Genomic DNA, 72,089 nt, shown 5'->3' with positions numbered 1-72,089 from the left:
ACCGCATATATCCCAGTGCCTCTGGTAAAAGTGAGCAGGATATCCATCTGGTCCCGGGGCCTTCGTTGGAAACATCTGAAATAAGGCGGTTTTTACCTCATCATTAGTGTATGGTGCACAGAGGGAGGCATTCATCTCATCCGTGACTTTCCGCGGGACATGCTCCAACACCGCTTCCACCTGTTGAACCCCTTCCATAGCATACAGATTCTGGTAAAAGGAGTTGACCATCTCCCTTAGTTCCACCGGGTTAGAGGCAATCACACCAAGTGAGTTTTGCAGTGCCTTGACCATATTTTTCTTCCTACGAAGACTAGCTTTGAGCTGAAAAATTTTAGTGTTTCTGTCACCCTCCGATAACCACTGAATTCGTGCGCGTTGTCTCCACATGATCTCTTCCCTATGATACATCTCAATCAACCGCTCGTTTATCTTTAGTTCAGCGTGGGACGGGGCAGTCCTCAAGGGATCTCCTTGTAGTTCCTCAAGAACGCGCTTCAGTTGTTTTATTTCCATCCTTACACTCCCAAAAATGTCTCTGCTCCATCTGTCCAGACCTCGCGCTAGATTCTGTAGCTTCTGTCTTAATTGCTCAACCGAATTGCATGGTGCTCCGGCCATCCACCCCTCCGCCACAAACAGTTTGAGACCCTCATGCTGTTCCCACATAAGCTCATATTTAAAAGATCTCTCTATACGCGTTGGGACTGAATCCCCAACCTCTAGGAACATTGGTGAGTGGTCGGAAGTGCTACCTGTAAGATGTGTGACCGAGGCTGAGGGGAACCTAGCCATCCAGTTAGCGTTTGCCATCGCCCTGTCAAGCCTGCATCGTGTGTAGGTGCCTCCGGAAACTTTCTTTTCAAAGGTCCAAAAATTTCCTTTATACCCCAAGTCTAGCAACATACAAATGTCTGTAGCATCTATGAAGGCATGAATCCGACCATTACTACGTTGTCCCACTCCCTCGTGTTCATCTGGACGCAAAACTTCATTAAAATCACCCCAACACAGCCATGGAAGTGTGCTCAAAGTACTGATATTTTTCAGCACGTCCCATGTCTTGTATCGCAGGTGTGTCTGTGCTTCTCCATAAACGCAAGTCATCCTCCACATGTCCTGATCATTATCCTCTACTGAGACATCTAGATGATATTCAGAGTAGCCGAGAATTTCAAATTTTATTGAATTATTCCAAAAAAGACCAATACCACCACTCCTACCATTACTATCAACGGCATAAGCATTATCATATCCAAGAGTACTAGCTAGAGCTTCTACCCTATCTCCTTTAATTTGTGTCTCTACAATACATAGGAGGGTAGGGGCAAATTGCCTCGCGAAATCGCGAAGCTCGCGAACTGTCGCGGCCTTGCCCGCGCCGCGGCAGTTCCAGCATATGGCATTCATGGGCTCGGCGGTGCCCTTCGGGGCCCGCCAACTTCTGCTTAAGCTTTCCTTGCACTTCGTTCTTCTCCGTGATATTCTTCCCGGAATCTGTAATCAACTTTGGACTCTTTGGATCCTGCTTGGCACTCGGGCTCTGTGGGACTGAAGCAGCAGGGAGAGCCAAAGCGTTGCTCGACCCAGATGGGGTGACGACAGTGCTGTTTGATGCCGGTAGCTTATTCTGGATTACTGTCAACTCTGAGCCTCTCTTTCTGTTCAGCTCTGCTTCCTTCATCTCTAGATCTCTGTCAGATACTTTGACCCCCTCATAGCCAACGCCTCCATCATGCGTATAGCACTGATCATTGCGTCCCCAACCTCCCGATCGGCCTCCTCTTCTTCCGCCTCTTCTGCCTCCTCCGTCTCCAGGCCCACACCCAGTCCTCATTGCCCATGTTGCCCTCGGGTCCTTAAAAATCAGTGCAAAGGGAGGGTGGATCCCACTTCCATGCTCCTTAAACTGATGACCCAGCATCCCGCAGACGGCACACCAGTCGGGCAACTTCTCATATTTCACCCTATAGATCTGCCTCTTCCCATCACAGATCATTGAAACCGCATTTTTCAGAGGTTTTGTGACATTGATTCTCACCCAAACTCGATGGAAGTTACCCTTGAAGTCTTGCGACTGTGGCTCTGTGAACAACACTTCCCCAATCTTCGCACCTAGGGATGGAACCAGTTGGGCATAAAGCTGCGGTACGTCATGGGTTGAATCCAGATCTCAATTGTGTCAAGGCTGACTGTGGACGGCTTCGACACTCCATCATACGGCTTGATGATCACCGCATCCCCTCTGAAGTGCCACGGTCCCTCTTGAGTGACCCGCTCCCAATCCCCCAAGCAAGAAAATTGGATGGTGTACAAGTTATCCTCCAGCGGCTTGAAGTTTGCCGTTTGCGCAAGATCCCACGCTGACCTCATGTTCCGGAAGAACCAATATTGGCTGTAGGATTTCTCCGAGTGAACCCTAGCAATAGCCAGCCAACGTCATCCAGCCTCCAGGGGGGCCTTCTCTTCATCAAAGACAACGTCATCCAGGTCTTCTTCCTTCAGCCCCAGTTCCTCCATCATCTTCCTCACATCCTCTGTCTCCGATGAGCCAGCCGCCGCTGAGTTCTTGGCCGCGCTCGAAGACATGTTGAAAACCCTAACCCGATCGAAGTGATTCTATCGGGCCTTGCTGCAGAAACCCAAAAACCCCTGATCCCGCGCCACAATGTTGACCAGGAGGCGTGCCCCCCGATCGATCGCACCGAGCGGCGGTGGGTAGCCGAGGTAGGGAACCAGGAATCTCGACGGCGGCGAATCGCCCCGGGAGGAACAAACCCTAACGAGAAGGAACCCAAATCCCATAAGTCGACGGGCTGAGACCCCTCACCTGTGGTACACCATCATTTTCAGTTTAAATTCCATTTGACATTTGGGCCTTATTGGGCTTAAGGTTCATTTTTTCGCTTATTCAGCCCTATTGCTGCTTTTCAGTAGTAAGTGTAAGTCAAACCAATGCAGGCCCAGAAGCCCATGCCGCGACAGGCCATGAAAGAAGCTCGCGCCACTGCGCAGCTCCGGGTCCTTCTTCCCTCGTAGTACTAGTACAGTCTACAGTCTTCGAGTTGGCGGTCAAACCAAATGACCGTTGCACTGCATGGATGGATACGCAATGACAGTTGTGCCCCCACACGCCGCTACTCTACAGTACAGTACAGTACACTGCGGTCTACGCCTGTGTGTACTACTGTGTAGAGTGGCCTACGTACGTAGTACCCCTACCTACGACTACGAATCTGCCCTTGCGCCCCAGACCCCAGTCCGCAACGAGAAAACGTTTTGCATGAGCTGCGCGACAGGGTGGCTCTGGCGTGTGGAGCCTCCTGTCGACTCGCCGGTGGAGCATGATGGTGAAGTGGTGATGACAGCGTGTGTGTACGTATACGCAGTACGTTGGGCGGCGTAGGAATATCTGTATACTACTCGTAGTAGCATGCAGGAGTGTAGCGTTCGAGGTTGGTGCCGACAGAGAGACAGACAGACACCACGGTCAAGGCAAATGCAGAATCAGCAGCAGGAGTCTCGCTTCTCTCAAAGCCACTGAGACCCTTCCCGATCCTCTGTGCTTGCCTACTCCCTGGCCAACACCCAGTAGGCACGCTTCGGATCCCTAGCACTGCACTAGTACTATAGCTAGCAGCCTAGCGCTAAGAGCATCTCTAGCAGACCCAGTATAATGCCGCGACCCACAAAATAACAAAATACGGGTCCGCACGTAAAATGTTGCCCGACCAGACCCCGCAAACGTGTTCGACCCGTAAAAAATTTTGCGGGGCGCGGCATAATTCCCATCCCAACGCGCGAAAACACAGGTTCCCCCCTCGCCCCGGCGGCGCCCTGTATATAGTGGTAGCAGTTGCCGGGGGGTGGGGGGGGGGGGCATTTCAGCCCGCGCTTTTCCCCACCCCCCGCCGTCGGGCCACCGTCCACGATTCCGGCCAAACTAGCCGGCGGGATCATGCCGGAGGGCCGCCAGCCACCGGAGCTTGCCCTCCGCCACTTCCTCCTGCGTCGGCGGGCCAGAAAGTTGCAGATCGGCGGTTGTTCGTCGTGGCAGCCGGTTTTGGCACGCGTTTCCGGCCACCGGTGGCTGCGCCAAGCCATGGATTGGTCGGGGAGCACCCTGGCAAAGCCCCAGCGCGGCATGCAGGTACTGGTTCGTCATGTAGTCGCCGTCGTCGGTTTGTTGGCAAGGATTCGGCCGGTCGTCGCCCGGGCTCGGCGCTCGCGCAGCGGCTCACCGGCTCGCCGGCCCCGATGGGCATTCTTCAAATGCGAAAACGACGGGGTATGTTGTTGGTTCCATTCGCCCTTGTCAATCTATTCGGTGAAATTTCGATAGCTTATGGAGATCGTCATGTGTGTAGGAAGATGGATGCTCGTTTTGGTTTTGGGAAGGAGAATACATTGATTTATTGATAGAAAGAAACTTAATAGATGTTCATGCACTCCATAATAGAATTGAGACTAATGATATGGCTGCATGTGCAATTAGAATTAGAGAAAGCACTAGGGGGGAACCAGCGTCTACTTCTTTAGAATCAAAGATGAAGAATGTAGAATGCAAGATCAAGAATCCGCAGATCAACAATGAAGGCATGGAGAAGATATTTATCCAACTAGTGGGAGCAGTTATGGAAGTTGGATATCTTCTAAAATGCATAATTGTGGTTCTTGTTTTCTTTGGTCTTACTATTCTAGCAAAGATTTGATGAATTACTATGTATTCAATGCCGCTGAAGAAAATAAAATAGCAAAGAAATGTGTTTTCATGTCTGAAATTGAAATGCAAATTACTGACTTGCGGGGTCTGCTTGGCCGCCGCCCGCGCCGGCCCGCAAATCCTGTTTTCCGCGAACTGTAAACGCATTTTGCGGGTCGCCATTATACGTGGTTTGATAGAGATGCTCTAATCTATGTACTTCCTCACTTCGCTTTTATTATAAACCCGTCCTTTGGTTTGAAGGAATTTTACAATTCTATAGGATATGATTTTTGTAGGGATTTTTGTTTTAGAGTCCTTTGGTTCATAGGAATGCATTTCTATTTCTGCATATATAGGATTGATATATCCTCCACATTTCAAAGAAAAATAAATATGAACATAGACTTAATAAAAAAATTCCTATGATGTGAACCAAATGACATCTCTTTTCATAATCCTATTCATAGGATATGAGATACATGCCATCTTATTTTCTATAAATTTCCTATTTCTATAAATTTCCTATTCCTATGATAATCCTATCTTATGAACCAAAGGACGCCTCGGCTTTTTAGTTGCGCTACCTTAGATTTGGCTAACAAAATACAAGTTCTACGTTATAAAAATATATTAGTAGATTCATGTTTGAAAGCAGTTTTCAATAATATACTTTTGTTACATATACAAATTATATTTAGGCGCCATTGTTATCTTAGAAAGACAAAAGAATCACAACGGGGCCACCGTACTGCATGCACTTCTCATATTATCACTAACAGAAATCCAAGGGTCACCGGAAAAAGTAGGACAAACAGAAATTTGGCCTTTTTTATAACATCTACAAGCGGACTGGGTAAATCAAACCCCCTATACGTCCACGGTTACTTTCAGATGCTATCCGGGTGTGTCTCCTCCAAGCCCTCATTTGTGCACGCATGCATCCATGCCCGCTTGTTTCTCCCTATATATCCAACCACATTCATATGATTGGTGCTGATGAAGAGATTTTTTTTTAAATGGATAGAAAGTGGTCCAGGGTGGTCCAAATCTAACCTGGCGGAATACCCGAACACACCAGAACACCCTCATATTCTCCCCATATAAGGGCTGGATATTAGAGTTCACGGATAATCCGGACATATGAGGACAATATGAGGGGTTCGGTTGTATGACTTTTTCTTTCTATCTCTTATCCGGACACTGACCAAGCTGTCCGCCCAGACTTATAGGGAGCAATTTGGGTTTTGGGGGGGGGGGGAGGTCCGATAGCTGGAATTTGGAAAGATTTTCATATGTTTCCAATCCTTTGGAAATTTAACAAATATTTGCCTTTAGATCACAATAATGGTGGCATACATATTCCTATGAAATAGATTCCTATACTTCAACTCCTTCAATAGGAATTTCAATAACTACTCAAACCTTTTTAAAAACTTAATCCAGCAGATTGACGCAAGTTTCTAGCGTTTCATCCAAACGACTATCTTTATATATATTTTTGCGTAATCCTCTGTTTTATAATGTCAATCATGTAAGATTCTTGTGTTTTACAATTTGATGATTCAAAGAGGCGCTATAGGAATTAAGAAAACACAGTAATAAAAGGGAATACATACACAGAACATACATGAAAAATCTGCTACTTTGATACCTATGATACTCTAAATATTATGCACTATGAAGGTAGTATTATACATTATGATACTCTAGGGGTACGCGCACGCCCTGTAAACTGAGAGAGAGAGAGTACTCTATGATACTATGCACTATGAAGATAGTATTATACACCAGTATTATATGCATGATACTACTATATGATACTCCCCACTATGAGTAGCCTAAGTGGCTAAAATAATAAAATATACTTTTTCATGCCACACTTAACAGCGTTGGTGCCTAAAATGGATGAAAGTGCCACATAGAAAACAAAATTTACAACTAGTGACAGATAGAGAATGTTTTTTTTCTTTACGAGAAATAGGAATGCACATTCTAAAAACTGACTGGATAAAAAATTCTTGTTTTAAAATGGATTAATGTTAATAATGCTAATATCTCTGTTCGTAGTACTATACTCGAGCAGTACTCGTACTGAGCAACAGGGTGCAAAGAGCGATCAGCCATCGGACGATCTCAAAAGATGCTCTCTATGCATTAACAAACATGCATGTCTCTCGTGCTTAGCGCCTCAAAGAAAACAACATTGTTAATTTAGAGCGATCTCGAGGCCTTTTTAGGTGACAGCTTTTTGAACAGCGATCTCCTTCCCCTTTCCTTGGGGCAACCAATTTGGCGCTAACTACTGCTAATTGTTCCATCTGACGGTTGATTCTGCATGCCAGTTATATTTAATCTACTTGATCAGTCATCAGCCGTACGTAGATTAGCTGTGTATGTCCATGCATGTGATCGACCAACCTCAGGTTTGAGAACACTAGTTAAACTCCACTAGCTGCTGTTAACCACGGATGGGGGTGGACTAATCTGTGGTGCGGCATTGACTACCATTAGCCTGTGCAATGCAGTACTGATTCTAGTTTAATTAATTCGGGTGCCAGAGTAGGTCTGGGTGTATATCTGACAAATGTATTTTTTTTTTTGCAAAAATATGTACTGTGACAAAATTAAGATAAAATTTCAGCCAAAAATGACATTGTTCATGCATTATAATATTTGCCTGCGCGTCACCAATTTAAGAGAAATTAAGCCTCATATGAGCTAAGATAATATCTTAATATGTTCATTCCAAACGACATGCATGACTTCAGAATTTTTTTGCAGTTGACTTGCTTGTTCTACGGTTGTTCTCAACATTAATTTATTCATTTTTTTAACCCGCAAAAAAAATTATTCAGTTTTTTTAAATAGTTCCACGCTATAAATAATCATGTATTTATACAAAAATAACGGTCAAAGCTGCCAAACGGATGCTGTGCAATATATTGGACAAATCTAATATGTGAAGTAAAAGAAAGAGCATTGCTATTTACTCCTTGTTTTCTTCTACTTGTCTTTTCTTTAACACAATATAGACGCAAGTGCTCATATATACGCACACGCATACACTCAACTCTATGACTTACACACGCACACCCTACCCCTATGAGCACCTTCGAGAGACTGAGCCGGCATATCATTTTGAGATTTTAAACAACCAACAAAGCATAATCAAACTAAAACCCTACTAATCGGACTTGGCGAGGGCGAGCAACTCCGCCCTAGAAATCCCATCGTCCATGGGGTCAGGTCATGTGACGTCGTCGCCGGAGTCTGGGAAGATCCTCCGCCATTCTTCAACGTCAAAGTCGCCGTCAGCGCTGCCTCCGTTGTTGACGTCCTCGTCAGTCGCTTGAGAGGACGATGACCCCCCCCCCCCCCCCCCCCCCCCCCGGTCAGCCGCTCGCTCAGCGAAGATCTTGTTCTCCACCTCCACCAGCTTGGGGGACCGGCGACGGAGGTCCGCCATGTACTCCTACTCCTCATCGGCGGCCTCCACCGCGACCCACTTCCTCGCCTCCCGGTCTTCTCGAGCCGCCACCAGTCGTCAAGCGGCGGCATCTCGCCCCACGGGAAGTTGAGTTGGGCATCGGCGCCGTGAAGCCGGACCTGCCACTAGTCGTACTCATGGCAGTGAGCTCGGCAGTGTGGAAGGACCCGAGCCAGTGCTTCTTGTGGGTGTCCCGGTCGGTGATCTCGGCCACCCACGTCCCCCACACCCGCTACCAGACGCTGAGGTACTTTCTATGTGGCTGCCGCGGCGCGTGGAGATCGAGGAAGCCGGGGACGGGGCCGCATTGTCACAGCGGTGGCGGCAGCTTGAGGACGCGCCCGCGCAGCGGATGGGCGGCGGGGACTGGCGGCCACGGGATCTGATCATTAGGGGAACGGGGAGGAGGAGAGGCAGAGGAGGCGTGGAGATTATTTTGAACCGGGTTTAGGGGATAGAGTTGGCCTAACATGGAGCTCCATCCAATGAATCCGCGGCGATGCGAAGGCAAAGTTCTCGTGACCACCGATGCGCACTGCTGCATCGATCTGTCCGTACATACCCAAGCTAAGCCCCTGCGTCTTTTTCCTCGTGAACCTCACCTAAGCCTGCTTCTTTCCCTTCTTTGACTCGATGAGACGAGCTCCATCGAAAGAAAGCTTCATGTAGGCATCTCTCCATCTCCATACATATCCGTTGTGTTTTTGTCGTCGACGTACGTACACGAGCACCTCGATATACGCATGCATGCACTGCATGGCAGTAGGAGGAGTATATACATGGTTTGTGATGGATTCGGTCGTGGAGAGTCGCGCGGCTCCGAAAGGGAAAGCCGGCCGATGCCCACCAAAAACCGGCGAAAGAGAGCCAAGCAGCAGGTGTACACATGGTCTTCAGACAGCGTAGATGCAAGGCTGGCTGTAATTCTGTTTCCGGTCTCTTTTATGTCTACTTTCGCTGCTCCTGCAGCTACACTCATTTTCATCTGGTTTGCTCCTTTGGTCTTTCCTTCCTTTTGATGCTGGCTAGCTATACACTGCTTCCTTTGATTTCTAATCATACGACCGCAACGGCCTTCCTTCTCCAGTCAAAAATAACAGTAAAATTTTGGTGGAAACCACGTACTTAGCGCCTGTTCGGCGGCTCTCCACGGAGCGGAGCGGGCGGAGCGCCCTTTTACCAGCTCCCCAATTTATAACTGCATCGCCACTCCGCTCCGCGGAGGGAGTCCGAACGGGCCCTTAAACTACTACGACGATCTCTTTCTCGTGGAGTACATTACATGGACGGTGGCAGCCCGCACAGTGGTTCAATTTAACAGAATGCACGGGCATCGGCCGGCGTGCACGTGGAGCAGTACAGCAGCGTCTAGTCCATCTTGTTAGGTGCATCCACATCATGCACGTACCAACACGACCTTGTAATTGTAGAGGTACACTGGTACGTGGTGCACCTCTGTATCGCGACGTTTCATGGGTGTACGTTCTTTTTTTCTCCCCGAGTGCGTGCCCAGGCCACTGTACCGTGCGTACCACACGGCCGGGCCGGGCCATCGCATTGATCGGTCGCAATTAACCAGGGCAGGTACACGGCACGGCATGCAGAGGGCACGGACATTCATCTATCCGTCGCAACCGACTCGGGTACGCTTCGCCGAGCCAGGAGTGGGCAGGCCGGCGCCTCCGCCCGCTCGACACGACGCGCCAAGTACGCGCGCAGGCCGGCGGCAGCCAGCCGTATGTGCATGCATGACGTCGCCGGCCGGAGCTGCATGCACGCAGTCGCTTTCCGAGTCGGTCGTTATGTGTCAACCTGTGATTCAGGGAAGTGCTCGCCTTGCCCGCTAGACACGTGTGTAATAACCCTTTTCTTTCTCTACGGAAATTAGTACATTTTCATATGTTTTTCGGGGGCATTCGTAAGCTGCCTTAAAAAATTGACGTCACTCGATCTTCCAACTTCCTGGATTCAGTTCAATGGTTGGCTGTGGTCTCCTTGTTCGAGCATCTATAGTCGGGTCCCTCAAATTCCTCGCAAAAAAAAAAGCCGGACCCCTCAAACTGTCACTGTATATCGGCGCGGACAGCCAAGTCAATGATCGGTCACAAAAACTCAACTCAGTCAGACCCATCAAACAACCCCTCTACGTTCGGGTTGTCCGGCAAGGGCACCTCTCAAACACAGCCCATATCTGGGGTGGATATGGAGAGGTTCTGGCACGCCCGGACGCGTCTGCCACATCGTATCCGGCACAACCGGCCAACCCCGACCCCATAAATATCCCCTCCTTTCCGTATGTGGATTAAACCCTAGCCACTCTAGTATTTTGAACATGCCAATTTATGATAGTCCGATGGCGTGTATGATGAACTGTCCCTACGCTATGTGTGTGATCTTGATGACCTACGTGTGCTTTATTTATATGTTGCATGAGAATGTATGGGCTGGACGATTTGAGGGGTGATATTTGATGGGTCGGCAGTACATGCTCTTACAAAACTAACGGCCTATTAGAAACTGGTGGGCCCAAATCGGCCACTTCTCCTTCCTTTGGTCAAATGTAAAACTTAACTTAATGTGAACACTTATCCCTCACCCCCTATCTCTTTTATTAAAGGGGAGCTGATGATTGTATGTCCGTATATCCCTCTCCCCTTGAACCCATTCTCATGTCCTGCATTAACTCAATTAATTCAAACCATATTTTATCAAAACGTCAACTAAATTAAACATTATTTGCCTTTTCTTATCCATACCCAAATCAAATCTTACCAAAATCTCAACTAAATCATAATTTTCCTTGGTTTCCCCTACCCATACTCAAATCAAACCGAATCTTACCACAGACACGGTTGATGTTGAACCACTACATATGTATGCTCGCGTTACAATGCACAGATAATTAGCTACTAGTTATATAAATAGGAGGGCGTCCTTTTTGTATGTACAGTTGATGAATCCTAAATAAAGAGCTCTCCAACCATAATTCTCTGTGTCAAATTTACTTTAAGAAACACTGCTAATCAATAATCTGATTAGAAGCTGACATTGGACCACACGAGTACCGTCGAGTCTAGCATAATCTCATGGCCGACATATCACTATTTTGGCCCGCTGCTAACCGCTCGCATATCACGCACCCCTAATTACTCGCTTGTTTATTGACTAGGACGCCATGCCTCTCTCCTGCCTTGCACACACCTCCGCCTACGACCCTACCTTGCCGTCAACCCTACCACCAATGTACTCTTCAATTACGCCGCCTAGTTTCCATCTACTCCCTCCATCCCACAATAAGTGTCTCAACTTAGTATAAAGTTGAGACACTTATTATGGAACGGAGGGAGTACTACGCACCGTGCTTCCTTCACAACTCGCCGACGACCACACCATCCACCCTCTCTACCCAGATCTGATCCCCTGCCATTCCCACTCCATCTACCACACCATCGATGGCCCCTAAGGGGGGCCTGATGTTGCGCCATGTCGGCATTAGGAGGGCTTGCCCACCATCTCCTCCCCGTTTGGTGCTTCACCAGGTTAGCCAGAGGTTCAACCTACTGTCGGTGTACCACTCTTTCGCTAGAGAACAAGCAGACGCCTCTCCATTTGTATTTCCCTCTTTGAAGCCCCTCCTCAAAATATAAAGTATCGCACTCCATCAATCCCCCCACCCATCCCCTGATTCCATCACCTCATGTCCTTTGTTCATATTATTCTCAATTTAATGATCTTTAATTTCAGCATTACAATTAGGTATATAATACATTGTGTGCTTAATATTCATTGGTACATATGTTCATTGTGCGCTAAGTATTACCTATTGTTGGTGTAAAAATTGTTCTATCAATGCATTCCGTCATTAGGTCAACAAGAATTTTAGTTGTTTTAGGTTTTTAGACTACCCGGACTCATTTTAACATAGTGTCTGGGCTTTCAGTTAATGCCAAAAAAGTAAGATCTTCTTCAGTGGTATTTCCTTTTCTTTGAAACAAACTATTTTTGACTTGCATAGCCACTCCCTCCGTTCGAAAATAAGTGTCGTGGTTTTCATTCAAATTTGAACTAAAACCACGACACTTATCTTGGATTAGAGGGAGTAGTTGTTAGTTTCTAGTTTCAAATTTGAATGCTTCCAATAAAGTTAAGAATTATCGATATAGAAACATGCTTCTTATATATGGAGCTTCCAGAGTGTACTGCAATTGTATAGATAGTATTTACTGCAAATACTTCAACTCACTTGTTGAATTTCTAGTATAGTTGGCAGAAACATGAATCTACATGTTGGTGTGTACTTTGTTTAATTTCCATTTCAAATTTTTATGATACCAGTTAAATAGGTTTCTTGTGACATAGCACACTGCAACGTGCATCATACTAACCAATTCTACACCCGGAGCACTCTTTCCCCGCTTCATATTCAAGCTTGTTCTAATTTTAAATTTGTATGCTTGAAACTAACACAATACCTAGTTATCCTCGTTACTGGTTTGTACTCTTTTCTCATTACTGTATTTTGAGTCCACGTGACTAACACCTTAGCCACTATATTTGGCTAAGAGATAATGGACACTGTAATATTGAATGGTCCCAAAGTGTATCTCTCGATCATCGGAGGAGGAAGTCTTGGTCTTGGCACATCGAACATGACAACATACTTTCTTGGTATAACTGAAAGCTACCATTCTAGTCACCTAGTTAAGGAGTGACTTTTGGCAACCTCAAAGTAACCATGTGGAATCCGGTTATGTGATATTCTAATGGTCTATGGACACAAGTAAATGTTAATACCTTACATGAGAATACCGACAACATATTGAGGAGTGATCACACATTATTTCATAAGTTGGGTCTATCCAACATCATTGTTATCATAACAATGTGTACACATTATTCTAGGCATCCTTGTTACAATAACAATGCCTATGGTTAAGAAAAAAGAACTGTAAATAATACATGAGCTAGTCCAAAGGCATGACTAGGGATGTGTTTGGTGTTTATTCTTCCACACATGTTAATAGTTGGCAGACCACGTTGTGGCGACTACAATGAAGCACTTTGGCAACACAAACAATTTTCGAGCTCGCTGCATGCTGAAGATCAGATGGCTGCCATTCGAGACTGTTTGATGATGTACGAACTTTAGGACCTGGAATTCTTAGGTGTTCCATCTAGATACGATAATGGGCAGCGGGGCAGTCACAATGTCCGTGTGCAAATGGACAGGGCATGTGTGGATGAAGCTTGGAAAGAGATGTTTTTGCTTGCTAGAGTGGTAAATCTAGCCACCTTATGCTCTTACCATTGCCCGTCATGGTACACTTTACAACCGACGAGGGGCAACAACATTGCTGACCACCCAACCTCCCCCTCCCCGCTGAGGGAGTCCTGGATTAGGGGGTCCCCGGGCGTCCGGACTATGTGACGTGGGCTGGACTGATGGGCCGTGAAGATACAAGACGGAAGGCTTTCCCCCGTGTCCGGATGGGACTCTCCTTTGCGTGGATGGTAAGCTTGGCGTTCGGATATGAAGATTTCTTTCTCTGTAAACCGACTCTGTACAACCCTAGGCCCCTACGGTGTCTATATAAACCGGAGGGTTTAGTCCGTAGAGGCAATCACAATCATACAGGCTAGACATCTAGGGTTTAGCCATTACGATCTCGAGGTAGATCAACTCTTGTAACCCCTATACTCATCAAAGTCAATCAAGCAGGAATTAGGGTATTACCTCCATCAAGAGGGCCCGAACCTGGGTAAACATCGTGTCCCTGTCTCCTGTTACCTTCGATCCTTAGACGCATAGTTTGGGACACCCTGCCCGAGATCTGCCGGTTCTGACACCGACATTGGCGCTTTCATTGAGAGTTCCACTCTGCCGTCGTGGAAAAGCTCGATGGCTCCATCGATCATCCACAGCAATGCTGCCGTGAAGGAGATTTTTCTCCCCGGCCAAATTTTTGTATTCGGCGGCTTCACACTACGGGCCAACTCGGTTGGCCACCTAGAGCAGATCAACAGTTGCTCCCGCGGTCATCAGATCAGTTTCGGAAATCTGAATTATGTCGCTGATATCCGAGGAGACTTGATCTTCCAAGGGTTCGCGGCCCCAACCACCGCTCTGGCCTTAGATCCGGAGCATGTCACCAGGTCCGAAGACGGGAGTTTAGCGCCTGCCGGACTCTGAAGGAAATATGCCCTAGAGGCAATAATAAAGTTATTATTTATTTCCTTATATCATGATAAATGTTTATTATTCATGCTAGAATTGTATTAAACGGAAACATAATACATGTGTGAATACATAGACAAACAGAGTGTCACTAGTATGCCTCTACTTGACTAGCTCGTTAATCAAAGATGGTTATGTTTCCTAGCCATAGACATGAGTTGTCATTTGATTAACGGGATCACCTCATTAGGAGAATGACGTGATTGACTTGACCCATTCCGTTAGCTTAGCACCCGATCGTTTAGTATGTTGCTATTGCTTTCTTCATGACTTATACATGTTCCTATGACTATGAGATTATGCAACTCCCGTTTACCGGAGGAACACTTTGTGTGCTACCAAACGTCACAACGTAAATGGGTGATTATAAAGGTACTCTACAGGTGTCTCCGAAGGTACTTGTTGGGTTGGCGTATTTCGAGATTAGGATTTGTCACTCCGATTGTCGGAGAGGTATCTTTGGGCCCTCTCGGTAATGCACATCACTTAAGCCTTGCAAGCATTGCAACTAATGAGTTTGTTGCGAGATGATGTATTACGAAACGAGTAAAGAGACTTGCCGGTAACGAGATTGAACTAGGTATCGAGATACCGACGATCGAATCTCGGGCAAGTAACATACCGATGACAAAGGGAACAACGTATGTTGTTATGCGGTCTGACCGATAAAGATCTTCATAGAATATGTGGGAGCCAATATGGGCATCCAGGTCCCGCTATTGGTTATTGACCGGAGAGATGTCTCGGTCATGTCTACATAGTTCTCGAACCCGTAGGGTCCGCACGCTTAACGTTACGATGACAGTTTTATTGAGTTTTGATGTACCGAAGGAGTTCGGAGTCCCGGATGAGATCGGGGACATGACGAGGAGTCTCGAAATGGCCAAGACGTAAAAATCGATATATTGGACGGCTATATTCGGACATCGGAAAGGTTCCGAGTGATTCGGGTATTTTTCGGAGTACCGGAGAGTTACGGGAATTCGTATTGGGCCTTAATGGGCCATACGGGAAAGGAGAGAAAGGCCTCAAAAGGTGGCCGCGCCCCTCCCCATTGTCTGGTCCGAATTGGACTAGGGAAGGGGGCGCCCCCTTCCTTCTTTCTCCCTCCCCCTTCCCTTCTCCTACTCCAACAAGGAAAGGAGGAGTCCTACTCCCGGTGGGAGTAGGACTCCCCCCTATGGCGCGCCTCTCCCCTTGGCCGGCTGCCTCCCCCTTGCTCCTTTATATACGGGGGCAGGGGGCACCCCATAGACACAACAATTGATCCTTGAGATCTCTTAGCCGTGTGCGGTGCCCCCCTCCACCATATTACACCTCGAGAATACCGTTGCGGAGCTTAGGCGAAGCCCTGCATCGGTGGAACATCATCATCGTCACCACGCCGTCGTGCTGACGAAACTCTCCCTCAACACTCGGCTGGATCGGAGTTCGAGGGACGTCATCGAGCTGAACGTGTGTAGAACTCGGAGGTGTCGTACGTTCGGTACTTGATCGGTCGGATCGTGAAGACGTACGACTACATCAACCGCGTTGTGATAACGCTTCCGCTGTCGGTCTACGAGGGTACGTGGACAACACTCTCCCCTCTCGTTGCTATGCATTACCATGATCTTGCGTGTGCGTAGGAAATTTTTTGAAATTACTACGTTCCCCAACAGTGGCATCCGAGCCTGGTTTTATGCGTTGATGCTATGCACGAGTAGAACACAAGTGAGTTGTGGGCGATATAAGTCATACTGCTTACCAGCATGTCATACTTTGGTTCAGCGGTATTGTGAGATGAAGCGGCCCGAACCGACATTACGCGTACGCTTATGCGAGACTGGTTTCACCGTTGCGAGCACTCGTGCTTAAAGGTGACTGGCGGGTGTCTGTCTCTCTCACTTTAGTTGAACCGAGTGTGGCTACGCCCGGTCCTTGCGAAGGTTAAAACAGCACCAACTTGACAAACTATCGTTGTGGTTTTGATGCGTAGGTAAGAATGGTTCTTGCTAAGCCCGTAGCAGCCACGTAAAACTTGCAACAACAAAGTAGAGGACGTCTAACTTGTTTTTGCAGGGCATGTTGTGATGTGATATGGTCAAGACATGATGTGATATAATTTGTTGTATGAGATGATCATGTTTTGTAACCGAGTTATCGGCAACTGGCAGGAGCCATATGGTTGTCGTTTTATTGTATGCAATGCAATCGCCATGTAATGCTTTACTTTATCACTAAGCGGTAGCGATAGTCGTAGAAGCATAAGATTGACGAGACGACAACGATGCTATGATGGAGATCAAGGTGTCGCGCCGGTGACGATGGTGATCATGACGGTGCTTCGGAGATGGAGATCACAAGCACGGTGCTTCGGAGATGGAGATCACAAGCACAAGATGATGATGGCCATATCATATCACTTATATTGATTGCATGTGATGTTAATCCTTTATGCATCTTATCTTGCTTTGTTTGACGGTAGCATTATAAGATGATCCTTCACTAAATTATCAAAGTATAAGTGTTCTCCCTGAGTATGCACCGTTGCGAAAGTTCTTCGTGCTGAGACACCACGTGATGATCGGGTGTGATAGGCTCTACGTTCAAATACAACGGGTGCAAAACAGTTGCACACGCGGAATACTCAGGTTAAACTTGACGAGCCTAGCATATAACAGATATGGCCTCGGAACACGGAGACCGAAAGGTCGAGCGTGAATCATATAGTAGATATGATCAACATAGTGATGTTCACCATTGAAACTACTCCATCTCACGTGATGATCGGACATGGTTTAGTTGATATGGATCACGTGATCACTTAGAGGATTAGAGGGATGTCTATCTAAGTGGGAGTTCTTAAGTAATTTGATTAATTGAACTTAAATTTATTATGAACTTAGTCCTGATAGTATTTTGCAAATTATGTTGTAGATCAATAGCTCGCGTTGTTACTTCCCTATGTTTATTTTGATATGTTCCTAGAGAAAAATTATGTTGAAAGATATTAGTAGCAATGATGTGGATTGGATCCATGATCTGAGGATTATCCTCATTGCTGCACAGAAGAATTATGTCCTTGATGCACCGCTAGGTGACAGACCTATTGCGGGAGCAGATGCAGACGTTATGAACGTTTGGCTAGCTCAATATGATGACTAGTTGATAGTTTAGTGCACCATGCTTAACGGCTTAGAATCGGGACTTCAAAGACGTTTTGAACGTCATGGACCATATGAGATGTTCCAGGAGTTGAAGTTAATATTTCAAGCAAATACCCGAGTTGAGAGATATGAAGTCTCCAACAAGTTCTATAGCTAAAAGATGGAGGAGAATCGCTCAACTAGTGAGCATGTGCTCAGATTGTCTGAGTACTACAATCGCTTGAATCAAGTGGGAGTTAATCTTCCAGATAAAATAGTGATTGAAAGAGTTCTCTAGTCACTATCACCAAGTTACTGGAACTTCGTGATGAACTATAATATGCAAGGGATGACGAAAACGATTCCCGAGCTCTTCGTGATGCTGAAATCAACGAAGGTAGAAATCAAGAAAAGCATCAAGTGTTGATGGTTGACAAGACCACTAGTTTCAAGTAAAAAGGCAAGGGAAAGAAAGGGAACTTCAAGAATAATGGCAAGCAAGTTGTCACTCCCATGAAGAAGCCTAAAACTAGACCCAAGCCTGAAACTGATTGCTTCTACTGCGAAGTAAATGGTCACTGGAAGCGGAACTTCCCCAAATACTTGGCGGATAAGAAGGATGGCAAAGTGAACAAAGGTATATTGGATATACATGTTATTGATGTGTACTTACTAGTGTTTATAGCAACCCCTCGGTATTTGATACTGGTTTAGTTGCTAAGAGTAGTAACTCGAAACGGGAGTTGCAGAATAAACAGAGACTAGTAAAAGACGAGATGACGATGTGTGTTGGAAGTAGTTCCAAGATTGATATGATCATCATCGCACACTCCCTATACTTTCGGGATTAGTGTTGAAACTAAATAAGTGTTATTTGGTGTTTGCGTTGAGCATGAATATGATTTGATCATGTTTGTTGCAATACGGTTATTCATTTAAATAAAAGAATAATTGTTGTTCTGTTTACATGGATAAAACCTTCTATGGTCATACACCCAATAAAATGGTTTGTTGGATCTCGATCGTAGTGATACACATATTCATAATATTGAAGCCAAAAGATGCAAAGTTAATAATGATAGTGCAACTTATTTGTGGCACTGCCGTTTAGGTCATATTGGTGTAAAGCGCATGAAGAAACTCCATACTGATGGGATTTTGGAATCACTTGATTATGAATCATTTGATGCTTGCAAACCATGCCTCATGGGCAAGATGACTAAAACGCCGTTCTCCGGAACTATGGAGAGAGCAACGGTTTTGTTGGAAATCATACATACTGATGTATGCGATCCGATGAGTGTTGAGGCTCGTAGCGGGTATCATTAATTTCTGACCTTCACAGATGATTTGAGCAGATATGGGTATATCTACTTAATGAAACAGAAGTCTGAAACATTTGAAAAGTTCATATAATTTCAGAGTGAAGCGAAAATCATCGTAACAAGAAAATAAAGTTTCTACGATTTGATCGTGGAGAAGAGTATTTTAGTTACGAGTTTGGCCTTCAGTTAAAACAATGTGAAATAGTTTCACTACTCACGCCACCTGGAACACCACAGCATAATGGTGTGTCCGAACGTCATAACCGTACTTTATTGGATATAGTGCAATCTATGATGTCTCTTACCAATTTATCACTATCGTTTTGGGGTTATGCATTAGAGACAGCTACATTCACGTTAAATATGGCACCATCAAAATCCGTTGAGACGACGCCTTATGAACTGTGGTTTGGCAAGAAACCAAAGTTGTCGTTTCTTAAAGTTTGGGGTTGCGATGCTCATGTGAAAAAGTTTCATCCTGATAAGCTCAAACCCAAATCGGAGAAATGTGTCTTCATAGGATACCCAAAAGAGACTGCTGGGTATACCTTCTATCACAGATCCGAAGGCAAGATATTCGTTGCTAGGAATGGATCCTTTCTAGAGAAGGAGTTTCTCTCGAAAGAAGTGAGTGGGAGGAAAGTAGAACTTGATGAGGTAACTGTACTTGCTCCCTTATTGGAAAGTAGCTCATCACAGAAATCTGTTCCTTTGACTCCTACACCAATTAGTGAGGAAGTTAATGATGATGATCATGTAACTTCAGATCAAGTTACTACCAAACCTCGTAGGTAAACCAGAGTAAGATCCGCACCAGAGTGGTACAGTAATCCTGTTCTGGAGGTTATGTTACTAGACCATGGCGAACCTACGAACTATGAAGAAGCGATGGTGAGCCCAGATTCCGCAAAATGGCTTGAGGCCATGAAATCTGAGATGAGATCCATGTATGAGAACAAAGTGTGGACTTTGGTTGACTTGCCCGATGATCGGCAAGCCATAGAAAATAAATGGATCTTCAAGAGGAAGACGGACGCTGATAGTAGTGTTACTATCTACAAAGCTAGACTTGTCGAAAAAAGGTTTTTGACAAAGTTCAAGGTGTTGACTACGATGAGATTTTCTCACTCGCAGCGATGCTTAAGTCTGTCCGAACCATGTTAGCAATTGTCGCATTTTATGAAATCTGGCAAATGGATAAACAAAACTGCATTCCTTAATGGATTTATTAAAGAAGAGTTGTATATGATGCAACCAGAAGGTTTTGTCAATCCTAAAGGTGCTAACAAAATATGCAAGCTCCAGCGATCCATCTATGGACTGGTGCAAGCATCTCGGAGTAGGAATATACGCTTTGATAAGTTGATCAAAGGATATAGTTTTATACAGACTTGCCGTGAAGCCTGTATTTACAAGAAAGTGAGTGGGAGCACTACAGCATTTCTGATAAGTATATGTAAGTGACATATTGTTGATCGGAAATAATGTAGAATTATTCTACAAAGCATAAAGGAGTTTTTCAAAGAAAGACCTCGGTGAAGCTGCTTACATATTGAGCATCAAGATCTATAGAGATAGATCAAGACGCTTGATAAGTTTTTTCAATGAGTACATACCTTAACAAGATTTTGAAGTGGTTCAAAATGGAACAGTCAAAGAAAGAGTTTCTTGCCTGTGTTACAAGGTGTGAAATTGAGTAAGACTCAAAACCCGACCACGGCATAAGATAGAAAAAGAATGAAAGTCATTCCCTATGCCTCGGCCATAGGTTCTATAAAGTATGCCATGCTGTGTACCAGATCTATTGTTTACCCTACACTGATTTTGGCAAGGGAGTACAATAGTGATCTAGGAGTAGATCACTGGACAGCGGTCAAAATTATCCTTACTGGAATAAGGATATGTTTCTCGATTATGGAAGTGACAAAAGGCTCGTCGTAAAAGGTTACGTCGATGCAAGTTTTGACACTAATCTAGATGACTCTAAGTCTCGGTCTAGATACATATTGAAAGTGGGAGCAATTAGCTAGAGTAGCTCCATGCAGAGCATTGTAGACATAGAAATTTTCAAAATACTTACGGATCTGAATGTGACAGACCCGTTGACTAAAATTATCTCACAAGCAAAACATGATCACACCTTAGTACTCTTTGGGTGTTAATCACATAGCGATGTGAACTAGATTACTGACTCTAGTAAACCCTTTGGGTGATGGTCACATGACGATGTGAACTATGGGTGTCAATCACATGGTGATGTGAACTATTCATGTTAAATCACATGGCGATGTGAACTAGATTATTGACTCTAGTGCAAGTGGGAGACTGAAGGAAATATGCCCTAGAGGCAATAATAAAGTTATTATTTATTTCCTTATATCATGATAAATGTTTATTATTCATGCTAGAATTGTATTAACCGGAAACATAATACATGTGTGAATACATAGACAAACAGAGTGTCACTAGTATGCCTCTACTTGACTAGCTCGTTAATCAAAGATGGTTATGTTTCCTAGCCATAGACATGAGTTGTCATTTGATTAACGGGATCACCTCATTAGGAGAATGACGTGATTGACTTGACCCATTCCGTTAGCTTAGCACCCGATCGTTTAGTATGTTGCTATTGCTTTCTTCATGACTTATACATGTTCCTATGACTATGAGATTATGCAACTCCCGTTTACCGGAGGAACACTTTGTGTGCTACCAAACGTCACAACGTAAATGGGTGATTATAAAGGTACTCTACAGGTGTCTCCGAAGGTACTTGTTGGGTTGCCGTATTTCGAGATTAGGATTTGTCACTCCGATTGTCGGAGAGGTATCTCTGGGCCCTCTCGGTAATGCACATCACTTAAGCCTTGCAAGCATTGCAACTAATGAGTTTGTTGCGAGATGATGTATTACGGGCAAGTAAAGAGACTTGCCGGTAACGAGATTGAACTAGGTATCGAGATACCGACGATCGAATCTCGGGCAAGTAACATACCGATGACAAAGGGAACAACGTATGTTGTTATGCGGTCTGACCGATAAAGATCTTCGTAGAATATGTGGAAGCCAATATGGGCATCCAGGTCCCGCTATTGGTTATTGACCGGAGAGATGTCTCGGTCATGTCTACATAGTTCTCGAACCCGTAGGGTCCGCACGCTTAACGTTACGATGACAGTTTTATTGAGTTTTGATGTACCGAAGGAGTTCGGAGTCCCGGATGAGATCGGGGACATGACGAGGAGTCTTGAAATGGCCGAGACATAAAAATCGATATATTGGACGACTATATTCGGACATCGGAAAGGTTCCGAGTGATTCGGGTATTTTTCGGAGTACCGGAGAGTTACGGGAATTCGTATTGGGCCTTAATGGGCCATACGGGAAAGGAGAGAAAGGCCTCAAAAGGTGGCCGCGCCCCTCCCCATTGTCTGGTCCGAATTGGACTAGGGAAGGGGGGCGCCCCCTTCCTTCTTTCTCCCTCCCCCTTCCCTTCTCCTACTCCAACAAGGAAAGGAGGAGTCCTACTCCCGGTGGGAGTAGGACTCCCCCCTATGGCGCGCCTCTCCCCTTGGCCGGCTGCCTCCCCCTTGCTCCTTTATATACGGGGGCAGGGAGCACCCCATAGACACAACAATTGATCCTTGATATCTCTTAGCCGTGTGCGGTGCCCCCCTCCACCATATTACACCTCGAGAATACCGTTGCGGAGCTTAGGCGAAGCCCTGCGTCGGTGGAACATCATCATCGTCACCACGCCGTCGTGCTGACGAAACTCTCCCTCAACACTCGGCTGGATCGGAGTTCGAGGGACGTCATCGAGCTGAACGTGTGTAGAACTCGGAGGTGCCGTACGTTCGGTACTTGATCGGTCGGATCGTGAAGACGTACGACTACATCAACCGCGTTGTGATAACGCTTCCGCTGTCGATCTACGAGGGTACGTGGACAACACTCTCCCCTCTCGTTGCTATGCATCACCATGATCTTGCTTGTACGTAGGAATTTTTTTGAAATTACTACGTTCCCCAACAGACTCTCTGCAGCTATAGAGGTCGATACTGGAGAACTGGAGGAGATAGCATCACCGGTAGGCCCGGGGTTACGTCAGGCTCCTTCTATCATCATAAAGCCGGACTCTTCTCCGGACACTAGCTCCAAACCCTCGAAGTCCGCGTCATGTGAGCTCGACCAGGGAACTTCTGTCCCGCCCAACTCTGCGGACTCTCGTTTCCCCGTCCAAACCTCGCTCTTAAACGAGGCTCTGGACTTAATGTGGTTCCTCGCCATCACAGAGGAATCGGTTCCGAATTGCGCCCAGCCCGGACTAGGGGCTGAGAGCAGGGAAATTTACCTCCCACCCACCACCCACTTCATAGCCACTGTCGAGGATTTAACCGACATGCTCAATTACGCCTCTGAAGACATCGACGGTATGGACGATGATGCCGGAGAGGAACAGGCCCAAAACCCGCCGTTCACCGGACGCTGGACGGCCACTTCCTCATACGACGTGTACATGGTGGACACATCTAAGGAAGGCGACGGCGATGATGAGAAGGATCCAGTCGAGGACGAACCTCCTGAGATACCACCAAAGCGTCGACGTCAGCGACGCCCCTCTAAATCGCGTCGCGGAAAAGATAGGAATACCGGCACGGGAGACACTTATACTCCGGAAAATGCCGAAGACCAAGAAGCCTCCATCGAACCAACATCTGAATAGGATGGTCGGGAGGACGGGCAAGTTGACCCTAACAAGCCAGCGGGGAACAAGGGCTCGGAGGATAGCAATTATCTACCACTCTATGAGAACGACGTGAGCCTCGGCGACGAAGTTTTCATCGTGCCAGAGGAGCCCCTTGAACAAGAGCGCTTTAAGCGTCGGCTAATAGCCACTGCACGAAGCCTGAAAAAGAAGCAGCAACAGCTTCAAGCTGATCAAGATCTTCTCAATGACAGATGGACTAATGTCCTGGCAGCCAAGGACTACGGCCTCGAATGCCCAACTAAGAGTTACCCGAAGCGCAAGCTGCTACCCCAATTCGACGATGAGGCGCTGGACTAGCAGTTTCACCTCTGTCGATTGCCACGTACATCCACGAAATTCATACTACGCACGCATAATTATGCACTCAAAATACCTTGGGCATCAGCGGAGGCACAATACGGACAGGCCTATAGTATGGTTCAACCCTATGTGGCCTTCACCTTTTCTTTAATCATTTCTCCTCTTTTACCACAGGTGAATCAAAACCTATTCATCCTACGGACTTACAAAGACTCTCTCCGAGCCCAGTTTCGTACAAATAGTCGAAGACCATTCCTCTCAAGGAATCTTTCTCTCTAAGGCGACAGCGGCGCAGACGTGCGGCAGGAGGTCCAAAGGATTTTGTAGACCAAAACTTTATTCAAGAACCTGTATAGAGCTTTTCCCCTTAGTCTTAGACCCCCGGCATGTAAAATGGCCTTGGTGCTTATGGTCCCTCTGTAAGATTACGTTTTGATGTATCAATCAGATTCCAGTAAACACAATTCTTATTCGGTATCGCCTTTATTCATAGACTATATTCCGTCTCTTCAGTTGTCTCGCGCACACACCTCGGCACAAATTGCCAGGGGCTCTATATGGTAACATATGTGTTGCCAATCAAAAACCCGGACAGCTTTAGAGCACAATTCGGCGTCCCGAGCTTGGCATTATATGCACCGGCTCCGAATCATGTCTTTGGTCAATAGTTGGGTTGCCCGGCTCCTGTGTTTGCTACCTTACGTTCCGTCTGATCGGCTAGGGTACTAAAGGGAGAACTACTACGATTGTGTTTCTTGTTCGTCCGGTTAAGCACCTCAGTACAGAAAGCCAAAAACTGACTGTCATGATGCGGCCAGAGCTGGTCAGCCACTCGGCGACTTATTAAAATCTTTAGCGATTTTTTCCGTATTACACGAAGGACTGTTTTTCGGTCTCATATGTAACGCATCCGCATCCGGATAGCAACGTACATACGAGGGGCTACCTCGTAGACCCATCGTCAAATTCCTATGGCTAAGTGAGAGTGGTAAAGCCTCATAGTCCGATTGCCTGGTTCGCCGCACTGGCACCTCCTTCACGGACCAAGACGTTGGGTCAAGTGTGATCATGTGCTATTCTGAACACCCCCGTAGTATCTACGTGGGGCTGAAGCCGACGACTGGAAAACTCTCAGGAATACAACAACGGCCGCACAGGAGGATAGAACTTTCAGATAATAGCACAAATATATCGCAAGGCCTTAGTACATAATAAAAATGTCCAGGCAGTTCAGGTACATTCATTCGAAAATAATGTCCTTTGAGCACTGACCCTCTATCAAGCGGGCGCCCTCTAGGACGTCGTCTAAGTAGCGCTCTGGCGTGCGGTGGTCCGTGCCTTCGGGCGGGCCCTTAACTACAACATCGGCGGCCTTCATCTTCACCCAGTACATCTTGACGCGGGCGAAGGCCATCCGTGCACCTTCTATGCACACTTACCGCTTGACTGCGTCGATTCGTGGCACTGCATCGATAAGTCGCCGCACCAGGCCAAAATAGCTGCTCGGAATAGGTTCGGCTGGCCACAGCCGAACTATGCCGTCCTTCATGGCAGCTCCGGACATCTTGTGAAGCTCGTCCCATTGCGCCATTTGGTCCTTTAGCAACGCCGGGCGTTCCTGTGCAACGAATTGTGACCAGAACAGCTTCTCCGTCGCATGTCCTTCCTAAGCTTGGAAGAACTGCGCAGCGTCAGCGGCACTCTTCGGCAGGTCCGAAAACGCGTCTGGATAACTCCACAGTCGATTAAGCAACGCATATTTCGGATCGCCGAACTTAGTCTGTAAAAGAAAGGGCTTACCAGCCGTTATCTGTCCAGCTTGTCGGATCTCCTCTCGAGCCGCTCTAGACTCGGACCGCGCCTCTTTGGCCTCCTGAAGGGCCTTGTCGAGTTCGGTTGCCCTGGCTTTATTATCCTCCTCGAGGGACTTGCACTTGCAGGCGGCGTCCCGGAGCTCTTGCTCTATGGCAGATATCCGCTCCTTGAACTGGCGCCGGGTGGCCTGTTCAGCCTTCAAATCGGCAACCGCTTTGTCAGTGGCCGCATTGCTCACCCTGGCCTGCTCCTTGGCCCGGGCAAGTTCAGCCCGGAGGGTCTCGACCGCGGCAGCACCATCTGCAATTATGCATATAACAATGTGTAAGTTTCAACCTAGTATTCGCACCGTCCTATAGGCACAAACGGGATGTCCACAGTATACCTTGCGCCTCGTCAAGCCGCTTGTTAATAAGGACAATGTCCTCATCAGCCAGCTTCAGTTTCTGCTTTAGTTCGGCAACCTCCGCAGCCTGGGCGGTCGCTGCTAACAGTGAAGCATGTTTTTCCAATCAAATAAATATGTTACTTCCTGAAAATATCTATAGATCCTCTGTTCGCCTCTCTTTACGAGCCGACCAGAGTCTCAGGGGCTACTATCTATATACAGGCGTATTTTTCATATGGAAAGCGGCTAAAGACATTACATCGCATACCTCAAAGCCTGTTAGTAGGCTCATGAAGGCGTCATTCAGTCCGCTTTTGACGGACTGAATCTTCTCAACCACCATACCCATTAAGGTACGGTGCTCCTCTAAGACGGATGCACTTTGTAGTGCGCCCGTCAGAGTGTCCAGCGCCTCCGGATTCATGGAGGTCGCCGTGGGAGTAGGCACTCCCCTCTCCCGTGAAGGGGGCCGCTTACTTGACTCCGGATCCGTCTCCGGAACAGTATTCGGCTAGAGACTGGACAATCTAGGGCCCCCATCACCGGTTCCCACGGGGGTCCTGCCCCCCCTACCCTTGACAGCTGAGGTGTTACCCTCTGGCGCCGTCTTAATCGTCCCCTGCACCTCTTGCCGATCCAGAGAAACCCTCCGGGATGACACCTCAAGGTCATCCGCCCTAGGGGGCGAGGAAGCTTGTGGAGGCGTCTTGCTCTCCATCATCTCCAGCGGCAAATCCCACGACGAGGAGGATTGTTGAGGGAGATCGCGGGCCGGACTGCAACACGTAATTTGATATTATTCCCGCAACTCAAAAAGAACTGGATATGTGTAGAGCATCCTTAGTTACTTACAATTCGGCAAGGGGCTTGTCCCTGGGGCGGTGTTTTGGGACGGCTTCGGATTCCGAATCCGAGCCATACGACAGGGATATCTTTCCCCTCTTGGGTGCCTCCACCTCCAGGTCTTCGGAGGCCGCCCTTTTCCTCCCCTGGGGAAGAGGGTTATCGCTTAATTCCTCCTCTTCTTCTTCCCCTTCTTCGTCGGCGCTTGGTACGGCGCCAGGACCAGCATCTTCATTAACAGAGGATCCGCTGGGTTTTCGGGAAGGGGAGCCGAACACCTAATCCGCTCCGCCTTCTTTATCTAGCCCTGATTAAAGGATGGAATTCTCAGCACATCACCTTAGATCAACGAACTAAGCTATGTTCGGAAATTGAGCACTTACCGGGGTGTCCGGATGGTTGCAGTCGAGGCATATGTCCTCAGATGTGTCCGACCATGACTTTTGAGCCTTGAAGAGCAGTTTCCAGATCCCTTTGTGCGTTGTGCCGAAGAATTGCTGCAGGGTCCGCGGCCCTTCCGGATTAAACTCCCACATACGAAGAGACCATCGCTGGCACGGAAGGGTTCGGTGGACGAGCATCACCTGGATCACGATAGTAAGACTGGTGTCTTTTTCGATGATGCTTTTGATGCACTTTTACAACATCAGCACGTCGTCGGACGATCCCCAGTCCAGACCCTTATTGATCCACGATGCGAGCCGCAGTGGGGGACCGGATCTGAATGCTGGAGCGGCCGCCTTGGTGCCGCAGGGTTCGGTGATGCAGAACCACTCCTATTGCCATACCTTGACGGTCTTCACGGTCCCCTTTGTCCAGGTAACGTTGGAGAACTTGCTCACCATAGCACCGCCGCACTCCGCGTGATCCCCGTCGACCACCTTCGGCTTCACGTTGAATGTCTTGAGCCACAGGCCGAAGTGTGGGGGGATGCGGAGAAAAGCCTCACACATGACGATAAATGCCGAGATATGGAGGAAAGAGTTCGGGGCAAGATCGTGAAAATCTAGCCCGTAATAGAACATAAGACCGCGAACAAAGGGGTGGAGAGCAAACCCTAACCCGCGGAGGAAGTGAGGGATGAACACAACCCTCTCACCGGGCTTTGGAGTGGGGATAACCTGCCCTTTGGCAGGGAGCCTGTGTGGGATTTCCGCAGTCAGGTACCTCGCTTCCCGGAGCCCCGCCATGTCCTCCTCGGTGACGGAGGAGGCCACCCACTTGCCTTGAGAGCCGGATCCGGACATGGCTGGAGTGCTAGGTGGTTGTGGGAGAAGTCGAGACTTGGGCGCTGGAGCTCGAGGATGGGAGGGGCCGAGGAAGAAGAAGGCGTGCGGGAGAAAGATGGGTCTTTATCCCTTTATAAAGGAAATTAATATCAAGCGCCTCCTCACGAGCCTTAAAACTCGCCTATTCCCAAGGGGCTGTGCAAACGGCACGGTTGGATTATCCAAACCCGTATTCATGAGCATCCCATAATAAGGGGACATGATCTCTGCTTGGACAAGACGTGTCAATGTGGGCCATGCCTCGAAACGCGAAGCGAGAGGCTGAAAATGGTTCGAAATAATAATGAGGCCGAGCATAATGTCTCGCCGAAAAGAGCTGTCAATAGACATGACTTATTTTTTAAGTATTATGCCCTTGTGGTAGTGGGTTGTAACTGTTAAACAGAGTCGGATATAGTTCTAGTTGATCAACTACTTTGAAGTGCTCGGAGGAGGAACCCGCCTTGCAATGCTGAAGACAATCTGTGCGCCGGACATATTGTCATTGAAGCCTGGTTCAGGGGCTACTGAGGGAGTCCTAGATTAGGGGGTCCCCGGGCGTCCGGGCTATGTGACGTGGGCCGGACTGATGGGCCGTGAAGATACAAGACATAAGGCTTTCCCCCGTGTCCGGATGGGACTCTCCTTTGCGTGGATGGCAAGCTTGGCATTCGGATATGAAGATTCCTTTCTCTCTAAACCGACTCTGTACAACCCTAGGCCCCTCCGGTGTCTATATAAACCGGAGGGTTTAGTCCGTAGAGGCAATCACAATCATACAGGCTAGACATCTAGGGTTTAGCCATTACGATCTCGAGGTAGATCAACTCTTGTAACCCCTAAAGTCATCAAAGTCAATCAAGCAGGAAGTAGGGTATTACCTTCGTCGAGAGGGCCCGAACCTGGGTAAACATCGTGTCCTTGTCTCCTGTTACCTTCGATCCTTAGACGCACAGTTCGGGAGCCCCTACCCGAGATCTGCCGGTTCTGACACCGACACCCGCCCCCCGTCCGTTCGAGATTATGTGAGAGCGTGACCCAGACTTGCCAGAGAAAATTGCAGCATCATGGGAAATAAAACGACCCATTGGTAACCTTGCTTCGGTTTTTTATTCTCTTTTGGAGTGATGAATAACTTTCTCTCCTGGAGCAAATAAAATATTTCTCACGTAATGAAGGATATAGAGAAGCTACAGGCTTAGTTGGTTGATCTACATCTTGCTGATGCTAGTCGTGTGGCGATCCAACAAAAAATGAATTAACTGGATGAACTGTTGTATAGAGATGGATGCTTTGGCTACAGTAATTACAAATCACATGGTTGAATGAGGGGGAGCGCAAGACATACTACATTTTTCGACGAGCGGTTTGGAGAGCATGGGAAGCTCGTATAAAAAGACTCCACAAAAAGGATGGTACTTGGTGTAAGGTCCCTTCTGATATTGAACATATGACGGCTTCGTATTTTCAGGAACTATTTACGAAAGATCGGACCCTAGCCCCTGATGTGGATTTGGATTGCATAATACCAAAGGTAACAGAGTTGATGAATGAAAAATTATGTGCCCCGACCTCGGAAGAGGAGGTCTCAAATGTGTTATCTCATATTAGCCCCTTGAAGGCCCCTGGTATGAATGGTTTCCAGCTTGGTTTTATCAGTGTAACTAGGTTGCTCTGAAGAACAAATATTGCAGCGGTTCTGCAACTCTTTCACACAAAATCATAGTGAAGGGAGTTAATGAAACGCCATAGTTATGATGCCAAAGGTTCCCCATCCCACAGATCGGAAGGATTATATACAAATAATTCTTTGCGGTGTAAATATTATTTCTAAGTGCTTGGTTAACCAATTGAGACCCTTCCTCGCAGAACTCATCTACAAAAACCAAAGTGCTTCAATTCCTGGTCGGTTTATTTTGGATAATTGTATGATTGCTTTCGACTATATCCATTATATGCATCCTCTAAAAAATTGCTCTCAATTTGTTGTGCCTATAAGTTGGATTTGTGGAAGGCTTACGATTGTGTTGATTGAGATTTTCCAGAGAAGGCACTTGGTAAATTGCGCTTCTCCCCGATATGGATCTCTCGGATAATGGCGTACATGACCTTGGTGTGGAACTCGAAGCAATTCAGTGGGAAATTGATAGAACCATTGTCCCCGTTGAGGGGCCTCTGTCAAGTTGACACATTGTCTGCTTTTCATTTCTCTTTATTGCTGACGCACTTTCTGCTCTCATCAACAAGTCAGTTGCGGAGGAAGGGTTGGAAGGTGTTCAAATTGTAGAGGTGCTCCAGTATTACCCATGTCTTATTTGCGGACAATTCAATGTTACTCTTTCGAGCTTGTTAAAGGCTTGTTGAACACATATCCATCAGTGATGGGTTAAGTTATAAACCTTGCAAAGTGTTTCATCCTTTTCTCGGATAATTGCCTGGAGGCGGTGGCCGAGGAAGTTAAGAGTATTCTGGAAATTACACAGGAAGTGTTTGAACTCAAATATTTGCGACTTCCGTTGTAGAAGGGTGAATGCATAAGGGGAGGTTTGAGACAATGCAAGCCATTTTGAGAAAAAAGATTAGTTGACTGAGGCAAACAATACATATCTTCTGGCAGTAAGGAGTTGTTAATAAAATCCGTTGCTCAGCCTATCTCCACCTATGTTATGAGTGCTTTGCGTCTCCCGACATCGGTTTGTGATGGTTTGACTCGTATGATGCGGCATTACTGGTGGGGTAGAGAAAGGAAAAAAGAATATGGCGTGGCTTAGCTGGGATAAGATTATGTTGCCAAAATCTAAAGTTGGTACCGGGTTCAGAGATATGAGAGCCTTTAACCAAGGATTACTAGCAAAGCAAGCTTGGAGGTCAATAGATGCCCCTGAGAGCTTATGTGAACGACTACTGCATGTTAAGTATTAGTCGCATGGGGATATGTTGGATAAAGTTTCTTACAGCAATGCATTTGCTGTTTGGAGGGCAATTGGGCATGGACTGGAACATGTCGAGTAAGGACTTATTTGGAGAGTGGATGGCGGGTCTCTCATTAGGACCTGGCGCAACCCATGGATCCCAAGGCCACTAGATTTCTGGGCTATAACGCCAAAGAGAAATTGCCGTTATAACTGGGTTGTGGATTCCTCGATGAACATGGGGCTTGGAACATGTAACGATTGGATGATATCTTTTGGCCAATGGATGTGCAAGAGATTGTGAAGATATGTATTTCACGGCGTAACTGAGAAGACTTTTTTGCTTGGTTCCTGAAGAAGAGCGGACGTTTTACGGTGAAGAGTGCCCACCGGTTAGCCAGGAGCAAGCATGATGAATCATTTGCAGGGGGGCGATGAGCTGCCACCTCGAGGGGGAACATCCAGTCTAGCATTGTATAGAGAATTCGAGGGTACGTAAAAAGAATGAAAATTACGGCATGGAAGGAGGTTGTAGGTACTCTTGCCACGAACCAAACCATGTCATATAGACACCTATCAACATGTGGTACTTGCTTCCTGTGTGGTGACAACATAGAAGGGAGCTTTCATGCTATTGTGGCTTGTGGACATGTTCTGCTTCTATGGGAGCGAATGAGGTCTATTTGGCTGCTCCCTAAGAAGTCTCTCTTGATTGACACTGGTAAGGACTAGTTATTGAATGTCATAGCGGGGTGCCAGGAAATTGTGCAAGACATGATTATCATGCTTATTTGGTGTACTTGGCGGCTTCGTGTGGATATGGTATATGGAAAGGAGATAGTCAAGTTCCTTCATTTTCGATAAAGTCAAGTTCCTTCATAGGGACACAAAATCACTGACACACTCATGTTGATGATCAAAGGAAAGATGCCACTGTTTGACTATGTACCTAGAAGGAGGCCAAAATACCTAGCCCAGCAAAACTGTGGTCGCCACCGGCAAACCATGTTGCCCTTTTGATCCATGGCTTATTCCTCGAGCAGGACGAGATTGTTATGGTTGTTATGGTGCTTAGGAGACACGATGAAAGTGTGATCTTTGCTGCATATCAGTTTGTCTATAATTACAATAATGCTCTCGACATGGAGATTCGCGCATTGATGCATAGGATGGCTCTTGCGATCTAGCAATCAGTAGGGACGGTCATGGTCGAGTCGGACTCCTCTGAGGCATTGACGATATTATTGAAGATGGCTTGTCTTGTCTTGCCCTGCATATGGTCGCCTAGTAGCGGACATTCTACAGTTGTTGAAAAAATGGAGTTTATTCCTTAGGAGATAAGACATGAACAAAATAAGATAGCAAATTGACCAGTGATGTACAATCGTAGTGCGATATGGCTGCACAGAGAACCACCATATATCGAGGCACTTCCCACACTTGATTGTAATCCTACGGTTATGAAATAAAACCCATTTACCCTCGAAAAAAAGTTAAAACTTGTGAGTTCCTAGAATGCGCATAAGCATGCATATCATTGCATTAGAGAAGAAGCGATAAAATAAACCTGGATCCAACGCCTTCAGGTTACAAGGCTAATCACTAGGATTAGCAGCCACACAGCACAGCATACCACAAAACAAGCAACACCTAGACCAACCTCATGCCAATGCCAATGAGGCAAACCACAGAGCAACCAACCAGCATCACAACCAATGCCAAAAACCTCTACAATATGACAAGACCCGAGGACAACACGGAGCAACGTACCCTCACCCATTGCATCAAGAGAAAGTTGGAAGTGGGTGGCAGGGCCTGGGGAGACCTAGATAAGGCGTCGTCGAGAGAGCGCGCCAACGATGATGTACACTGTGCCCCGAAGGCCCACGCCTAAAGTAGTAGCCGACACCGACTCGAGCCACACCATCGGAATTCCTCGAGCAGGAAGACGACGATAGCTCCAAGGAGGAAACGACGACATGGCACGGCCACCTCCTGGTCCGGAGGTCGGACCAAAAATTTCCCCGCGAGATCACGGCCAAAACAACGCCTCCAGAGCTCGCGTCGCCGTTGTCAGCTTCGGACTTAAAACTTATGAATGCGGTGTCGTGTGTTTGTACCGAATGTTTAATGATCGGTGCTTTATATATAAAACGGGGCGATAGCCTTTTTCGATAATTGTGGGACGAAGTTCATAGCCCAACGCATCGATCGATGGTACAAGGGTGCAACTGAAACAAGGCATGTACTAGTACTTCATAGTAATTCATATGTTTAGCAGGCTTGCTCAACGATAATGTCAGACAAAATACAGTACTAGCACTACTGCACATGCATATCCCACCGGCCGCGTGCAACCGTACGTCCCCAACAAAATCCCCAAAAAAACGTTGCAGCGCCCACCAACCGCGTTCCATGCCCTAACCACGTACCTACACGTACTAGTCACTAGTACTACTAGCTAGTTGTACTGGTACACTCCGTGCTGCCTGTCGGGCCACGCCGAGAACGCCGGGGCCGGCGGGACGCCGTTCAGCCGCCACGCCAGGAACGGCCCGTCGACGGCGCCGGCGTAAGGAAGCGCCTCCTCCGCGTACGGCACGGCGCGAGGGGCCGACACGTGCGCCCGCTGCGCGACGTAGCCGCACCCGCCGCCGGCATTGGTCTCCGCCGCGCGGCGCTCCTCCTTCTTGAACCGGATGCCGCACGCGTTGCACAGCGACTGCGACAGACAATGCACATACATGGCAACGAAGATCAATCCAAACGCAGTTGCAGCTACTTGAAGAGCGCACTGACAAAGTGAGCATGGGCGAGGGTAAATGTTTGTGTACCTTGGGTCCGCGGGGGCCGTTCCTCCAGAGCGGCGTGGACGCGGTGCCGCAGTTGGCGCAGCGGCGGTCGAGGAGCTGGTCGTGCCCGGCGGCGCCGCCCCTGCCCTGCTGCTGGTGGTAGTAGCAGGGCTCGGCCCCGGCGGACACGGACGGGTAGGCCTGCGGCGGAGCCCCGTGCTTGGTGCGGTCCAGCTCGGGTTGGCGTGTCGACGGCGTGCCGAGGGAGAGCGTGCAGTCCACGAGGTATCCCGAGGAAGCAGAGGAGGCCGGGGAGGAAGGAGAGAGGGTGGTGACGGTGCTGTGGTCGTCGTACGAGTAGGCAGTTTCCTCAGCCACCGGCCACTGGCCCTTGCTGCTTGGCAGCGGCGGGAAGAAGAGCGAGAAGGTGGAGGTGGCCATGGCGCCGGAGCTTGCGACGTTCTAGTGTCACCTAGCTTGGGCGCTCTGTTATTTAAAGAGAGGAGAAGCTGCTAGCAGTGTGTCGAGGAGGAGGCGAGGAGCTAGCTGGCTTGCTGCTAGCCGAGCAGAGTGAAGCTAGTGGTGAGCTACTGGAGAGTGGAGGTAGGCAGCGGCAGCTAGGATTTATAGGGTGACCGAGATGCGCAAAACTTGATTAGATTTGCATCCATCCATCTCATCTGGTGCCTTGCTTTGCTTTGCTTGCTGGAGTGGTAGTAATCGAGGCCCTGGTTTGCTTTGCTTTGAACAGCAGCCGCCTCGGTCGCACCGCGTACATGCGTCGCCACTAGCTAGGCTACGCTAGGATGCATGCTCCATGCAATGGAACAAAAGATTGTGCACGGCTACAGAGGCAAGCCAAGACCAGCAGAGCAGGCGGCACAGCAGGGCGGCCAATGAGTGCGCGGTTGGACTGGCTGGCTGCGCCGAAGCCAGCCCTGCCGCTCTGCTCCTGTGGATGACAGTCTTGGCTCCGCTTGGCTGGCCTCGCCGGACGACGGACGTCTCGACGGGAGGTTGGATGGATGGGTGACTGCTCGAAGCAGAGGGGCAGAGGCCGACGATCTGCCGCGCTTATCCCGGAGCTACAGCTACAGCTGCCGCTACACCGAGCGAGCCCATGCAAGCACGTCGCCTCAAGAATCAAATGAGCGATCACGGAGGAGGCAAAGCAAAGATGCTGCCCGGTTGGGAAACTGCCTGCGGGCTCGGCCAGGGGTGTCATATATAGCGACGGCGACGGCGAGTGACCGTTCCGGCGCTGGCCTTTGACATCATAACAGTATACCGGAGATCCCGTCAGCCAAAGGTACGCATGCATGCCAGAGGTGGCGACGCAGGCGTCCCTGACACTGACAGCCCGGGCCTAGCTAGCTACTCGTACTAGTAGTATCTTGACAGTGGCAACATCTCACTCACTGGCAGCCATGGCTGATGGCCCCGTTGCTTGGCCCGGGCGCGGTCAAAAGGTAGGTAGCGAGCCATGTGACGGGGTGCGGGGGGATGGAACAGTCTCCCATGCGCATCGCGTCGCCGCCCAGCCCAGCCCAGCCCGCGCGCGGGGCACGAGGAGATCGTTGCCGTGGCACAGGAGCGCGCGTACCACCACCGCTGGCCCTGGTCGCGTCGAGGGGCGTGCGCGACGGAACACGGAATAATTGCGTATTCCCATCTCGCTCGCTCTCGTGTGTCCCGGCGCCGCCTCGGCTTCACCGATCGACACGTTGGTACAGAGTACTGCTCCTAGTGCTACAGTTGCGTTTCACCGGCAAAAAATCGTTACTCCCTCCGGAGTACTGTACACAGTGTGTCATAAAGATGAAGTATATTTTAGATTCATTGTGTCTCGTCTCACTTTATTTGTAAAGCAACCACCGAATCAAGTAAACGATCGAACGATATGGGTAGTCCACATACAATGCCCATCTCAAGAAAACCGGGTCACGCAGAACGCACATGACTACACTATCAAAAATAGTATTGGAAAAACTGAGTACAGCACCACACATTGCCCTAAACACCTAAACTCCACGGCAACGCCTCAGGCGGGAAAACGAAGTAAAGCATCGCCATTGTCAAGTCCAGAAGAGATAAGGGTTTTCATCCGGAACCCTGGCACAAAGAGGAGCGCCACGACGACGTCTTCAGAAAGATAATAGCGCCCGCAAGCGTCGCCATCGTCGGCGACAAAGCGCAGAGCTTTCGCTCGGCAGCTCCCCGTGCCACCACGAGATTTTCAGGACAAGCGCAATGAGTTCAACTCCCAGGTCCAGATCGGGGCGAGGCCACTGCCAAAGACAAGGAGAGCACCTGAGCCACCCACCGCTGCCCTCCTGCCGCCCACACGACCAAGAAGGAGGGCCAACACCACCGACATGGTGCCCGTGGGAGAGCCAACCATGCGGACCGCCATTTGAAACCGCCGCTCCGGCATCCACGTCCAAGCCACCACCATTCGTCCACATCACGGAGCACCAACCTTGAAAGGAGGAAAGAAAGGGGTCTCCTTTCATTTCTAGCCCGACATCAGTCACAAGATCTGGGTCGATGCCCCCACAGTAGAGGGCGTCTAGACCTGCGTCCCCAGCCAGTCCCGGTGGACCGGCGGGACACAACCCCGTGACTGCCAACGGCCGCAGCCGAGCCCGCTCACGCGACGCCTCAACCATAGTCACCGCCGCCGATCTGCCCGACAAATTCATTGTCGAGTGGAGTTTCTACAAATAATATTTCTTTTGTCATATTATACATGTTTAGGCCACACTTATATACCCCTTTAGACGGACTAGAAAACTATAGCATGGAGCGACCCAAGTTCGGGACAACGCGTCTGGTCAGGACGTTGTTGGACGGCAGGTCGAAGGTTGGTAGGCGCGGGTCATGCGGCGGGGGGGGGGGGGGGGGGGTCGCCGATGTTGGAGAAGAAGTTGGGATGGGATGGGATGCCGGAGGCGAGGGAGGGCTGGTGAATGTGGCAAGTTGGGGGGGGGGGGATGTGAGCGGCGAGGCCGGCATCAACCCGTCGGTCATGGGTGGCAATGAAGATCCTTATTCTTTCAGGAAAAAGAATCATATTAAGGGGCATTTTGATTCGCGAGAGTCTAAAAATATGAGAATAGAAAAAACATATGATTGGGATGTCATGCTCATCTCAATCCTATTAGTTTGTTTGATTGCATCATAAGAAATAAAAGATTCTTTCGAAGAGGTTTGAGTGGATACCATAAATCCTATGAGAAGTAGTACAAAGAAACTCTAGAAAAATTCTCATAGTATTCAGTCCTATAATTCAAACAACCAACATAGAAAAAAAATCGTAAGGTTTCCAATCCTTGAAAATTCCTATGATAATCGTTTGAATCAAAGGAGTCCAGAGTAATCTGATTAGAGATGTGGGTAGTCAGTTAGGCCAACTCCACCGCGCGACCCCAAACGGACGTCCGCTTTGTCCGGATTTCGTCCGTTTGGGGTGCCGATGGGTGGCAAAACGGACATCCATGTCCGTCTGTGGTTAGACGCGCATAACGCGGCCGACTATCCCAAACTGTCCGCCTGCTCGCTCGTCCCTGCCTGCGTGCCGCACTCGCCGCCGCCTCGTCGCGCTCGCCGTCGACGCGCGCCGCAGCCTCGTCGCGCTAGCTCCCCACCCGCTCCCCGCAGCAGCGCGCCCACCGTCGCGCGGGCGCCCGCTGCTGCCTGGCAGCGCTCGCCGCCCGCGCGCGCCCCCGCTCGCCGCCCGGCAGCCCCGCGCCCTAGCCGCCCCCGCTGCCGTCCTCCCGCTCGCGTGACCGCGCTCGCCTCGTGCCCTGCTCCGGCGGCGTCGACGAGATGTGCAAGGAACTGTGGAAATGGAGGAGAGAGAGGGGATGGGTGGGTCCCTCCGGTTTCAATGACAGGTGGGCCAGGCCCATGTGCAGACGGACACAACGGACAACAGGGACGTAGAAAACGTCCGGCTCGTGTCCGCTTTGGACCCAAAGCGAGACCAACTTTGGTCCAGAGATGGGGTGAAACAGACACGAAACGGACGAAAAAGTAAAATGGGGTCTGCCGCTGGGTCGTCTGGTTTGTCCGTTTTACCTCAAACAGACGCGCCCGGATAAAATGGGGTCGCGCGGTGCAATTGGCCTTAGAGATCCAAGAAAACGTTTATAATCTTTTACTAACTATTTACAGTTTCACACCTATACTCTAGTAAAATGGAAATATAGTTACCCCGCAAAGAAAAAAGGAAAATAGTTAGAAGTGTCACGATCATGAACATGACAAGCAACTGACTGCGGTTGATAGAGATTGCAGGTACGAATCCGCGCATGCATAGTGGCCAATGGAAGCGCACTGCCTTCTTCTCTTCTCGCAGGCTGTGGCCTAAACAGACTGACTCGGAAAGCGGCCGCGTGCAGCTAGCTCCGGCCGGCAGACGACGTCATGCATGCATGCTACGGCGGCCTGCCGCCGTCCTGCGCGCGTACCTGCGTCGTCGTGTCGACCGGCCGGAGGCGCCGTTCTCCGGTAGCCCTGCATGCGCACCGGTGGCTAGCTCCACCTCCACCTCCACGTACCTGAGGACTGAGTCGGTTGCGACGGATCGATGAATGTCCGTGCCCTCGCGGTACCTGGGCCACTCTCGACCGATCAATGCAACGGCCCGGCCGTGTGGTACGTACAGTGGTGTGCATGCTGGGCGCGCACTCGGGGAGGAGAAAAAGAACGTACACCCATGAAACGTCGCGATACAAGGGTGAACGCACGTACCACTTACAATTACAAAGTTGGTACGTGCATGATGATGATGCACCTAGCTAGACTAGACGCTGCTGTACTACTCATCAGCGTGCAACGTGCATGCACGCCGGCCGATGCTTCAACTACTGTGCGTGCTGCCACCGTACCCGTGCTACTCATCAAGAGATCACAGATTAATCGTGTGCCTTTGGTCTAAGAAATGGCTGATCCTGCGAACACATCGCCTGATCTACATGGTATGACAAGTTGAAATAAAGATGTGATGCCTTTTTTTTGTTCTGGGAGATCGAAGGCTTCTGCATTATTTATTTAAAAATGAAAGAATGGAGGAGTAGCTATCCAGCATCAAAAGGAAGGAAAGACCAAAGGAAAGGAGCAAACCAGATGAAAATGAGTGTAGCTGCAGGAACGGCGAAAGTAGACAGGAATTACAGCCTTGCGTTGCATCTGCATCTACGCTGGCTTTTTCTCCGGTTTTTCATGGCCGGGCAACGACCGGCTTTCCCTTTCGGAGCAGCACGAATCTCCACGCACCGGATCCATCATAAATCGTGCATGCATTCATGGGGTGTGCTGTCTGCGTATATCGAGGTGACGGGAAGAACACAACAGATATGTATGGAGACGCATGGTGCTTTCGTTCTTTCTTTCCATGGATTCCGTCGAGTCAGAGAAGGGAAAGGGGCCCTTTGGCTTAGCTCGGTGCTCCCGCAAACTTTTCCATGGCCGAGCTGTAGCCGTAGCTCACAATGGAGTAGGCCTGACTACCCAAGGAGCAGCTGTATACACGCGTGAATACTTATATAGTACACGGCTGCATTTGCAAATACCGGCGGCAGTAGTTTTGAATTTAGAGCCTCCCTTGATCTTGATCAGTGCAAGAATTCCTTCAATAAGGATGTCTGCCCGTGAATGAAAAGGCAAAATGTCACGTGCTGCTCCCTCCCTCCATGTTTACAATGCACGATTTTTCTGTCCTAGTTGCATCTCCAACGTCGGACCCTCAAAACCTCCACAAAAATCTGAAACCAAAGTGTTCGAGTGTTGTAATCTATCCAACACGCGGTACCCCATCCGTCCGCGGACGCGTCTGCTTGTCAAAAAAATTGCAAATCAAGGGAGCCTTCCGGGCGTCTAGACCATTGCCACGCAGGCGCCAGACCACCACGTCTCACCCGAAAAACCCTCTCAGTGCGAAGTGGTCGCCACACATTCATGCCGGTCAGGCCGCTCCAGAGCGGACGTGACACGCAACATTGATGTCGGTCAGAACGACGCAACCGGACAAATGGGCCGCGCTGCTTCAATGCCGACGGAGCGACTGAGAAGCCTACTCCGGCTGGTCCGCCGCATTCAAGTGGGCTGCCCGTTCGTTCGCTTGGCCATACCTAATTAAGAATGGCTTGCCCGCCGTCCAAACCATACCACATATCTTATCCTCTCCGCTCCTCTCTGTCGCCGCTCACCACCGTCAACCATGTCGAAGTCGTGGTTCTCCTTGTTGACAGATGACGGCTTCTGGTCTCCTCCCGAATCCGGATCTTGGCACCACCGTCGTCGCTCTCCAGGGCCACCAACCTCCACAGCAACCGGCTCCTTCGAGAAGGAAGAGATCATCATCTCCTTCGATGGCGAGGAGGAGCAGGAGACGCTGCAGCAGCCGTTTCTCCTCACGGAGGCGACGATAACGAACGAGGACTACCATTCGCTGATGGAACTCACGATCGAGTCCTCGCTCAAGTATCATGTTTTGATGTTGTCTTTGCCGCTGTCAGCCCGCATCAGAAAGGAGACGTCGTCACCACCTGGGCGGAGTCGGCGTCGCCGCATCGCCCCGTTTCACGCGGCAAGGCTGTGAAGGAGGAGGTGCCCTTGGCGATAACAAAGGCGCGCAGGCGCCTCCTCCACTACCTCGATGGACGCGGCATCCCTCGTCATGTAGCTTTTTTGGATGAGTAGGCGGCGCGCGCGGGCGGTGTCTGCGAAGTTCGACGAGGCGCCGCAATCGCATTGGCCAAGGTGGCTCTCCGCACGACGCAGGAGTAAACGGAGCGGCTCCTTCGCGAGGGCAAGGCGGTGGCCGCGCCCCCGCGTCTTTCCGCCGATAGAAGGACCGGTCTGACGATGACGATGATGACAACATGGACGGCGATGAAGGTGCCGCCATCCAGGCCAGCGAGGCTTACAAGGTCACCGTCCGCTACAAGCTAGTTTAGTTTATTTTTTTTGGTTTTTTGTTGAATGGACGAAATATCGTCCTGTTTATATGAAATATATCAAAATTATGTTCGTTTGCACGAATTTCATCATGTTTGAATGAGTTTTATCCAAATCTAATTTTAATGCGGACGGAGGTTTACGACAAGCGTTGGATGACCGGCTTTTCTATCACTGTCCGCCGACAAATACTATGTCTGTTTGGGGGCCGGCGTTGGAGATGCCTTAAGTCATATTATCAAAGTTTGACTGGGTTTATCTCACATAATGTAAATATCTATGGTACCAAATCAATTTCTCCAAGACATACACTTTGATGTTTTAAGAATTTTCTAATAACTAGATTCATGTAAAATACTTCTAACAATTCAACCAGTCTGTAATGTTTGCGGAGATTTGAGAGACACAATTGACGAATTTCTACCTGAATTACAATATTTTATTATGGGATTTCGAATGCACCCATGTGGGTTACCAACTCACCGGCCCGCAAAAGATGGGGGTTCAAGAACTCATCATCCAAGAGAATGCTACTGCGGTGCACCATTGCGCTCTTCTGGTCAATGCCGCGAATTAGTTGGTCCACTCCATCATCCCCAGTTAACAAACACTAGTGGATCCGCATTGGTAGTTTAATCAGTGGTCTCAACCCCGAGACTGATCGATCACATGTGATGCATGGACATGCACGTACCGATGCACGTGCGATGCCCCAAAACATTCAGCTGATCAAGTAGATTAAATTATAAGCGGCATGCAGAATCCAGCGTCAGATGGAACAATTAGCAGTAGCGCCAAACTGGTTTCCCCGAGGAAGGGGATGGAGATCGCTGTTCAAAAGGCTGTCGCCTGAAAAGCCCTCGAGATTGCTTTAGTTAACAATGCTTTCGTTCACGCGCTAAGCACGAGAGACATGCATGCATAATCTATGGAGAGCATCTCTCGAGATCGATGGTTAATTAGCGGCTTGCACTTGCAGCCACCTCTTTGTACTTTTACCCTATAGCTCTGTACTGTACTCCTTTTGGGTTCCCTTCTACTGTTCATGTGCCCCCGAAACTGTAGTAGTACCTCGAGACCTTTTGGGGTATTCTGGTACTAGTATACTTGTAGGAGCATTATTTTAGCCCCAAAAATGTTCTTTTAGTAGTAAGGATATTACGGTATTAGGGCATCTCCAACCGCCCGCAAAAATCGTCCCGCATCCATTCGTGGATGGATGGGACTAGTCCGCGGACACGGATGCGGGAGGTCGACATCCAACGCTAGCCGCATACATTTTAAACTTTTTTTCATCGAACAAGATGAAATTCATACAAACATGGCGAATTTCATTACATTTCGAACATTTAGAAAAAAAGACCGGCCTCTAAACCTATCCTATGGCAGCGGCGCCCGCGTCCAATCCCGTGTCGTCCTCCATCCGCCGTCTCCATGAGCACCGGTAATAAGGCCGATGAAGTGAAGGTGTGGTCTCCGGCGAGGAAAAGTAGAACATGGGAGACGGACCAGCCCACATAGGACACAAGGCATCGCCACCTCCCGTGGCCTACTCACCCTCGGAGGAGTTCGCGACCTGTCCATCCCCGGTGTGAGGTCAACAATGAAAATGGTGGCGCCGTTCGCCGACGCTGTCTTCGTCCCACCGGGCTGGCTGATGGTTCGTCGGTGTCGCGTAGGAGGCGCAACTAGCGTTGTTCTCCTCTGCGATCGCCTGTAGCTACGCCTCCGCGGCGGCCGCTTCCTGACGAGCAGCGACTTAAGCACAGACGGCGTCGTAGATGGCACGCTGCTCCGCCACGAATTTGGGGTTCGCCGCAGCCATGGCCGTCACTGCCTCCTCGCTTGCGCGCTCGCCGTAGTTCTGGCCCTCCGCTAGCCGGTGCTGCTCCAGGAGGAACAGGTTATACCGTTGTTCCTCCTGCGCCTGCTGGAACACCGACAGAGGCGCCGGTGCAGGCTGCAACTCCGCAATGGCGGCTTTGAAGTGCTCCTGCGCCTGCTCCATGGTGAAGCCGGCCTGCACAGGAAGCGCGGGAGCCGGGGTGGAGTTATCGGAGCCAGTCTCCATCGCGGTGTCGTCCTCGTCGTCGGAGACCTCGGGCGAGCTGGCCAGCAAGCCGGCCTCGATCCGCCTGGCACGGCGGCTACGCCAGGCGGCGGCAAGGCCGGCCACTGCGTGCTTCATCTCCGGCGATAGACTGTCCCACAGTGCTTTCCCACTGGCAGTCATACGGATGTGGAGGAAAGGAGGAGGATGTGGAGCGGATGTGTTGTGCCGTGGAGATAGCCGGGAGTGGCTGCCCTTCAATAGCGGATTTCGGTGAGGCCAGGCGTCAATGCAGGACGCCGGAGTGGGTTTCTCGGCTGGCGAGCCTGCTTAACGTCGGCATACGGACAGACGGGGCATTGAACCTGTCTAGTCACGCGTCTCCGACATTGAACCGGCGCGGATACCAGAGACGGCGCCCTCGGCCGGCGCGCCGCTTCAGTGGTGGAGGCAGTGAGAGGTCAGGTCCGCCTTGAGCTGTCTTCAATGTTGATCGGCGCATTCTAATACGGCATGAACGCGGGTAGTTGGCGCCGTGTGAGAACGTGCGCGGGCAAGGGAGGAGGGTTTTTGGTGGGCCAGAGGGTCAGAAGCGCAACCCCCCTCTCCCCCCCAACACACGTTTGTCGGTTTACGGAAGAAATCATGCCCGGACTGCTCCGCGGACCGATAATAACCGCGTTGGATTGCTTCCGCGGTTCGGACAGCCCAGTCCGGACTGTAACGGGAGGTTTGCAGGTCCGACCTGGAGATGCGCTTAGGAAGATATGATACCACATAGTCCGACTTGGAGATGCGCTTAGTAGATATGATACCACATATTTCTTGATCTAGAAAAAAATCAGGACATTTCTTGGTAGTATCAGTAATCTGCACGATTAGACCGACGGCATTGGCAGCCCATACGTCAGGGCCACGTCACTCGGCTGCCCTCACCCGTGACGAATGCAGCCTAGTAGCAGTCCTATCGAATCGGCTGGCGTGACTAGCTGGCTGAAAAACGGATTCGATACGGTCCAACTGGGAACAGGAGTCTAGTTATATTAGACTCACGCAGGCTTACAGAACAGTAGAGCATGGCATGGTTTATGGTGTAAATGTGAGCAGGTCTTTACTGCAAAAATGGCGTAGAGACGTCGGAGAGTATCGGCGGCGCTGGACGCCACGGTCGTCTCGTTTGGCGGATCCCATCTTGCTCGTTTCCAGTTTTGAGAACCTTCCCGAGCATGGTTTTTTCATATTATTTCCTTGCGTTTTCTTTTGGTTTTTCCCTCCTTTTTTCGTTTTTCCATTTCTCTTTTAAGTTTTGTTTTTTCTTCTTCCATTTTCCTTTTTATTTTATGTCATTTTTTCTTTATCGTTTATCCAAATTCACGAGCATTTTCTGAAATTCGAACATTTTTCAAATTGGTGATTTTATTTTGAAATTCAAATTTTGGTCATCCAAATAAAAACATCTTACTCATAGTAAAAAAAATTAATGAACTTTTAAAAAATGTTCATCGAATTCAGAAAATGTCCACAAATTCAAAATTTGTTCATCATGATAAAAAAATGTTCATCATATTTAACTTGTTAGTGAATTTTTAAAAAATGTTCATCAAATTGGAAATTTTTTCTCGGAATCAAAATTCGTTCACGAAATAAATAAATTATATTAAATACAAAAATGTTCATCAAATTAATTTTTCTTCATAAAAATACAAAATATCATCAAAATTTATAAATATTAAATAAAAATTCAGAAAATGTTCATTCTTCTAATTTGTGAACACTTTTTGCATTAGTGAACATTTTTGAAACTCTAAAAGTTTCTAGAAATCCCGAACTTTTTTAAATAAACAGAAAAAGAAAACAAAAAAAAGTAATGCAAAAAGGGAGCCGCGCCCCACACCTCGGCTGGCCCAGGATCACGCCTGCAAGTGGGAGGGTTTGTGCGCCAGTTTCTTCCCAGGGCGCATGTCGCTATATAGGAGGTCCCGTCTAGTTTGACCGACGTCCCGAGAAGAGCAACTAATTGAGGAGTACTCCTTCAGGAGCCCCCCCCAAGGGTCACCTGGGGTGGGCTTGGAGCGCTTTAGTTGGCGCACTCTCGGCAGCCGCCACGTGTCAATGCTCTGGGCGCTCTCTCTAGATTTTATTTTTTGTATGTTTTTTTGGCTTTTAGATGATTTTTTGTTTATTTTTCTGGCTTTTCAGTTTTTCCCCGGTTTTTCTTAGGTTTTGGACCAAATAAATCGAAAAAATAAGCGCAAAAAACATGTTTTCTCCTTCCCCGAGAGGCTCAAATTTATTTCTAGTGTAGGCACGGATTTGCTTCCGCGAGAGGCGCGGTCATGCCACTCGGAAAGGGAAAAAATGTGTTTCTTTTTTTCCTTCCGCGAGAGGCGCGGTCGTGCCTCTCGAAAAGGGAAAAACACGTTTTCCCTTTCTTCCTTTCGCGAGAGGCACATATGTACTTCTCATGAAGGCACAGATTTGCTTCCGTGCCTCTCAGAAAGGGAAAAACTTGTTTTATTTTTTCCTTCTGCAATAGACACAAATTTACTTCGCGTGGAGGCACGGATTTGCTTCTTTGAGAGGCACAGTCATGACTCTGGGAAAAGAAAAAACACGTTTTTTTCTTCCTCGAGAGGCACAAATTTACTTCTTGAGCAGGCATGGATTTGCTTTCGCGAGAGGCACGGTCGTTCCTCTTGGAAAGGAAAAAAATATGCTTTTCTTTTCTTCTGGAAGAGGCACAAATTTACTTCGCGTGGAGGCACGGATTTTCTTTCGCGGGAGGCATGGTCGCGTCTCTCCGAAAGTAAAATAAATGTGTTTTATTTTTTCCTTCTGCGAGAGGCACAGATTACTTCTCGTGAAGGCACAGTATTGCTTCCGCGAGAGGCACGGTTGTCTCCCGAAAAGGAAAAGAAATACGTTTTAGTTTTTTCTTCCACGAGAGACACAAATTTACTTCTCGCTTCTGCGAGAGGAACGGTCGTCCCTCTCAGAAAGTGAAAAAAAACATGTTTTTTTCCTTTCACGAGAGGCACAGATTTAATTCTTGTGGAGGCACAGATTTGCTTCTGCGAGAGGCACGGTGATGCCTCTTAGAAAGGAAATAGAGCGTTTCCGGTTTTTCCTTCCATGAGAGGTACGGATTTACTTCTTGTGGAGGCACGAATTTACTTCCGCGAGAGGCGCAACCGTGCCTCTCTGAATGGGGAAAACACATTTTTTTCCTTATGCGAGAGGCTCAAGTTTTACTTCCCGTTGAGGCAGGATTTGTTTCCGTGAAAGGCACAGTTGTGCCTCTCAGAAAGGGAAAAAACGCGTGCCTCTTCAGAAAGGGAAAAACTAGTTCGGGTTTTTCGTACAATTTTTTGATGAATTTTGTTTCGTCGAAACCTATCAACATGGGATCTAGTTTTGAAGATGTCGACGTGAGAAATTCAATGGTGAAAATGGTTCGAGATTTGAATAGCCGATTTAAGAGATACAACATTTTGAATAAACAAATCTGAAAAAGGAAAACTTCCAGGTAGCAACAAGTGGCAGCACGCCACATGTCGCAACCTGACAAGGTGGGAGTGACTTTTGTAAGGAGTACTTCTTGATTAGTGATTTCGCGTCCTGCTGCATGGTTGCGGTTTGATGGGCCTTTTGGTCAAAATCAGGTTAGCCAAACTGGGAAAGATAGAAGGCCCATGAAGAAGGAACACCAAATGAGATGACGGTTCAACCACTGGCGACAAAAGTGGGAGCGACTATGTCTCGCGTCACGCAAGACAGTGCCAGGTCTCGCCAAAAGGACCACGCGAATGGATCGGCCCAGTGCGCGGGAGACCACTGCCTTGTTTTTTTAATCTTTTTTTTGGTATTTTTTCTATCTTTTTACTTTTTTAGACAGTTACAAATATTCTAAAACTAGATATTACAAAAAAAATATTTCTAAATAATAATCATTTATACAATGTTTTTAAAATGTTAATCATGCATTTTAAAATGTTAAATATGTATAGAAAAAATGTTGACCATGTATAAAAATATATACAATGTGTATGAAAAAGTTGATCGTATATTTAAACATTGTTAATCAAGCATCTGAAAAAATGTTAAACAAGGATTGAAAAATGTTAATGTGTATAGGAAACATGTTAACCATTTATTAAAAAAAGCTAATATTGTATTTGAAAAATGTTCAATGTGTATAAAGAATAGGTTTCATATCTGAAAATGTTAATGAAGTATTTCAAAAAATGTTAAATGTATATATAAGAAATGTTGACCATGTATTCAAAAAAATGTTATTCCTGTATTCGGAAAATGTTAAAACTGTGTAAAAAAGGTCATCACGTATTTAAAAAATGTTAATCTTGAATTAGAAAAATACTAAATGTGTATTTAAAACATATTAGATATATAACAATAATGTATAATGTGTATGGAAAAATTATACATAAAAAACAAATTTTCAAAAATGGTTAATCATGTATTTCAAATATGTTAAACGTGTATATAACAAATGTTTATGATGTACAAGAAAAATATTGAATGTGTACTTAAAAAAGTTAGCTTGTGTTGAACTAAAAATGAAAATAGATGAAATTTGACCATAAAACAAAGAAAACAAAGGAAGAAACCCAATAAAAATCAATATAAGGAAGAAAATAAAATGAACACCCGAATAAAACACTACTAATGAATAAAACCAAAGAAAACCGATGATAACCAAGAAAAATGAAGAGAATAGAAAGAAAAAAAAAACAATGAAAACCAGGAAAATAAACGAAGATTTAAAAAAAAACATTGAGAACGAAGGAAGAAACGAAGAAAACCAATGAAAAAGCAAAGATAACAGAAAAGCCGAAGAAAACCGTGTATAAACAAAGAAAACCGATGAAAACAAAAAACTGAAAGCGAAAAACAAGACGGTGGGAGGGAATCTAGCAAACGAAAAAAAAACCTAGTGAATATGGGATGACCAAGTTTTTTACAGGTGGGAGGGAATCCCTTCAGCAAGACAGAAGGAACACTCACACTAATTAGGATATAGTCCCAGCGAGGAAAAGCGGCCGGAGAACAACAGGTATAACGGAGGGAGACTTGTATAGGATCTGACCTTTACGTGAGATCGTAGGATCAACGCCAAAATTTCATATTTGACAATTTTTGTTGACAAGATACCTGCAAGGTATGTTTACATGGTCTACAGTAAGAGATTCAGAAAAGATAAATTTCAACTATGAATAGTGTCAGCTTGGGGTGAATAGTATTTGACACTATTGACATCTGATTTTTTCTTTTTTGGTTCTCTAAGTGTACTTCGAATTAGGAGCTGGAATTTTTTGAGATTGTACATCAAACATGGATGTGTATCTACGAATATTTTCAGAATTTTTGAACATGTTTTGAGTCTTCAAAATGATTGATCTCACCTAAAGCTAGACCCTATACAAGTCACCCTCGGTAATAACGACCGGGGAGTGTCTAGCCAACATCGATCGATGATGTGACATGAGAAAGTGAGAAGGTTTTTTCTATGGAAATGGAATGAATAGTCTAATTAAATAGTTACGTTTGTTGCATGCATCGTATGTTGCATTGTCGAGATAAGTCCAAGGACCCTCTTATGCTATGGCCATGCTATGTGTGAAGTTTGAATCCCGTTGTTTTGGTCGCAGTTACAGTAGGTATCGCATGTGAGGAGAAGGCGTGGGTCTCATTGTTTACAGTTTGAGGAGATGAGTTAATTTATCAATAACTAAAATATTTAGAAATTAAAATTAGGACAGATTTTATTTCGACTGCAGTTACAATAGGTTTCACATGTGAGGAGGTGAGGTGGGTCTCACGTGTAAGAGTTTGAGGAGATGAGTGAACTCATTACCAATTGAAATATTTTAAACTACGAAAGTTATGTGAGTTACAACTTCTCCAAGTAAGCATCTCTTCTGAGTAATATACTTAGAGGATATTTATATATCATCTAGATAATTGTCAGTGTGTTGCAATGGAATATATATATTCTAACACGTTAGCCCGTGATTTGCCTGCATATACTAATGTGTTTATGTAAATAAATGTTTATAAAATCTTGCTCGTGATTTACCTATCTAAATAAAAATCACTTATTTGATAACAATTTATTGACTTAGAGCATCTCCAATAGATGGTTCAAATGTAAAAATAACGAACTTTTGGACCGTCTGAGGCCAAAAACGCAGCTCCAACAGACGGTCCATATGTAAAAAAAAAATGGACCGCGGTCTCCTCATGATGTAAAATACAACACCTCGTGATGCAAATATACATCACGAGATGCATCTGGTCCAAAACCAGCCGCCGCCCGCGAACGCCCAACCACCACTTCATTTCCTTTCCCGCCCGCCCGCCCGTCCGCCGCCACCCCGCCGCCTCCACACCCCGTCCGCCGCCGCCCCGATGCCGCCCGCATCAGATCCGACGCCGCCTTGCCCCCCGCCGCTGTTTCCACGCCGCCCCGCCACCCGCCCGCCGCGGATCCGGCCCCGCCGCCCACCGCTGTTCCATGCCGCCCCGCCGCCCGCCCACCCGCCCGCCGTAGCTCCGTCCGCCACCGCCCCGCCCGCCCGCCGTAGCTCCGTCCGCCACCCCGCAGCTCCGCCCCGCCCGGCTCTGTCCCGCTCGGCTCCGTCCGCCACCGCCCCGCAGCTCCGCCCCGTCCGGCTCCGTCTGCCACCGCCCCGCACGCCGCCGCCGCCCTGCAGATCCGCCCCGCCCGGCTCCGTCCGCCACCGCCCCGGCCGCACGCCGCCGCCGCTCCACCGCTCTCCGATGGCGCCGAAGAAGACACCGAAGGGCAAGTCGGGCTTCTTCGGCGTGAGGCAGAAGCCCTCCGGTAACTGGGGTGTGGAGTTCTCCGACGCCGGAAGGCGTTGGTGGATCGGCACGTACCCCTCCGCCAACGAGGCCGCACGTGCCTACGACGTGGCGGTGTGGCGTGCCGAGAGGCCTTGGTCGCACCTCAACTTCCCAGAGATCGAGACTCGGGCGGAAGCGGAGATGCTTGTGCTGCAGGGCATCAACATGAAGGAGATCACGACGAAGAAGAAGAAGAAGACGAAGAAGCCGTCGGTTGTCGTCAGTGCTGGCGAGACAGACGAGGAGGCGATGGCGAGGTTTGCTCGGGAGCATCCGGAGTACGTCCAGGTCGAGCTGGAGTACTACTGGAAGCGTGAGGCGGAGCAGAAGAAGAAGGGGCCGAAGAAGGAGGACGAGGCCGGTCCCTCGACGGTGATCCCCATCGGGTCCTCTTCCGAGGAAGACTGGGCAGACTTCTCGGACGAGGAGGAGGAGGAGGAGGGGTGCGACGACCCGACGAAGGAGGAGTTCTGGGCGCAGTTCCGCAGCTCCGACGATGAGGAGTAGTTTATCTAGTAGTTTGAATAAGTAGTAGTTGAAGTTCATGTATGAAACTATGTTGAACTTGATGTTTGAACTATGTTGAATGGACTAGTAGTATGTCGTTTTAAGATATTTGCATCTTCATTTTGGACCATCTATTGGGGTTGCTCTTTTGGACCATCAATTTGGACCATCTGTTGAAGTTGAGCTTTTTTCGGAGCTCCAAAACGCACTTTTTGGCGGTCCAAATTTTACATCTCCGGTTTTGGACCGCCAAATTTTGGACCATCTATTGGAGATGCTCTTACCAAAAGAAAACATAAGTATTTTGGTAAGTTAGTAAAAGTTGAGACAATCAATAAAAATCAGAGATAGAGGGAAAAATTCAAAACAGAGAGAGGGAGGGAGAAACGTATGTAAGGTTGGACAAAGCACTCTGCCAAAGAAACACTATTCTTTTTTAAGTAGTGGATATTAGTGGGGCATGGAGGAGAGCGGCTTTCATGCTCCCGGGCACAGATGAGCCCGGGCAAAAACAAAAAAATCACTAAAATTGGAAAAAAATAAAAAATTGGAAAAAATAAAATTTGCGGGCAAGTTGCTCGTGTGCGTGATGTTTGTGTAAAATTTGGTGGAGTTTGGACACTCAAGGAGCGCACGACAAAAAAAAATCAGCTCTATGAGTAAGGTTACAATTCATGCACTCTTCGGACCAATTTTCTCTTCTTTGCCACGAGCTCCCCAAATGTCCAAACAGGATGAAATTTTACGTGGACATCACACACTTGAACATCTACCATGCAAAAAAATGAAAATAAGATTTTATTGAATTTTTCTAGTATTAAAAAAATTACTGTAGCTCAGGCGCAGAGATGGGTTTTCGTACATTGAGTATCTAATCTCGAGCACCTGCACTGGACATGCTAGTGGAGTCTTACCACACTTATGGCTAGTTCTTTTGGGGTTTATAGGTGGCTGCCAAGATAAGCTGCCCCTGCCCAGCTTATTCGGACAACCCAATTTAAATTTTTATTCTAGAAACCTACTAGTTAACCCTAAATAACTAGACTTATTCAATAATTTTTTTAGCTTGGGTTGACATAATAAGCTGGGTAGGGGCAGATTATTTTGCGCATAACCCCGAAATGTGTTGGGGAACGTAGTAATAATTCAAAATTTTCCTACGTGTCACAAAGATCAATCTAGGAGATGCTAGCAACGAGAGAAAGAGAGAGAGGGAGTGCATCTTCATACCCTTGAAGATCGCTAAGCGGAAGCGTTACAAGAACGCGGTTGATGGAGTCGTACTCGCGGCGATTCAAATCGCGGAAGATCCGATCAAGCGCCGAACGGACGGCGCCTCCGCGTTCAACACACGTACAGCCCGGGGACGTCTCCTCCTTCTTGATCCAGCAAGGGGAGAGGAGAAGTTGAGGGAGAACTCCAGCAGCACGACGGCGTGGTGGTGGAGGAGCTCGTGGTTCTCCGGCAGGGCTTCGCCAAGCACTACGGAAGAGGAGGAGGAGTTGGAGAGGGGGAGGCCTGCGCCAGGGGAAGGGTGCGGCTGCCCTCCCACCCCCTCACTATATATAGGGGGAAGGGGAGAGGGGGGAGGCACCCTAGGGTTTCCCCTAGGGGGCGGCGGCTAGGGGCAGATTGGATCTCCCTAGGGAAACCCTAGGGAGACTTGCCCCCCAAGCCAAGCAGGTGGAGGCTTGCCTCCCAAGCCAGGTGGAGGCGCCCCACCTCCCCACACAAGTAACGTGGGAAAGGGTGTGGGGGCGCACAGCCCCTTAGTGGGCTGGTTTGCCCCCTCCCCTTGGCCCATGAGGCCCTGCAACACTTGTCGGGGCTCCCGAAACACCTTTCGGTCATGCTGGCCATAGCCTGGTACCCCCGGAACACTTCCGAACTCCAATACCCTTCGTTCAATATACCGATCTTCACCTCCGGACCATTCCGGAACTCCTCGTGACGTCCGGGATCTCATCCGGGACTCCGAACTACCTTCGGTAACCACATACTATTTCCCATAACAACTCTAGCGTCACCGAACCTTAAGTGTGTAGACCCTACGGGTTCGGGAACCATGCAGACATGACCGAGACCTCTCTCCGGCCAATAACCAACAGCGGGGTCTGGATACCCATGTTGGCTCCCACATGTTTCACGATGATCTCATCGGATGAACCACGATGTCGGGGATTCAATCAACCCCGTATACAATTCCCTTTGTCCATCGTTATGTTACTTGCCCGAGATTCGATCGTCGGTATCCCTATACCTTGTTCAATCTCGTTACCGGCATGTCTCTTTACTCGTTCTGTAACGCATGATCCCGTGGCTAACTCATTAGTCACACTGAGCTCATTATGATGATGCATTACCGAGGGGGCCCAGAGATACCTCTCCTTCACACGGATTGACAAATCCCAGTCTCGATTCGTGCCAACCCAACAGACACTTTCGGAGATACCTGTAGTGCACCTTTATAGTCACCCAGTTACGTTGTGACGTTTGATACACCCAAAGCATTCCTACGGTATCCGGGAGTTGCACAATCTCATGGTCTATGTAAATAATACTTGACATTAGAAAAGCTATAGCAAAACGAACTACACGATCTTGTGCTATGCTTAGGATTGTGTCTTGTCCATCACATCATTCTCCTAATGATGTGATCCCGTTATCAATGACATCCAATGTCCATGGTCAGGAAACCACAACCATCTATTGATCAACGAGCTAGTCAACTAGAGGCTTACTAGGGACATATTATGGTCTATGTATTCACACATGTATTACGGTTTCTGGTTAATACAATTATAGCATGAACAATAGACAATTATCATGAACAAGGAAATATAATAATAACTATTTTATTATTGCCTCTAGGGCATATTTCCAACAAAATGAACTGACCCTTAGACTAACTCTGGCAGAGTCATTGTATTGGCGTGATCACCATAATAACAACTATTATGTAATTTTGGTAAAAAAAGCAGACACTCTAAACAAAACTACCATAATTTATGGAGCGTCCTCCATATCTGGCGTTCCAGGCTCCATATATGATGATTTGGGCTGTCTTTTGGAGCGCGCTCCATATGACAGTTTTGTTTGACGGAAAGGAAACTTCACATGGCCCCCCATCTTACATGGGTTCTTATTTTAATTGGAGAAAAATATGCCCCATTGACACATGCGTCCCTGTTGGAAATATGCCCTAGAGGCAATAATAAATGGTTATTATTATATTTCTTTGTTCATGATAATTGTCTATTGTTCATGCTATAATTGTGTTATCCGGAAATCGTAATACATGTGTGAATACATAGACCATAACGTGTCCCTAGTAAGCCTCTAGTTGACTAGCTCGTTGATCAACAGATAGTCATGGTTTCCTGACTATGGACATTGGATGTCATTGATAACGGGATCACATCATTAGGAGAATGATGTGATGGACAAGACCCAATCCTAAGCATAGCGCAAAGATCGTGTAGTTCGTTTGCTAGAGCTTTTCCAATGTCAAGTATCTTTTCCTTAGACCATGAGATCGTGTAACTCCCGGATGCCGTAGGAGTGCTTTGGGTGTACCAAACGTCACAACGTAACTGGGTGACTATAAAGGTACACTACGGGTATCTCTGAAAGTATCTGTTGGGTTGACACGGATCGAGACTGGGATTTGTCACTCCGTATGACGGAGAGGTATCTCTGGGCCCACTCGGTAATGCATCATCATAATGAGCTCAATGTGACTAAGAAGTTAGCCACGGGATCATGCATTACGGTACGAGTAAAGAGACTTGCCGGTAACGAGATTGAACAAGGTATTGGGATACCGACGATCGAATCTCGGGCAAGTAACATACCGATTGACAAAGGGAATTGTATACGGGATTGATTGAATCCTCGACATCGTGGTTCATCCGATGAGATCATCGTGGAACATGTGGGAGCCAACATGGGTATCCAGATCCCGCTGTTGGTTATTGACCGGAGAGGCGTCTCGGTCATGTCTGCATGTCTCCCGAACCCGTAGGGTCTACACACTTAAGGTTCGGTGACGCTAGGGTTGTAGAGATATGAGTATGCGGAAACCCGAAAGTTGTTCGGAGTCCCGGATGAGATCCCGGACGTCACGAGGAGTTCCGGAATGGTCCGGAGGTGAAGAATTATATATAGGAAGTCAAGTTTCGGCCACCGGGAAAGTTTCGGGGGTCACCGGTATTGTACCGGGACCACCGGAAGGGTCCCGGGGGTCCACCGGGTGGGGCCATCTATGCCGGAGGGCCCCATGGGCTGAAGTGGGAAGGGAACCAGCCCTTAGTGGGCTGGGGCGCCCCCCATGGGCCTGCCCCCTGCGCCTAGGGTTGGAAACCCTGGGGTGGGGGGCGCCCCACTTGCCTTGGGGGCAAGCTTCCCCCCTGCCCCCCCTTGTAGATGGGATCTAGGGCCGGCGCCCCCCCTCCCAGGGGGGCTATATATAGTGGGGGGAGGGAGGGCAGCAGCACGACAGCCCCTGGCGCCTCCCTCTCCCCCTGCAACAACTCTCCCTCTCGCAGAAGCTTGGCGAAGCCCTGCCGAGATCCCCGCTACTTCCACCACCACGCCGTCGTGCTGCTGGATCTCCATCAACCTCTCCTTCCCCCTTGCTGGATCAAGAAGGAGGAGACGTCGCTGCTCCGTACGTGTGTTGAACGCGGAGGTGCCGTCCGTTCGGCACTCGGTCATCGGTGATTTGGATCACGGCGAGTACGACTCCATCAACCCCGTTCACTTGAACGCTTCCGCTCGCGATCTACAAGGGTATGTAGATGCACTCCTTTCCCCTCGTTGCTAGTATACTCCATAGATGGATCTTGGTGATGCGTAGGAAATTTTAAAATTCTGCTACGATCCCCAATAGTCCCACAATTATGGATGCCACATTATGGTGATTGTGTGTTTTCATACAGTCTCTGCATCCTCGTATAATATACATGGCGCTCCTTATGAACATGGAGTATGCTAATATGGCTACTCTGCTAGAGTTGCTCTTATGTTGATATATTATTATCTGCCTATTCACCTTACCACAATTACGTTAGGGGATCTAAGCAACAAGCCAAGAACATGCTCCCTTTGTGAGTTGAACATGTAGGGCAGAACATAACAACTAAAGTCAGATTCATCATGACAGAGAGGAAAGAAGGTAGATGTCTAGTTTTCTACACATCGTTCACCACTTACCAGTTGTGAATCCAGATTTTTTGGGCATGGTGGCCGATAATTGACTTTTCATATGAATTGTGGGTCATGGTGGGCTATTTTTTTTATGACATATAGTGTTGGGAAATCACAGGATGGACTGTGGCCCATTCGTCCATCCCACCATCCTTTCAGGGCCATATGCGGTTATTCAAATCCTTTGAGATCAGTCCGGCTAGTGCATGTCTAGTTTTCCGTAGTTCCCGCTAGACACATGAAAAAAACAACATCTAGACGGAAAAGGTTGAATCATAGGTGAAATTTTGAAGAACATTGATGTAACTTGGAGTTTATGTCGTCGCAAAAGCAAATCTTTCTCTTATCGAACATTGATATAACTTGGAGTTTATTCGATCTGTTCCTGTTAAAATAAACAATTTGTCTTATCAGCGAAGTCGTATCTCTCTCATTGATAAGAGAAATCCTATATACCTAAGAGATTCATCCCCACTAACCTATTTATCTTGACATGCAACCTATCCACCCATCATATGCCCCACACCTATCACCTCCTGCCACGTCAGAGACACTTAACATGCAGCGTTCCGTTAAAAAAGTACACACTGATCGATAAAAAAAAGTCCATACTGTACACCTGCCCTCTTTCCGTTTCCACTTTCCATCCATAAATAACGGACGCCTCTCTCCCTCGGAAACAAATAAAAAACGACCGACCCTCTCTCTCCCTCGGCAAAATTGATAAATTTGACCTATAGACGAAATCAAATCACAGAATGAACTGCCCGTGAAACTATTTCACGCGGCTGACCTTTTTGTGTGACGCCCGACACGAAGGCGCCACACTACACTGTGCAACGCCTCACAGATAGGCGCTACACGCCTGGCCAGTGTCGCACCCGTGTGATCCGAAAATTACTAAGTCAGTGTGCAGCGCCTGAGAGCTAGGCGCCACACTATACAGTGTAGCGCCTAGCTTCTAGGCGTTGCACTAGTGGTTGCTTCATTTTGTAGTGCAATCACTAGTGCAGCGCCTGAGAGCTAGGAGCCACACTATACAATGCAGCGCCTGAGAGCTAGGCGCCACACTATACAGTGTAGCGCCTAGCTCTTAGGCTCTGCACAATGACTTAACAATTTTTAGGCAGTCTGGGGTGCAACGCTGACCAGGCGTGTAGCGCCTATCTATGAGGCGTTGCATAGTGTAGTGTGACGCCTTCGTGTCGGGCGTCACACAAAAAGGTCAGCCGCATGAAATAGTTTCACGGACAGTTCATTCTGTGATTTGATTTCGTCCACAAGTCAAATTATCAAATTTGCCCTCTCCCTCAGAACTATTGACACCAGTTTTCTGATTCTCCCCTGTCTACAGATGCGGCGGCTGGGAGCCAATCTGTGCATCATGGCACTCCCCCGGTATGTCCGCTGCTGTTGCTGCTCGCCTCCGCGGCTCTCTGAAATTCTCTAGGTACTAGATCGGGATCGCGCCTTGGCGCGAGGGTGCCGGTCCCAATGTTTTGGTCAAACAAATAATGCTAAGTGAGTAGCATTAATACGGGTTGAGCATATGCTATTAAATTATGATCACTCAAAAGTTTGTTAATACAAATAAATAATTTTAAGCTTGACCTTTCCACGATCAAACTTTAGTTTCTTTCCGTGTTCTTATAACAAAATGCAATATACATGAAAATAATTTTAAACTGAATGAATATTATTTCATAAAAACAAATGGTTAAAGCTGTGAAGCTTCAAAACAGGCACTTCTCCAACACATGTTCTGCATATTCTAATTCCGATAAAGCCAAGTGCAAACCTGAACTTACAAAAATAATATCAGTTTGAAAACATCCAGGAATGTCAGTTGACTAAAACAAATGTGTGTTTAGCTCAAAGCTACAAATGGGAGAATTCACAACAACAAAACTAAGCACAAAAGGATATCTAATGCAGGAAATTGCTGAGCCAGATAAATTAACTCTAAATTTTGTTTTTGTGACCTAGAACCCAAATATGTCAACGACCTGGGCTACAAGTTATGTGGCGAACTGGCCGGAGACCTCGCCGGCGACCTGCAAGCCAAAACGATGGATGTAGCAGCGGTCAGAGAGAGAGAGCGAGAGAGAGGGGGGGGGGGGGGGGGGGGGGGGGGAGAGGGGGGGAGAGAGAGGTGAACCTGGATGGAGTGGAGCAGCGTGGATCTTATGTCAAAGAGGACAAGCAACAGCGACGGCTGGCCATCAGATCCAGCGCTTCCACGAGCCCCTTCTCCATGTGCTCTCACGTCAAAGAGGAAAGGCAACGGTGACGGCTGGCCACCGGATCCAGCGCTGCCACGAGCAGTCAGCTCTGCTTTACAGTAAAAGAGAAATCGACACAGGAAAAGTAAATAAAACCAATAGGGCAACTACACCTGAAAACCACACTTGTCTAACCCACTGTCAAAAAATGAAATGGTGATGTGAAAGTTAAACAAAGTGAGTTGCAGGTATATAACAAATAGATAATTTTCTGTCATGATCACATTATAACAGATACATTATCTGCATAGGCAGGACCGCCAACATTCCAACCTGAATTTTTAGGCAAGGTGAGAAACTAAATCAACCATGTTGAAGATAAAGAAATCATACTTGCAATCTACAAAATATCCTTGACACATAATCATAGGGTAGAAATGAAGTTTTTGTTTGTACAGCCCTAGGGAACTAATATGGTCAGTACCAAATAGCAAAAAGCTCATCAACAGATAATATTCGCTTTTCTACATAAGGTAGAAGTAGAACCATGAGAGATTTTCTGCATGGGATAAATCTTCGCCTGAGAGTGAAGAAAGAAAATAGATGAGTTCAGCTTTGATCTGCAGTAGCACATTTAAAAGTAAACAGTTTCTTCCTCGGTCATTCAAGTAACCAGAACCGTAAAGTAACTCAAAGCTCGACGCATCAAGTTTGGCAAAAAAGACAAATATAGACTCTGTGCCGCAGGCATGCATGCTGAATTCATGCCCCCACGGCCGTCGGCGGCGTGAACTGGTGAGAACCAGGAAACATCATTGGCGCCATCCCAGTGGTCATCCACATAATCTGAGGTAGATTTCAGTCTCAATTAGGTACGAATAATTGATGCCACATATTTCTCTCAAAAAAAAATGATGTCATATGGGGCTATGTCTGTGGGTACAGGTAGAGGAGGCAGTAAACTCCTAACCTGAACTTGCATTTGGAGGGACTTTAAGTACTCAATCGCCTCATCTAATATTGATGCTTTGTTGGCCTGCAAGTAAAGAGCAAAGATTGGAAAGGAAAGAAACATATGTAAGTGATAAATGAGATATTTCACCATTAACCAACAGAAATGTATTAATCCAGGGACATGCACCTGAACAGAAAAGATGCATACCTTGTTGCAATGGCGTATGAGTTCTTGCAGTGACCGCGTATTAGTTACTTTGCCTTACCGATCTCCGCACACACACAGAGACCAATTACCTAACCAGTAGGCTTAATAAATTCTCAATCAACAGATTCAGCAAACAAAAAATATGAGAACCAGTCTCCATGATCTGCCTGAATCAATGAATTGACCCGAGCCAGGATTAAGAAACCAAGTACAAAAATTGAGTGCAGCAATTAACTACATAAATAGTGGCATGTGCTAGGCTAATTGGTGGTGACTGTTGTTTTAGCAGCAGACTATATGAATCTAGGAGGAGGGAGAGCAACGAGCTTACCAGGGGCAATGTGGTCGAGCAGCAAGGCTAGGTCGAGCAACAGAGAACAACATCTCGTTCTTCCTGTACAATCCAGTGGCCCTTTTCTTCCTGCACATCTACAAGAGAAGAGCAGACCAGATGTGAGCACTGGGGATTAGAGAGCAAAACTGGGAGACGATGTACATGGCGTCGGCACAAAGCAGGTAGAAGCCGGCGAGGAAGAAGAGGGAGCCGCAACAACGTCCGTAGCAGGCCGCCGCCGCCGCTCCTGATGGCTCAGCCACCCTTCATGGCCATGAGGGGCTGGCACAAGGAAGGTTTGGTCACGATCCGTTGGGGAGGAGGAGGAGGAGCCGCGAATGAGCGGCTGTGACGGGGGGAGCGCTGCATCAAGCGCCTGCTGCTGGCGCTCCTCGGCTGCGCGCACCGCCTGGCATCCGACTTGGCCGAGCCCCTTGAGCACCCTGCTCAAGAAAACATATAGGATTAATCAACATATAGCATGTGGTAAGAAATAGAATGGAGCTAAACAAAACATGACTGGAAAAATGCGCTTCCATGCTTCGAAACCCAGAAAATAAATGAACACATTCTGCTTCTAGATATGGATGGTTAGCTTGCATCGACCTGCCCACATTCTATTTTCACATCATTGATCTGTTCTGAATCTCAGCGGGGGTTGGACTAAAATCACAAGATTAATGCAGTGGTAGAAGTACCCACAAAACTAACATTTTGAACATAATTAATAAGGATCTCAAGGGACAGCTAGCAGCCGCAAGATCCCCATCAAAGAAGACCATCTCTAAGCAATACATAATCTCACCAACCTATATGCAAATATTGGTTTGGTATGAACCGGAACAAAAATCAAGAGCCAAAATAGAGAGAAGTCAAGTGCATACAGGACCATGTTGAACACCATCAAACTTGATCATAATATATGTCTGGCCGACGTCCGGCAAAAATAAAATTGTTAAAAAATTTCATATGCATAAACTGGGAGAACACTCTTTCAGTGAACAATATTTATATAAGCACAATATATATAACCCACAATCCCAACGGTTGTTGAAACAATGTGCATCATGTTAAGCTGTGATTCTGATTTCAAAGGGATGGTGCAGTTACAATTCAGGCAAGTGACCCAAATAATTAGCTCCTCAATTTTCTATAGTAATCTCGTAGCCTTCAAATTCACAAACATTAATTGCTCGTACTCGTATACATACGGCAGGCTTGCAAACAAACAACTGATTAAAGCAATCGATTAAAACAATGTGCATCATGTTAAGCTGTGATTTTGATTTCAAAGGGATGGTGCAGTTACAATTCAGGCAAGTGACCCAAACAATTAGCTCCTCAATTTTCTATAGTAATCACGTAACCTTCAAATTCACAAACATTAATTGCTCGTACTCGTATACATACGGCAGACTTGCAAACAAACAACTGATTAAAGCAAACGATTAACTGGCAATATCCCACAACATGTTTCTGACTTTCTTAAAATCATGAAAAGAGTTAATTGAATTGTAGAAAAGAAAACAAAGAGGTGAGGATACTTACTATTTTTTTTGTAGAAAACGGAGGAGGGGAAGAGGGCCTGCCGAGGGTCAGACAACGGAGACCAACAGTGGAGCCAGAGAGAGACGGAGGCAGCGCACTCGGTTCGAGCCCTTCCTCCAGCGTAACCAGGGAAGGATCCCTCCATATGGATGCCTGCTTCTGATCGTTGGGCTTGTGGAGACGTGGACGTTGGTGACGAGCCTTGGAGCCGCCAAACCTCGTCCCCAGCCATGTTCCTCAGGTCCGCACCCCTCACGCCATCGGGGTAGACGACGCATGGGGATCCATGCTAAGGCGCGCGGACTGCCGTGGCCGGCGGAGCCCCTAGCCGTCGCGCTCGTGGTGCTGGCGGTACACGCGCAGCAGCGATGCGCCCTAGCCGTTGATGTTGTACATCCCAGAGAAGTCATCCGATCCGTGGGCAGCGACGGTGCGCAGTATGGCGAGGGGGTCGGGGAGGCCGGAGGGGTCGGCGCGCGCCGCCCGCTTCCCGACGGGGCGTGCCGCTTTCTTTGGGTTCTTCGCGGCGGGGGGCGCCACCTCCCATGCTACATCGGCGGCGGTGGAGAGGAGGCGGCGGAGGAGGTGCCGGCGGTGTGGGGCAGGGAGGCGGGAGCGGGTCGAGGGCTCGGATCGAGGCGCGACCGCGCGAGGAGAGGGAGGAGGAGGCGGCTAGGTCTCCACGGGGGATGTTGCTATATATACCTATATGCGAAATGACCAAAATACCCTCGGCGGGGCATTGAATTAACACGCGGTGGCACAAACAAGAGGGAACTATTCATTGTAGCAGTGTCCGTTTTCGATCCGGCGGCCCAGATCGTCTGGGAGGGAGATCCGACGGTCAAAATCGCATGAAAAAATCGATCCGACGGCCGAGACTCGCTTAGCTCTGAGAACGCTCATGTTCTCCCAACTAACATACAACAGAAATGTATTAATCCAGGGACATGCACCTGATCAGAAATGATGCATACCTTGTTGCAATGGCGTATGAGTTCTTGCAGTGACCGCGTATTAGTTACTTTGCCTTACCGATCTCCGCACACACACAGAGACCAATTACCTAACCAGCAGGCTTAATAAATTCTCAATCAACAGATTCAGCAAACAAAAAATATGAGAACCAGTCTCCATGATCTGCCTGAATCAATGAATTGACCCGAGCCAGGATTAAGAAACCAAGTACAAAAATTGAGCGCAGCAATTAACTACATAAATAGTGGCATGTGCTAGGCTAATTGGTGGTGACTGTTGTTTTAGCAGCAGACTATATGAATCTAGGAGGAGGGAGAGCAACGAGCTTACCAGGGGAAATGTGGTCGAGCAGCAAGGCTAGGCCGAGCAGCAGAGAACAACATCTCGTTCTTCCTTTACAATCCAGTGGCCCTTTTCTTCCTGCACATCTACAAGAGAAGAGCAGACCAGATGTGAGCACAGGGGATTAGAGAGCGAAACTGGGAGACGATGTACATGGCGTCGGCACAAAGCAGGTAGAAGCCGGCGAGGAAGAAGAGGGAGCCGCAACAACGTCCGTAGCAGGCCGCCGCCGCTCCTGATGGCTCAGCCACCCTTCATGGCCACGAGGGGCTGGCACAAGGAAGGTTTGGTCACGATCTCAGGTCAAAGTTCTAGATTGCCATTTTTTGGACAACTACAGTTGTTGTCATGTGTGGTCTGGTCTACTGCAGTTGCCATGATTTCAAAACTTTAGGAGTTGCCCCCTACTAACACTAGGCAGTTGCCATGTAGCACTACAAAAAAGGCATGGCAAAAAAACATATTCGGGTAAAAGAGAGAGTTGCCATGTGCTCACAAGCCCTAGGGCAGTTGCAATGTAAAAAGAAAGAGTTGCCATCTGCTTACGTGCACGCTAGGGCAGTTTGCCATGTACCATGCAAAACATATGGCAACTGACATGTTCGGGTAAAAAAAGAAAGAGTTGCCATCTGCTTGCAATCACACTAGGGCAGTTGCCATGTACACTGCAAAACACATGGCAACTGGCAGCTTGGGTGTGGGAGAGGAGGCGGGCGTGTGGGCGAGATGGCAAACGCCCACACACCAGCCCTCGTGCGTTACTGAAAACTGGTGTGTGGGCGAACTGCTAAACGCCCACACACCGGCCCCTCCGTGTGGTAAAACGGATGTGTGGGCGACCTCTCTCACACACCACATGCGCGAGTTGTCCTACGTGGCATACAAAATCAGCTAATTCGTGCAGAAGTTACTGGACGGTGATGAAGATGTGTGGGTGAGTTGGCTAACCCCCACACGTGTGGGCGTTACACTTTTCGTTTTGTTAATTGCCCAAAGATATCTTGATTTTGCATTTGTATACCTTTTTTCTTGCCTGCTACATCCTACTCATTTGGAGAAGATATTTCTTTTAGCAAGGTCCCGCAGCAACGCGCGGGGCATCATCTAGTTATTTATATTGATGAACCATAGCCACTGTGATGACATTGATAACAGATGGGAGAACTGGCCCGTCATTGATGACTAAGTCATCACTGAGGATTGAAGGCGTATCAATGATGACTACTTTTGATTGGTCAATGCTAACTGGACCTGCAGTAGTGCTTGTTGCCAAAATCAGTAAGCGGCAGTGAACGACCATGAGGTGGAAGATCACACTGTGCATTTTGAAACTGAACCAAAAAACCATACCGAAAATAATCCAAATTGGAACAATTTTACGGTTATTTTGGTTTTTGGTTCTGGTATGGTATGAACTTTTCATACCGTTTTGAACTTTGGTTTGTATGATATATACCGAAAAATTGAACGGTTAACCGAATAAACCAAATTAGAAAATATATTTATATTTCTTGAGGCAAACAACCACACAAGTTGTCATTTTTCTTGTACATGAGCCAAATTTCATACTGAGCACATACATTTTTCTTGTAACATAGTCATTTTTCTTGTAAAAAATGCTAAGCGCATTCATAACCGTCAACATATGAATCCGTGCTTGCATAGATATGTATATACTATTTGGATAAAATAGTACTCACTCCGTCGGAAAAAGCTTGTCCCTCAAAAGGATGTATCAAGCATCAAGGTGTCCGTCCAAAAAAGCTTGTCCCAAAAATGGATGTATCTCGCACCAAGCACCTTGGTGCTGGATATATCCATCTGAGGGTCGAGCTTTTTCAGACGGGGGGAGTATGTGTTTTGAGTAATAAATTTGCAAATTATTATTACGTCATTTTCAAATTCATGCCAACTTTGGTTATTATGATATATACCGAAACCATATCGAAATAATTTGGTATATACCGAAACCGAAATGTATTTTATTTTATACTGATGGCATGATTTATTGAAGTATTAATACCGTACAAACCGAAAACCGTAAATCGAATAAACCGAATGCACAGAGTGAGGTGGAACGGGAGGCTGTGGAATTTCGTTGATAGACACTCCTTGTTTATTTGCCAAAGTTTGGAAAAGACTAGGGATACACCAAGTGGCTAGTTCCAAAGTCTGGCAAATACGTCGATAAGCTCCTAAATTTGTTAAGGTCTTGTAAGATCGTTCGGCGTATCTATTGGTTGAATGATATCCACCAGATTAAACCACATGTGCGGACTACATGAGAGCATCTATAGCCGGCCCCCCAACACGCCTCAAACGCCCAGGCGAACGGCTCGGTCAATGACCGGTCGCAAGAAAGTGACCCAGCCATGCTCCTCAAACGGGCCTTAAACGCCCGGGTTGACTGACATCCTTTATATCCAGCCCAAATCTGGGATGGATATGGGGGCGTCCGGGTGCGTCTTCCACGTCGGGTTGACGATGGGTCCCATACGGAATCACCTGGAAACCCGACGGTCTGACGGATGTCCCCTCTAGTGGGGGTGTGAACACCGCGTGGTGCTGTTCCGGCTCGCCGCCCGAGGCCAAGTCCGTCTATTTAAGCTGGCCGGCGCCCCCAACCCTAGTCACACCCACCTCCTTCCTCTCTGTGTCGCCAACCCGAGCCCATCCATCCCTCCCTCGCTCCGCCGCTCTTCCCAACAAAAGAAGACCACGTATGTTGTGCTCATGTCGGAGCGCTGGTTCCAGATTGAGGAGGAGATCCGGGCAAGGCGCGCCGCCTGCATTGCTGCTGGCCTGCCTCCGGACTCGCCGAAGCTGGAGGAGGAGGAGGAGGAGGAGGATGAGGAGGAGGAGGAGGAGGAGGAAGAGGAGCAATACCCGGCTCTGATGGAGATGGAGGAGGAGGAGCCAAAGGAGGAGGGAGGAAGAGCAGCTTCCGGCTCCGATGGAGATGGCACATCCAGAGGAGGACGAGGCGAAGCATTGGAGAAGGAGCTGGCGCCGGTTTCAGAGGAGGAGGAGCAGCCGATGGAGGAGGAAGAGGAGCAGTAGCCGGCTCCGATGAAGATGGTGCATCCAGAGGAAGACGAGACGAAGCAGTCGGAGGAGGAGTTGGCGCCAGCTCTGGGCTTCAACGTGGAGGATGCGGATGCGGAGTTCGCGGTCGCCCAAGGGGCCGAGACGGCGGAGCAGCAAGCCATCCTGGAGTCCATTCAGGATGAGCCTATGTGGAGGCCAACCGGCAGTTCACCCGGCAGGAACGGGCGACGACCGACGTGCTTTTCGCCGAACTCGACGCGGAGATGGAGGTGGAGGCTGATGCGGAGCCGTCGGAGCCGGAGCTGTGGCTGCCGCCCATGTACCAGGAACCGCGCACGGAGATAGTGGACATCTCCGACGAGGAATAGAGTAGTATAGGTTGATCTACATAGGTTTTCCTTGCTTGCATGCTTTGTATGGATTTAAGGTTTCAAATATTTTTTCTAGAAAAGGAGGATGACCCCCGGCCTTTGCATCTGGGAGATGCATGCGGCCACTTTATTGATTATTCTCGAGGACCTTACAAAGTAGTACAACAATATGCCTGAATCCGCCATCTTGGCAACATCTACCGCTACTCCTATCCATATGATGAAGGGGGTGCAAGCTGGGCCAAATACCCAGACCTCTCACCTAAGCCTAACATCTAAATCCGGAGGACCTGACCGAGCCACATACCGGGTCCGGGGAACAATCCGGTTCGACGCACTCACATATGTCGTCACCGCCATCTTCCACTGGTCCATCTTCAGAGCAGACTGAGGTGTCACCCTTGGCAGGATCCTCCGCCATCGACGCCACCATGACGCCAAACGACGACCACCATCTACGCTAGTCCATCTCCAAGCAGAAGGAGCGCTACCACAGGACGAAGACCGGCGGAGAATAGGTGAAACGCCGCACACATTGCCGCCGCCAGACACCTCACATGCACCGCAAAGTGCCCACCATGCTTCCGGGAACCCCAGGCGACGCCTTCAAGAAGGAGCGCGACGAGGGTACGACGCCGTCGCCCGCCGAAGAGGGCCGGTTCAGCGGCCACCAGGGAGCAGGGGAAGCGGGCGGCGGCGCCGCCCGATGCAAGGTGGGGTGGAGGGCCCTCCAGAGGTCGAGTCGGGTGCGCGGGGAAGCCCCCGCCGCCGCCTACCGCCGCGCGGGCAAGCCCGACGACGGCTGCCGGCGGCGGTGGGGAGGAGGAGACGGGGAGGCGGGGGACTGGCGGCGCCTAGGGTTTTGCCCCCGAGTCGCCCGAGTGCGGACGACGCGGGGAGGGGGGAGAACTTAAGTGTGATATCCGGATGCAGTGGAGGAAATTTGAGGTGTGAACGGTCACTGCCCTCGTACGCGTTATGGCGTTTGAGGGCCCAGACACGTTTGCGAATTTTTGAGGGCCAAATTCGATTCTAGATGCTCTGAGGTCCCAATGGTAACGGGTGGGACATGGAGGCTTGAAGAAAAGGCAAAATACAATTATACAAAATAGAGAGCTGGAGGCAACGATGGACGACAACACTTGTGGTGGAAGAGTAGAAAAACTTAACTAACGGGCCCAATGGTAATGGGTGGATCGATGGAGTAGGCGCACTAGCAATCTACCCCCTCCATAAACTAATATAAGAGCGTTTATAATACTATTTTAGTATTTTAAAAACTCTTATATTAGTTTACAGAGGGAGTAACATGGATGAAGAGAGCATCGATCATTCCATTTTCTTGGTGATTTATCATGGCATCTACGTGAGAGACATGCAGAGACTCATATAATGGGACGCGGGGGAAGGTAGGTAGACAAAGGAGGAGAGATCGAGTGGTGACCATGCAATGCAAGCACACATCGATTTGGCATTAAGCTAGGAGGATGGCGACGGCAGGCAGATCTTGGAAGGGAAGGCAGGTCGAGGTCGGTACGCAGGTTAGTTGGTGTGACTTGTGAGTTGTGAGTGACTGATTAGCTTTGGTGCGGCCGCGCCGTGGGATCCATCTATCAGCTCGCGGACAAGGTCGATCCGTGACTATAACCGAATAAGTAAATTTACCGGAGCCGGTAGCTACAGGTTGGCAATTCACCGTCAATCAATTTCATCAAGATCTGTGTTGCCTGACACATACAGTATAAACTTGTAAATCTATTATCTCTCCTATACCTGGTACTAAGTACAACTGACATGCACTGACACATCGTACCAAAGTACATGCATGCCATGAAGCTTTGTCAGGAGAGAGTGAAAGTTGGAATGGAGAGACCGATGCATGCACGATTCTCTTTCATCCTATATTTTGAATGATTGTTATATTTCAAACCAAATGTTCATTTTTGAAACTTTTTATATATTTGAAATCCTGTTCACAAGACCTTTAAAACAAGATCAATCTTGGATATATTTGAACTACTTTTCATTTTATATATTTCATTTATCTTTTGAATCACTTCCATAAAACATATGATTGTTTCGCTAATTCATACAAGTGTTTTTTGACTGTTTCGCTAATTTCAAAATTTTATTTCACTCATTTGTAAACATTAATTTCACTAATTTTAAAACATATATTTCACTGATTTGAGAAAACATATTTCACTCATTTTCTAAAGATGGATTTAGGCCCATTCAAAATTATTTCATCAAACTAACTTCACTCATTTGATCTCACTCAATTCAAAAAATTATCAATTCACAAATCAAATTCGCTCGTTTCAAAAATTATATTTCACTCATGTAAAAAACTATTTCACTCAATTCATAAAATTGGTTTCAGTCAATTTAAAAAACTATGGTTTAAAAATATATATAAATTATGGTTCCAGGAGTTCAAAAATTATGGTTTAAAAATTGGAACTCATTCTAAAGGTCTTGGTGCCAGGAGTTCAAATATATATAAAATTTCAAAAACAAAATTATGGTTTAAAAATGTGATTGATTTAAACTAGCATAAATTGAATAAAAGTAAGTATATTTTATTCTGCTATGCATGTACTTCTGTGGGGCCTACTAGTACCTTTTTAGCAGAGAATACGAGAGATGGGCTGCTGTCATACCGGGTTATACATGTAGATGGGCTCCACTTATGCACAGATCATAAAGCATGTGAATGGTGGATGCTACGCCGGTACATCCCTGAACCGGTAAAAAAGGTGTTTGCGTGACTATAACCCATCGATCGACGGTTGGCGGCTCGCTGGCGGTTGGCGCCGGGGAATCGATCGGCCTGCCGCCGTCCGCATTGCTGATCCATTCATCCATCGGTTTCGGCCCGTCTCCGTCCGTCCGTGACCGTAACCCACTGCGCTGCATTGCATGCATGTGACCGGCAGATGTGGCCGCATCGCGGCACTTGGTCGGGAAGGAATATCATCCTATCTACTACTCCACTATACGTGCGTGTTATTGGAGTAGTTTAGAATGTCGTTCTGGTTTTTAGCGTGTCATGCCATGACCGTGTAACAAGTGCCTGAGCTTTTCTGACCCTGTCACCAGGCAGTTGGCCCCTCAACCAACACTGTGACCTCGCCTCACCTCACCGGTATGGTGCAACCCACTTGGCTAGGGAGATCCTACACTTATGCTCGTGAGCCAGCAGGCCACTTGAGATCAGTTCCAGAAACATGTGCCTGCTCTTGGTTTCTCCCAATCATCACGTACGTTTCGTGAGCCCACAAATACCATAGCTAAGAGCATCTACAACCGCGATGGGCAAATCCAGCCCTTCAAACGCGTCCGGACGCGTCCGCCGGCACTGACCGGTCACGCCTTAAATAATGCAATCCACATCCGAAAACCTCAATTATCATATCTCAAATCCATACAAACTCATGCAACTACGTCGATGCACTCACATCGTCTGGCTACTCCATCACTACTAGTACTAAACGTGCCATCGGACTACCAAAATTTGACATGTTTGGCTATGGTGGAGATCATCCACGGCTGCCCTTGCCTTTCCCGGCGCCCTTGCCGTCCTTCTCGCGGAAGTACTGGTCGAAGATGTAGTAGGGATCGAGCCAGATCTACTCATCGCTGGAGTTGTCCTCGCCATCGATGTCCTCCTGCTCCTCCTTCGGTGGCAATCCGGCCATGGATGGACCGTCCTATTCTGCTCTCGGGTGAGGGCGTGTGTGTTACTCCGCTGCCGTTTCTTTACAATGCAGGCGCGGATGGTTTCCTCCTCTGCGGCTGCCCGCGCCGCGGCATCAGCCGCCTCTCCGTCGCCATTTCTGCCGCGATACGGGCCTCGGTGGCCCTTATCCTCTCCTTCCTACGACGGGCTGCCCGTTCCCGGTGGGACTCATAGTCTGCCCGACCGGTGATGGGGAAGGAGAGATTTTCCGGCTGCCGGGACCGCGATGGTCCAGCCCCATAGGACCTGAGCGCTGTTGAGCCGATGCTATGTAGTCACGCCGAACAGATCTGTCCGTCGGGAGGGCGCCGTCCTCCCGGAAGCGGCGGAGTGCAATATGGACCACCATTACCTCCTCCAATCCGCACATGATGACACCCCAGTCGATGGATCCGGACTGATCGAAGTCAGATTTGCTGCCCGCCATGTCGGAAACGGCCGAAAATCGCCGGAGGTGAGCTCGGGTGGCGGATGGAGTGAAGGGGAGAAGTGTGAAGTTGCTAGGGTTTGGTCTGGCAAGCGGATGGGGACGGCTATACGTGGGGTCGGTGGGCTAGAGTGGGCCGGGTCCGACGTGACGGATGTGCCCAGGCGCTCCCATATCCGCTCCATATTTGAGCTGGATACAGGGGGTGCCGATCAATCCGGACATTTGAGACCTGTTTGAGGCGCCCGTCCAAATCAGATTTTCGTGTCCGGTCAATGACCAAGCGGGCTGCCTGGGCGTTTGAGAAGAGTTTGAGACGCCTGGTTCTAGATGCTCTAAGCCAATACAACTGCAAAAATGGTATGCCATGCATCTAGGAGCTCCTGCATGCCACTCGTTGAACAAAACGAACTGGATGACGCGAGGGATATGTAACCGAGGAAAAGGAGCAGTGAAGCGATCCACTGTTCATTTTCCACACCCAAGGGGAAAAACACGTCCAAAAGAAGCAAGCCAGGAGACACTTTAATCACATGCACCGTCATTTTGTATTACTAGTAAGCGTGTACGTGTAATGCATGAATAACGTATAAAAAAGTTTCTCCCTTCATAATTTTTTTTAGAAAAGGAGGCTTGCTCCCGGCCTTTGCATCTAAACGATGCATGCAGCCATCTTATTTAAAAGTCTTAAAGTATCACCTAGTTATAAAAGTATTACAGCTTGCAAGCGGAGCAAGAAAACATAAAAGAACACAATACCACAACCGGTATGAAAAGAAGGACAAGCTCCGTAGACTCGTAGAAAAAGTAAACCACATTTGTAGTTTAATTTCCGTTGTGCTGTATTAAGTTTGGGAAATTGCTTCTGTGTGGTTCCTCTGTTTCTCCACAAAGTAGAGCTTATCCTTCTTCACGTCTCCGCTAGCGCCGGCGTCCACGGGCTAACCAGGCACCACAATTGGTATCAGCAGTCCGATCGATCTCGGCGGCAAATCGGAGTGGGTGCCGGCAAGGTTGGGATCTCCCATAGAATCCCTTGCCGTCCACTCAGTCTCCACGGCGGTGTGGTATCTGTCTACCTTGTCAAACAGTGGCATCGGAGGCGAGTTCTCGTAAGAAATTTTAAATCTCTAATTCACTCCCTTCTGATCGATATACTCTCGATCCTACAGCTCCCTTCTGGAAAGTTCAATGCGGCAGCCAAATCCTTGGTTGCCAGTGGAATTGCAAAATTGACGTGGATATTCTACATGAACTTCTTTTAGGGAACGTCCTGCATTTAGGAATTCCTGCATACCTCTCGTGCTGTGCAACCAAACAGAGGAATTGAATGTCGCGAGGGATATGCATATTGCCATGATCATTGCTCAGGTAGGTCGGTATCCTGAAGAAGAGCGGCAGTGAAGAGATTCACGGGTCATTTCCCGCACAGGAAGCATGCATGAAAAGAATGCCGATCCACACACAGTCAGGTGCTACACCGAACTTGTGGTCACATTGATTGTAAGCTGCTCCAAAGAATACTCTCACATGACAGCTGAAAACCAACCGCAAAAACAAAACCATGGAGCAAGGAGACAGGTAAGATTCAATCACCATGCAGATTGTTGGGGTGGGGCAAGGCCCTTGTTTCCGGCTTGCCTCCACCACTGAAGATGACTCATTGGAGATTTCGGCTGGCTCCGCACGGGATTAATTCGAACCATTGCTACAACATCAAAGTTCAAAATGTATTTGTTTAGTACCTTGCAAGTAAAATGTGCACATGCATTACAACCCAATTGTAACTAAACTTAGCAGCAATATGAAAATAAAGCATATTTGTTCGTTGAAGAACCAAGAAATGATGCACCGGTAATTTGAGGATACTACTCCCTCTGTTCCTTTATCTAGTACGCATAGATTGTGGCTCTTATACCAATGAATGTGATGGCCGTTGTCCTTTGGACAAGATAGCCCTGCTCCACCGCATGTGACCCACCCACCACGTGCATGCTGCTGCGGAGGATAACTCCTCCAGCGATTCCAACAGAGGTCAGTATCATCCAAATTTGTTTCCAACAGAGGTCAGTTTCATCCAAATTTGCTTGGTTGGGTAAACACGCACATTTTAGCAGAAAACTTATATGCCCTATAAAGAGGAACGGAGGGAGTAGTAGATATCTCATACACTACATAATATTTATGTATAGCAAATGGGGAATCATACACTCTAGGAATCTCAATCAAGATATTTGTTAAAAACTACACTAAATCTATCTACTAAGAATTAAACTTACTGAAATAGCTGGGAACAAATAAGTATACATTATGATGTACCTATGATGCAT

At 48.0% G+C, this 72,089-nt stretch overlaps 2 protein-coding genes across 2 annotated transcripts; one reads left to right on the top strand and one right to left on the bottom strand.

The window, feature by feature from the left end:
- Positions 1-33,409: 33,409 nt before the first annotated feature.
- On the bottom strand, positions 33,410-34,777 carry LOC109740212 (GATA transcription factor 15-like). The gene is made up of 2 exons (XM_020299251.4): positions 34,012-34,777; positions 33,410-33,899 (listed from the first exon to the last, which is right to left on the bottom strand). The coding sequence occupies exons 1-2, from the start codon at positions 34,408-34,410 to the stop codon at positions 33,639-33,641; spliced, it is 660 nt and encodes a 219-aa protein (XP_020154840.1). The 5' UTR covers positions 34,411-34,777; the 3' UTR covers positions 33,410-33,638.
- Positions 34,778-49,783: 15,006 nt separating this feature from the next.
- LOC109740083 (uncharacterized) lies at positions 49,784-50,377 on the top strand. The gene has a single exon (XM_020299118.3). The coding sequence runs from the start codon at positions 49,784-49,786 to the stop codon at positions 50,375-50,377; it is 594 nt and encodes a 197-aa protein (XP_020154707.3).
- The last annotated feature ends 21,712 nt before the right edge of the window (positions 50,378-72,089 follow it).

This window comes from Aegilops tauschii, chromosome 1, assembly GCF_002575655.3.
Source record: "Aegilops tauschii subsp. strangulata cultivar AL8/78 chromosome 1, Aet v6.0, whole genome shotgun sequence".
In the NCBI taxonomy this organism is placed as follows: Eukaryota; Viridiplantae; Streptophyta; class Magnoliopsida; order Poales; family Poaceae; genus Aegilops; species Aegilops tauschii.
Note: the sequence above shows the minus strand (reverse complement) of the source record. Positions and strands in the feature narration are given on the sequence as shown.

What these genes read in the sequence shown, in the direction of transcription:
- LOC109740212 (XM_020299251.4), bottom strand. Translation starts at nt 34,410, where the DNA reads ATGGCCACCTCCACCTTCTCGCTCTTCTTCCCGCCGCTGCCAAGCAGC. An exon ending in ACGGCCCCCGCGGACCCAAG is followed by an intron (nt 33,900 to 34,011) that starts GTACACAAACAT and finishes TGTCTGTCGCAG; the next exon opens with TCGCTGTGCAACGCGTGCGG.
- LOC109740083 (XM_020299118.3), top strand. Translation starts at nt 49,784, where the DNA reads ATGGCGCCGAAGAAGACACCGAAGGGCAAGTCGGGCTTCTTCGGCGTG.